Source organism: Canis lupus, chromosome 5 (assembly GCF_048164855.1).
Source record: "Canis lupus baileyi chromosome 5, mCanLup2.hap1, whole genome shotgun sequence".
NCBI classification, from domain to species: Eukaryota; Metazoa; Chordata; class Mammalia; order Carnivora; family Canidae; genus Canis; species Canis lupus.
This window is the reverse complement of record NC_132842.1, coordinates 71,546,556-71,617,098: the sequence shown is the minus strand read 5'-3', so window position 1 is coordinate 71,617,098 and position 70,543 is coordinate 71,546,556. Positions and strand designations below refer to the sequence as shown.

Below are 70,543 nucleotides of genomic sequence, written 5' to 3'. Positions count from 1 at the left end.
TCTGTCTTGTGTTGTGAGCCTGGCCCTGGGGAGTGTTTGTGTGTGTGTGTGTGTGTGTATGTGTGTGGTGGGGGGAGTCTCAGCACAGTGCTGGGCTCCCAGGGGTGCTGGGCAACGGGGGCTCCTCCCCTCTGTCAGCCCACCCAGGTCACCTGCTCTCCTCTGTCCCCAGGGCTGGCCTCCCCACCTGTCACATGTGCTCCAGTGGGGGGCGGGCTTCTGTGCAGGGACCCGGGGGACACGGACACGTCAGTCCTCTTGGAGAAGACCACCAGGCTCTACTTGCCGTGAAACAGACCCTAGAAGCGTGGAGCTGGGAGGCCCACAGCCCCCCGCCCCGCCCCCCGTAGGAACCCAGCACAGAGAGGTTAAGGGAGTGGCCCACAGTCACCCAGTCCCCAGTGTGGGTCCCCCAATGCTCTGCTCTCTGGCCAGCCTGGGGGCGAGTTCTCTGTCTACAAACACCGGAGTGGAGAGGCTCAAGGAATCCTCTTCTCCCTTTGGCCTCCCTCTGCCCTCACGCCCACCCACTCACCTCCAGGCTGAGAAGAGCCCGCAAACCCGACCCCAGGGCTCCTGAGAGTCCAGGCCGGAGATCTGCGGCCCCATTGGCCTGAGGCCTGGGCCTGTGCTGGGAAGGGGAGGGTTAAGGCCGGAGCAGCCCTTCCTGGTTGGTGTTTAACTTGCAGTTTCTAAAGGCCATCAGGAGCCCCATGGAGAAAACGTTTTCTCTCTTAATGACACTGCAGCAGATTAAAGAGGGGCCCGTCTCCCAGAGAGCATTAAGGAGACGCCATCCATTACCCAGAATGGCCTGGCCTGGCAGCTGGAGCAACTTTCCCATATCCGGGTGGTGGAGGGGTCCCCTCTTCCCTGCTGGCATCAAATCTTGCCTGGTTCCCTGGGTCCAGGACCTGGGGATGGGCTTCATGTCATGTATCAGGTTGGGAGGACACCAAGACAGGCTGAAAAGGAAACTTCCTGTCCTAGTGGGCCACTAGGTAACCACCAATCACCTCATTGGGCTGTATCATGTTAAAGGTTACCTTGGGCAGGGAAGTTGTCTCCTTTCATCTTTAGCTGGGGAGCCTCTGGAAGCCCGCTGCGGATAACCCCATATACAGAGTTAGCCCAGTTTTCTCCTCTGGACTTAGGATTAGGAGAGCAGCATCCATGTCTCGCCTTTGGAACTTTGGAAAAGTGGCTTTCCTCACAATGACCAGAACTCCCATTGCTTAGCAACTACTCAACTATGTGCCCATCTATTCCAGAAGCTTCCATCCAACCACTCAATCTTTACAGCAGGCAGGTGTTTCTGTGTCCATTCTATATACAAGAAACAGGCTCAGAGATAAAGAGGAAGGCACAGGCCAAGCTCACCCAGCGGCAGAATGGAGTCAAGCCCAGGTGTGTCTGCCCCAAAGCTTATGCTTCTTTCCGTCGTATGACACATGACCTCTGGGCTTCAGCTTTTTTGCCTGTAAAATGGGAGCACTGTACATCCCTCGTACACCTCAGAGGGTTGAGTAGTGTGGATGAGAAATGCACCAAGTACACAGGAAGGGGTTAGGACACACACATATACACACTTGCTCACTTGAGAACGTTTCACAAGCTGCTAGGACCCTGTTTCTAGTTGATTACAAACTAGGAAGGAGGTCTTAAACTCAGGATTTTCTTTTTCTTTTCCTTTTTTTTTTTTTTTAAGTAAACTCAGGATTTTCCAAGTCACAGAGCCTTAACTATTTACCCAGTATCCTTGCGTAAATTTAGCACGTAAAATGTGAAACTGCTGTGATGCTGAATTTGGGAGTATGTAAGTCCCACAGTATGTATTGTAAGCCTTAAAATCGCTTTCATTTTTTACCCATTCTAACATCAGAAAGCACAATGAAAGCTTAAGATCCCGGTTTACAAATAAGCATGGTCACTGAGGTGTTGATGATGATGGCCAATAACTGGGGACAACCCAAATGTCCAACAGCTGAATGGATAGGTAAGCTCCTGGGGTTCCAGCGGATGGAATATTATGCAGCCAGCAACAATGGCGACTATGAAGCATATTTAGTGACATGAGAATGAGGCCTCTGCACCACATGCTCCCCATGGAGGTATCTCTGTAGGTAAAACGACAGGTGATTTCCACTTCTTCTGTTTATTTTTCTGCACTGAAGGTGCAGCAGGTTATAAAAAGTGTTCAATAAAATGCGCCTCTAAGCTCCCCAGCCCCAGCTATAGAACATGGACTGTGGAGCGTGTTTTAAGTTTGCTCCATGTCCTGGAGCCGTCCTCCCACTCCTATGTGTTCTAACTCCAGGACATTCCTAGAGACCCTTTGTCCCAAATATGGTTGCTGCTTGAAACATCTCCTTCCTCCTCCTGCCCCTTGACCCCCTAAGACTTCCATTTTATGTCTGTTAGATCTCTTGATATTGTCCCAGGGATCACTGAGGCCCTGTCACTCTTTTGCATTCATTTGTTTCTCTCTTGCTCCCATTTGGATAGTTTTTATTGTAGATCATTAAATGCACTCATCTTTTTTCTATAACGACTAATCGTATTTAGTAAAATTTTCAGATCAAATATTGTGTTTTTCAACTGTAGACCTTCTTGGATTTCTTTCATCAGTTTTTATAAGTTTTCTGCATAAAGATCTTGTGCATATTTTGTTGAATTTATACCTAAGTATTTCTGATTTGGGTGTTACCGTAATGGTATTGTTTTTCTAATTTTGTTTTATTTTATTTATTTATCTTTAAAGATTTTATTTATTTATTCATCAGAGACACACAGAGAGAGAGGCAGAGACACAGGCAGAGGGAGAAGCAGGCTCCATGCAGGGAGTCCGACGTGGGACTTGATTCAGGGTCTCCAAGATCACACCTTGGGCCAAAAGGCAGGTGCTAAACCATTGAGCCACCCGGGCTGCCCTGTTTTTCTTATTTTAAATTTCAACTACTCATTCCTGCTGTATAGGAAAGCAATTGATTTTAGTATGGTGGTCTTATGTCCTGAAACTCTGTTATACTCACTTCCTAGTTTGAAGAGTTTCTTTTTTTTTTTTTTTTTTTAAGAGTTTCTTTTTTTAATTTGAGATTCTGCGGGATATTCTATGTAGACAATCATGTCATTTGCAAATAAACACAGTTTTATTTCTTCTTTTCTAAGCTGTATACCTATTATTATTATTATTATTATTATTATTATTATTATTTTGTGTTACTGCACTCTCTAGGACTTCTAGTAGTCCTAAAAAAAGTAACGAGAGAGGACATCTGCCTTGTTTCCAGCCTCAGGGGGAAAATGTCTAGTCTCTCACCATTAAGGGTGATATTAGCTGTTGGTTTTGTTTGTTTGTTTGTTTATTTAGTTTTGGCTGATTTTCTTTTTACCTAGTTGAAAACATTCTCTTCTCATCCTAGATTTCTAAATTTTTTAAAATCATGAATGGGTGTTGGATTTTGTCCAGTGATTTTTCTGCTTCATATGATTTTTCATTTCTGATTTTGATTCTTCTTATTTAACTTCTTAATATGGTAGATCAATCTGATTAGTTTTTGAATGTTGAACCAGTCTTGCATGCCTGGAATGATTCCCGCTTGGTCCTGGTGTAGAATTCATTTTATACATCATTGGATTTGATTTCTAATACATTTTTTTGAGGATTTTTGTGGCATGTTCATGTGAGATATTCGCTCATTGTTTTCCTCTTTACCATATTTGATATTAGAGGAACATTGGCCTCATCGTGATAGTTTTATTTGATTCTTAATATCATACTAAGTAAAGAAATAATTAAAATTTTAAAGTACTAGCATAAATTTTACTATTTACCTTCATATTGTGTCATGCCAGATTGGATGCAAATATAAGAGCATTTAACTCCTATACAGGGTCTTCAAAATTGTAGTCTGTATTATGTAGCTCATCAGAAACATGTGTATCGGGATCCCTGGGTGGCTCAGTGGTTTAGCACCTGCCTTTAGCCCAGGGCGTGATCCTGGAGTCCTGGGATCTAGTCCCATGTTGGGCTCCCTGCATGGAGCCTGCTTCTCCCTCTGCCTGTCTCTGCCTCTCTCCCTCTCTGTCTCTCATGAATAAATAAAATCTTAAAAAAAAAAAGAGAGAGAGAAACATGTGTATCATTTGATGATGGAAATTGTACACACAACTGAGCTCAGCTGAGCTGATTTCACTTCTTAAGCTGCACACATTGTACCTTCACTTTCTGCATTCAGCTGAGAAGAGAGGTCTGAAAGGCAAAGGAATTGCAGGTCGTGGATCTTTCCTTTTCTTCCATGCCATCATTTTCAACATAAGCAGTTGGCTAATAATAATACAAGTGAGGAAGTATATGTTAGGGTTCTTGGTATTTCATGTTTCTCAAAAGGCCATGGATCTCTTTCTACAGTTGAATCAAGTTCTAGTCCTACTGTGTGATGACTTTCATGTATCAGTTTGACTTAACTAAAGGATGCCCGGAAGGCTGGTAAAATATTAGTCTGGGTGTGTTCATGAGGGTGTTTCTGGAAGGGATTAGTGTTTGAATCAGTAGGCTAAGTAAAGAAGATGCACCCTCACCAGTGTGGCTGGGCATCATCCAGCCCTTTGAGAGTCAAAATAGAACAAAAAGGTGGAAGAAGGGTGAATTGTTTCTTTCTCTTCTTGAGCTGGGATGTTTCTGCCTTTGGACATCAGAGCTCCTGGTTCTTGGGGCTGGGACTCCAGATCATACACCAGCAACCTCCTGGTTCTAAGGCCCTTGGACCTGGAGTGAACTCCACCGCTGCCATTCCAGCTTGCAGATGACACATCCCAGCCTCCATAATGGTGTAAGCCAACTCCCATAATAAGTCTCCTCTTATATGTCTCCATGTATCTTATTTTTAATTTTTTTTTTAATTTTGAGAGAGAGGGGATCCCTGGGTGGCGCAGCGGTTTGGCGCCTGCCTTTGGCCCAGGGCACGATCCTGGCAGACCCAGGATCGAATCCCACGTCGGGCTCCCGGTGCATGGAGCCTGCCTGTGTCTCTGACTCTCTCTCTCTCTCTCTCTCTTTCTCTCTGAGTGACTATCATAAATAAATTTAAAAAAAAAATTTTTGAGAGAGAGAGGGCACATATGAGAGGTGAGGGGTAGGGGAAAAGGGAAGAGGAGAATGAAAATATTAAGCAGACTCCACATCCAGCACAGAACTCAATGCAGGGCTTGGTCTCACAACCTGAGTTGAGCTCAAGGAGTCAGATGCTTTAACCTGCTGAGCCACCCAGGTGCCCCTCCATATAGCTTATTGATTCTGCTTTTCTGGAGAATTCTGACTAATACACAATGGAGAGCATGGCTTCTCAGGCCTGTGACTACTCCTATTTCATCATAGATGTAACACATGTACTTACTTTAAAAATCATGATAAATATATATAGCATAAAATTTACAATTTTAACCATTTTAAGTCGGTGATGTGAAACACATTCACATTGCACTGCCATCTCCACCGCCTACTTCTGGAAGGTTTTTATCTTCTCCAGCTGAAACTTCATACATGTTAAACATGAACTCCCCATTCTGAGTGCCCCTTAGCCCCTAGAAACCGCCTTCCCACTTTCTGCCTTTATGAATTGGACCATTCTAAGCATAAGGCATCATTTCTTCAAGATTCACCCACATTGTAGCATGGATCAGAATTTCCTTCCTTTTTAAGCCTGAATAATATTCCATTGTGTGGATCTATCATATTCTGTTTCTCCATTCACCTGCAGATGGACACTTGGGTTGCTTCCACCTTTTGGCCACTGTGAATAATCTTGGTGTGAAGCTGGGCATAGAGATATGTGGTGTTCCTACTTTTAATTCTTTTGGGTACATGCTCAGAACCAGAAATCCTGGATTATATGGTAATTCTCTCTTTAATTGTTTTTCTAAGAATTGCCATATTATTTTCCACAGTGGCTGCACCGTTTTACATTTCTACCAGGAATGCACAAGGGTTCCGGTTTCTCCACATCCTCACCAACATCTGTTGTGTTTATTTTCTGTTTTTTAAAAAACATATGTATATAATAACCATCCTAATGGGTGTGAAGTGGTACCTTGAGCTCACTGAGTGTTGCTGAGTGCCCACACATCATGGGTGCACTGAAATCCTGTGCCCAGGTGGCACAGATGGGGTGGGAAGGGTCAGCCACACAGATACATGCACGGATCGGCTCAGGTTACATGCATCCTCCACCGTCACTGCAGGCTTCACTTGCAAAACATAAGTTCAAAGATAAAATGATTAAGTATTTCAAAACAGTGACAACAGAGCAGTAAATCAAGTATGAGGCCTTGTGCCTCACATCAAGCCTTGTGCCACTACAAGGTCAGATGTCAGAGAAAGACGGAGGCGGGGGCTGGGCCACAGGGGGCCAATGGAGAAAGTGAAAGGACAAGTCTCAGACGGGGAGAAGATTTACAGCATGGAGTCAATACATGGCTATTTTCCTACATGGATAAGAGACTGCTAAAAATCCCTAGGACAGCAACCAAAAATCAATAGAAAAATTAGAAAAATACACGAATAAGCATTGCACAGAAGAAACCCAAGGGCCAATCATCATTTGAAAATATAGTTTTATTAGCAATCAGGGAAATGGAAATTAGGGACACAGAGAGTCACCATTTTATACTGAATTCTGGCAAAATTTAGGAACTTGGTAAGTTTGGGTGTGGCATATACCTCCGAGAACCTCCTGTGCTGATGTACCAGGAGACATGTGCAAGAATGTTAAGAGCAGGGGCGCCTGGATGGCTCAGTCAGTTAAGCATCTGCCTTTGACTTAGGTCATGATCTCGGGCTCCCAGCTCAGCAGGGAGCCTGCTTCTCCCTCTCCCCCTCTGCTCATGCTCTCTCTCTGTGTCTCATTATCTCTCTTTCTCAAATAAATAAAATCTTAAAAAAAAAAAAAAAGAATGTTGACAGCAGCTCTGTTTGTAGTAACCAACAAGCAAACACCCAAACCAAACCTAAAAACAACTCATATCCCCGGAGAGGAGGATGGACACACAAATTGAGATGTATCATACAATGACATGCCTTGTATCAGCGAGATGATGAACCACAGACATGGACATCTCCACAAGCATATCTAGAAATAATGCTGAGCGAGAAAATCAAGGTACAGAAAAGCCTCACAGTGATGTCATTTTTATAAAGATTATACACAAGCATGACCAGCTGCTCCTTGTTTGGTGGCACAGACAAAGGGAGTCAGACTACAAAGAGGAACAGGGTAAATGTGAAACACAGGGCAGGGGTCACCTCCATCCTGGTGGAGGATGCGACCAGGGTTGGGGGAGGTAACCGCGGGGCACCAGCTGTCCTGGAAACCTTCTGCTTCCTGAGCTCTGAGTCGTGGCAGTTATTTTATTATTATGCACAGATAATGCCAGCTGGGAAGGCCCACATGCTCTCTGGAGTCAGGCGTGGCTCTAAGTAGTTTACATGCACCGTCTCTTCATAGAAGCGCTACGATATTTACCTGTTTTACAGGTGAGGATGCAGACATCCTGAGAGGGCAAGTGACTTGCCTTAAGTCACACAAACAAGGTGGCCGGTGTGATTCTATGTCGCTCCTGTAAGCCACTGATTGCCTGCCACTCCCCCAGCAGGTGCTCTGTAAATGGCAAGGGCCCTCGATGCCCTGCTCACCCAGCAGCACTCCCCAACTCCCTGCCCCACCCCAGGCTCTGGGCATCACCCTCACTGTGGCCCAGGGCAGAGCCCAGGACCCCTTGGTGGGCAGGTGAAGAGAAGCCTCTGCAGCTGTGACCTTGACCCTGGACATTAGAGAGAAGGTGGAGGGGGAAGGAGGGAAGGGGAGATGGGTGAGGAGGGGACAAGGGAATCAGGAGGCTGAGAGGAGGAGGCAGGGAGGAGGAGGGACAGTACAGGGACAATGACAAGGAGAGAGACAGGGAAGGGGACAGAGCGAGGGAGGGACAGGCAGACACCAGCAAACCACCCAGAGGACAGACAGAGGCCCAGGACAGGGCACAGCAGCCAGGCGGCCTGGAGGCAGGCTCCAGGGCTGCCCGAGGGCTCCGTCCCCACCCGGCCCCTCGGTTCCCTGTGTGGGGAGCTCCGAGCACCAACCACCCAGACCCACAGGAGCCAGAAGCCAGCGGGACCCGAGCTCTGCCGGCTGCCAGCTGGCCTCGGGGGACAGTCAGCACACGGAATGTGACGCGGACGCTCGGAAATGTCCTGCACTTAGGTTCAAACAGGGGCTGCCTGGGCAGAGAGAGCGGGCCAGCCGCCTCGAGGCGGGTCCTGTAAAGGCCCCTGGAGGCTCCCCCGAGCCCCCGGGGTTCGCTCGCTGGAGAAGCCAGTGGACCCTGGGCGACGTCCATGCAAGTAGAGGGCCCAGGAGGAGGGGCTGGGAGGCCACCGTCCCCTGGGCTGCTCTGGGGCCACCTGAGCCTGCTCTGCAGGGAGGGAGAAGAGGCACAGGTGCAGGGAATGTTCTGGAAGGCTTGAGGAGTCAGAGAACCACCAGGAGACCAGGGAGCCAGACGGGCCCCGGGGGGTCACCGAGCTCTGGTATTTGCTGTGACCTCTGACGAGTCCCTTAACTTCTCTGGGCTTCGGTTTCCTCATCAGTAACACGGGGGGATCACAGGGCTGCTTCTCAGGGTGGCTGTGAGGATTCTGTGCAAAGAACCAAATACCAGCCCAGCGCTTACTGGGGTGGCTAGCAGCCTCCTTCTCTCCGTGCCCCCACTTTGCCAATCCTGTCTCCTGCCCCACCTCCCCTCCCCTACTAGAGGCAATTCCCAGGCCCCCAGCTCAGGAGAAGGACAGAGACTTGCTATCTGATGGGGTCCTTCACATCCCTGCCCCTCGTGGGGCCTGGGTTCAAACCAGGCCCTATCACTTATCAGGTGAGTGATGTGGTCAAGTCCATGAATGACAGTTTCCTCATCTGTGAAAAAGAACCTAAGCCTGTTTCCAGATCCAAGAAGGACATGTTCTCTGAGGAATCCCGAGTGCCAGAACAGTGCCAGGCACACAGTAAGTGCTCAATAATTGCTGTTCTAATAGATGGGGTGTGTAAAGCTCCTGGCACATAGTCACCACTCAACAAATGATGTATTAATGTTGGCATCAGGAAGGTGCACAGAAAGGGGGGGAGGAACCAAGCCCAGTGCCCTGGGCAGGCCACCCCTTTCCCCGCTGCCTCCCCTGTGGCCACACTCTCAGGCTGTCTCCTGCAGGGGCTTGGCCTCAAGCTAGGTTCAGGAAGGGCGCCCTGGAAAGCTTGTTCTCCCCTCCCTCTGGATCCTGCTTATCTGCTCCGCAGCCCTGAGATCCAGCGGCTAACTAGCTGCTGTGTCCAGCCCGGCAGCCGCTGAGCAGGGCCCAGTGGGGCAGAGGATGGAGCGGCATCTGTCTCTGCTCCCTGGGTGACCTTGGGCAGGTCTGTGCTTCCCTCTGCCTTTGCAGTCTCTGCCTTCCCACTGCAGGTGCATCCATGGGCTGGACGGCCAGGCTGGAACTGACCCTGGGACACCAGCAGGACCCCTGCTCCCTTGACGCGCCCACCCACCAGGAAGCTGCCCTACTGGTCTCCAGCCCCTCCACCTCTGCCCACCTGACCTCTATGGCCACCTCCAGGGTGGGCCAGGGCACTGGCCCCGCTTACCTCTTGCAGAGGATCAATAGTGATGGTCCCAGAAGGAGGATGAGGATGGAAAGCCCTTCCCCTGCCAACCAGAGGCCTCGGATCAGCCTGGTCTCCTCTGGGTCTACAGTTTCCAGGGTCTGCAGCAGCCCTTGCAGGCAGGTGGAGAGTAGGAAGTGGGGGAGGAGTCGGAGGCTATGGAAACCACCTGCTTCACCTGTTAGGGCCTGAGTCCCCACCTCCTGAGCTCTATGGAACAGGCTGCTGTCCTTGTGCACACAGACCTGTCCCTGGTCCCCAGCATGTGCCCTGTCTTCCAGTCAGGCCTATCTCCTCACCATGCCCTGTGATGTCATGCCAATTCTCACCTCTGAGCCTTCGTTTATGCTGTTCCCCTGCTGGAAATGTCTTCTCTCTCCTCCCTGCTTTTTCAAATCCTCCCCATTTCCCCAGGGTGGGGGATGGAGAGGACACCTGGTCCTCCTGGGAGGATGAATGATGCCCTGGTGTGGCATCTCAAGGAAGGGGGACTGAGTGCATCCAGCACATTCTTGGCCTGGGACCAGGGATAGTTGTCCCTGACCCTGCCCTGCCTCACTTTCCCGTCTGAACTCTCACTTTCCCGTCTCAACTCTTCTCTCTCACTATGTGAAAGGGGGAGCAAGAGACAGAGACCCAGAGCCAGCATCTGGCTGCCATCACCCCATGGCTCGAGCACAATGGACCCTTCACCGGCCTGCTCCAGCTCCGCCAAGGGCCCTTCCGTATCCTCCATCAGGGAGGCCCTGGTGGGCCCTGCTGCCCAGCTAGGGAAGGAGCCTTTGACCAGGTGGGGCATCTGGAACCAGCAGGGAAACCCTTCCTGGCCCCAGGCCACCTTCGTCTGTTCCCACAGCTCTGGGTCCTCAGAGTCTGCCTCCTTAGAACTGGCATGTCATGGTCCTGCCCTGACGGACTAAGGGATGCAAGGTGGGAAGCCTCAGGGGCTAAACTTTCCTGGTGAAAGTTCTATGGGGTCTCCTGAAGGCAGAGGGGGGTCTCCCTCCCTAACCCTCGCAGGGCTGAGTCCACAGGCAGGGATCCAGGCAAGGGCTCTCTCCTGGGTCCTCCCAAACTTGTTCCCTCCTCCCAGTTAATGAGCTGGAAGCTTCCAAAATGAGGCTGCTTCATCATTTAATGTACCGGAAGAGCCTCAGAGGGAGAGGGGGTGGGATAGGAGAGGAGGGAGGAAGTGCTGTCACCCTACAGCCTGGAAGCCCTGGGGTCTGTTTACAGAATTGCTGCCAGCGTGGATGGCTCAGTAAGAGGAAGGAAAGGGCTCTCCTACATCTCCGAGGTGCTCACTGTGAAAGCCCCCGTGCTCGTGGGACGTGACGGGGTGAGCCTCCCCAGTAATGGCAAGCTTACCCCCTCCATCCAGTCCTGGCACTCCCCGAAATGAGCCCCGTGTCCCTGCCTGGCTCCTGTGGCAATGGTCCCTGCTGCTCTTTCTGAGGCCCTGGGGCCTGCCGTGCCCTCCTCACCACTGGGCCTTTGCACATGCTGTTCCCTCCTCTGTGTCCACCTTCCCTCTGGGGCTCCCACTGCCTCCTGAGCCTCTCCAGTCTGCCTCTGCTTTGTGCTCTAAGCGCCCGTTCTCTCCTCCATCCGCCCTCCCTGGGCCCCCCATGGGACTGGAAGCCCCTCGGGGCTCTGCATCTGTATGGGTCACCACTGATTCCTCAGAATGCAGAGTGCTGCCTGCTACCTTAGCCAGCATTTATTGAGCACTGACTGTGTGCCTGGGGCTCCACTCAGCCTTTTGCAGCCATATGTCAGTTATGGCTGACAAGGTCATCTTCAAGGACATGTCGGAGCCAGGACAGCTCCAGGGCTGGAAGCACAGACTTGAAGGCCAAGCTTGTTGAATTTGAATCCAGCTCTGCATTTGTTGGCTGGGTTCATCTTTAATAAGTTACGTCAGCAATCTGCCTTGGTTTCCTCGTGTAGGATGGAGCCAGTAGTGAGAACACCTGCCTCATGGAGGTGTTTCTAAAGATTAAAGAAGTGAACACAGCCCCTTACCTATGCCAAGGGCTATAATGTCAGCTCTTAGCATTATCCTCCCGTAGCCTACTTCTCCCTCCTGCCCTCCCCTCCCCTGTTCCAGCAGGCCTAAGTGGACTCAGAGAGCTCACATCCATGCTTGTTTCCTAAAGGCTGTATGCCAGCTGAGGGCTGTGCAAGACTGCTCTCTATACATCAGTTGTGTTTCCTCTGTACCGGCGACCAAAAAATTGGCAGTAAAATAATAATGCTATTTCCTGTCATAACAAAACCCCAAAACACGTAGAAAGGGATTCAACCAAAACAGAGTACCCGACTTTCAGATTAAGAGTGTAATAAAAATGGTCAAAATACTCCAAGGGGCACGTCATAAGAAATTTAGGATGGCCAATAAGCCCGTGAAAAGATGGACTATATTACCCATTAGAGAAATGCAAAATGAACCTCTACAGGTACCCGGCTCCCACTAAAATGGGCTAAAATTAGGAAGAGCAACTACACTAAGTGTGGGCGAGGCTGGGGAGGCTCTCGCGCTGCGGTTGGGAAGGTAGGGAGCCAGTCGGCTTTGGGAGACAATTTGGAAGCCTCTCATAAAGTTAAATGTACCCCTAATCTACGCCTTAGTGGCCTCACCTCAGCTGTTTCCCTGGAGGAATGAAAACATATGTCCACAAAAAGCCTATTACGGAAGTGTCTGCACCAGCTTTGTTTGGGTGAACCCGAAATTGGAAACAAACGCCCATATTTTTTTTCAGGCTCCTCCTGAGCTGTGCCCTCGTTACGTCACTGGCACAGCACCCCGGCTGCCACCCCCATCCCCAACCCATCCATCCCTGAACCGAGCCCTGGAGCCGGGATGCAGGTCTGGGGCCGCACACCCTGGCATGGTGGGGGACTGATTTCATCATGAGGGGGGAGGGGGTGGTCATGAGTAGTGGTTCCCAAGGACAACGAGGCCAGGTGGGCAGAGCTACCGTCCGTCCCTAGCAGGTGGGTTAGGGAAGGATGCAGATGGCCTGCACCAGCTCAGCGCACCCATCTACCTGCGATGGGTGTTGGCTGCCAGTGGGTGGCTGGCAGGAGCCCTCACCCACAGGCCCACCCTGTGCCCGCCCCCTCTGCCCATGGTCTTCCCTGCGTGGAGATTGGTCCTGCCTGGCCAGGCCCTTAGGAGGGCAAGTGGCCATCCTCTCCGGGTCCCTCTCACTCCCAAACCCCCGCCAGGCGCTCATCTCTATTCTCCCCACATCCGCTCTGCGTCCATCGGAGACTCAGCTTCCAAATATCTCTCAGCTCTTGGTTTGATTAACAGGAGGCTATAAACAAGCCCGAGAAAGGAGGGAAACCAGCGTCTCCCAGGGCAGCCGCAGTCTATTGGCAAATGTCACGTTACTATGCAGATATATATTTCCTTTATTTTTGTGTAGATAAATAGAGTGAAGCTAATTAATATATTTTTCCTTCCCTCTTTAGGTCTTTGGATGACAATGGAATCTTTTTGCCCCGTGGTGAACCGGCCACCAGGTTCACAGTGTAGGAGTGCAATTACAGTTCATTAATAGATTTACAAGAGGGGGCGGTAGGATGGTGAAGCCTGTCTAAGAGGATTGCTTTGCATTCCTCTTGTTTAATTACACAGTTATCACCCGGACCAAAGGGCTTTGAAAACCAGGAGTGGGGGAAGACTGGCCACCCCACCGCTTCCAGATACGAATACAATTAATATAGGAAGAGAGGGAAGCTCCTTGGGGGCTTTCCTTCCTCTTGGGAGCTGCCTGTGGCCAGAGCTTCTGCATGGTTGGCAGCAGGTGTGTTGGCCTGGGGAGGGGCTGCTCTGTTAGGGCCGCACTATTGAGGGATTTGGGTCTGGGCAGCCTTGGTCCTCTATGGAGCTACCCTCCTTGGGCACCTGCCATATGCTAGGGGCTTTACGTGGATTTTCTACCTTAAGCTTCGCAGAGATCCACTTGACAGAGCCATCTTACAGACAGAAGAGGTAAGGCGGACAGATGTGCGCAGGGCGCTGGGCAAGGTGAGGAGTGGGCTGGTGACAAACACGCCATAGGTCATAAGGAGGCTCAGAGACACAGTGGGATTGGCCCACTTGCCTCGAGTTGGAGCTGGGATTGGACGTCAGGCCTATTGTCTCAAAAGTTTTTGCTATTCCGTCTCCCTTTTTGCTGTCATCTGGTAGCTCTTTCTGGGTCTTGGTTTCTCTATTTGATAAATGGGCCTCAGAGATAGGACAAGATGAGCATGAAGGTCACCTTAAGGCTTCGGGTGGTGTGTTATGAAGAATGGAAGGTGTGGGGGTGGGAATGGGCTGTCTGTGGTCCAAAAACAAGAGTCTTCTAGTCCCTGGAGGGGAGTAGGGCTCAGGCCTCTCAGAGAGCTGGCTCTGTCACTTGATCCCTTTAACCCCTCTTCCCAAAGCCTCCCAAGGAGGGCAGTGACCTCCTTCCAGTGAAGGAAGACTACTTTCAGAGAAGATTATACTCCTCCCCCAGCCAGGGCCCCCTCCAGGGTCCCTCCCCCCAATGTGTTTGTGGAGGGTTCCCGAGTGGGCTCCCTTCCCATCTCCCGGCCACGAGACATCTTGGCCTGTATAGCAAGCATCCCCTACTTGGCCATCTTGGCTTTGCCAGGCCAGGGGTGGCAGCCCAGGTCTGACATCTGTGGGAGGCGGCATGGGGGACAATTCATGGTGACCAAGGGATCCCTAGTCAGTTACCAATTCAACTGCCAGGGGTCATCAAACTTCCCATAAAGGCCAAGATATTAAATATCTTAGGACCGGTGGTCCAAGAGACAAACGGAGGATCCGATGTAGGTATTTGTGTAAACAGAAGACAAATCCCAGTTTTTTAAACAACACAATTCAAAACTTACTTATGACACTGAGATTTGAATTTCATTTAATTTCATGTCAGAAGATATTCTTCTCTTGTTTATTTTGCAACCATTTAAAAAAGTCACAACCGTTCTTGACTCATGAGCCCACACCCAGACAGGTGACAGGCCAGATGTGAACTGCGGGGGTAGTTTGCAGATCCCTGATTATATAGCCTCTTGGCCCCCAAGCTCGCCCTTGATCCCTGGTCCTTGGTGAAGCTCTGGGCGCCTCTCCTGGGCGAGACCACCGTGTCCAGCTTTGCTGGTTGAGGGCGCTGCCTGGACGCTGCCGGGAAGGGGCCTCTCCCTCCTCAACCTGAGTTCATTCTGCTTTTTCTGGCTTCTGCTGCACCTTCAGGTGGTGCAGGTGGGGGTGGGGCATCCAGCAGAGCTTTGTCCCAGCCCTACAGCCCGAGTGCATGGCCCCTTGGCCAGCTCACAACCACCCTGGATCTGGGGACCATGTCCCTGTGTCTCCCCAGGGGACCATGTGCACCAGGCCTGACCCACACAGCACACCAGCAGCCTCTGAGCCCACGAGCTGTGGCTGCCCCAGGCCGGGGTGCAGACCGAGCTTCTTGCCCATTGACACCTGCCCTGGCGCAGACCAGGGACCTCTGTTGCCCAGGGGGCTGCAAGGACACTGTCTCCAGGGACGGTTGAACCCTGGGCTGTCCTTCCTCAGCCTCAGGATTCCCTTCAGATGTGTCTGTACATCCTTGGAGTCAGCCCCGGTCATTGATGCTCACTCTTTATAGTAAGCATTCCCTGCTTGGGTCATGGCCTGGTTTCGATCTCCTGACGAAAGTGTGACTCGTAGGGTCCCTGAGAAGGCCCCCTCAGGCTCCCTGGGGAGGACAGCCAATCCATAGTCCAAAGAGCCAGGAGTCTTGGACTGTCCCTGATGTGCTGTGGGACTTGGGGCTCGTGATGGTGTTTCTGGGTCTCAGAGGAGAGCTCAGGGTGAGGTGCCTGTCAGTGCTCCAGATGGAAACTGCATCTTTGCTGCAAAGTGTTGTGAGGGTTACATAAGGTAAAGTATGTGACGTGCGCAGCCGGGGTCTGGTGAGGAGCGGGGTGGGGGGCTCTGAACACAACCTGCCGTCCCCACCCCCACCCCCGCTTTCCCAGGCCAGCCCCTCCCCTAGGTCCTGGGCCCTGTCTCTCCCCTCAGGCCCACCTGGAGCCACCTGTGCCCCCCCCCCCCATGTGCGCGGTTACCATAGCAGCCGCCCGAGCTCCTGGGCACAGAGTGGCAAGCAGGCCGGAGCCCTAACGCAGCTGCGTGGTTCCAGGCCGGCCCCCGACGGCTCTGGCTTCACAAGCATCTTCCCACGTCCTGGGGGCCCGGTGTCTGGGCCCTGAGCCGAAGACTGGTCCTGCCTTAGCCTGGGTGGGTGCAGGTGTCGCCTCATCCACATCTGGCCAGAGGAGGCCAGGCAGCGGCGGCCAGAGACGCTCCCCGGACCCCGGGTCGCAGGAAGCAGGTTGGGGGTGCCCTGGCTGCCTGGCTGCCAGCGAACGGCCCTCCTCCCGTGTGTGGGACTCTGTCCCCCGGGCTGAGGGAGGCTTAGCCCCCAGCACCCCGTTCCTCTCCTCCCCTGCCGAGTCTGCCGGGCTCTGGGCTCCGGGCTCCCTGTGCCGCAGGTGTGCGGGGACCCCAGCCTTCCCTGCTGAGGTCTGGTGGGTGGGGGGTGCGGCCCCTGGGTGGTCCTGGAGGACCGAGTGCGAATCCAGCTCCCTCCAGAATCCCAGCCCCACCGGCCTGGTCTCTACTTCTCCCCTCGTGGGATCCCGTTTCTTTCCAGAGAAACCCAGCCGAACCCGCAGGACAGCCGTGACTCAGAGCCCCACCCCCGAGAGCGCCCCAGATCAGCCGGGAACATGGGGAGACCTCTGTGGTGGAGCAGGGCAGTGCGGCAGGGACCACGGACAGGGCTGAAATGCAAGGGGGCTCCTGGGTCCCACTTCAGCTGCTGCTTTATTTCTGAGTGAGCTGCACCAGAAAATCCCACTAGCATCCGAGGCTGTGCCCACCATCCTCTCCCTAACTGATATCCCAGGGAAAATGTGTGGGGCTGGGAGCCTGTCTGCCTAAGTGCTGGCCTCATGGGCTCTGTCAGCGGGGACTTTGGGGCCCATTCAGCCCCCTCAGCCTGTGAAGGCAGGCTCAGGAGAGCCCAGGGTCGATCAGCCTTGGTAGTTGCAGCAGAGAATGCTGCCAAGGAGCTCCCAGCTGGTGTGTCCACGCTGGGTGCCCTGGCGCAGGGGGTGGAGGGGCTGGAGGAGAGAAGCCAGGAGGGGGCCCAGCCCTGATTTGGGGGTGCTTCCAGGGAGTCATAGGTAGAGGAATCCAAAGCTGTTTGACAGGCTGGTGTCAAGTACCAAGGCCTTCCTGGAGGTGTCTGTTTCAGCTGGCAGGTTAACCAGGCTCCAGTAGGTGGGAGGATGGGGAAGGGGGACTCTTCTGGGGTGCTTGGTTCACCCCTGGGACCCTGAGATCCTTAATGAAGGAGACTGGAGTGAGATGGGTGACAGCAGGGGGAATGGGGTATATGGGCTCAGGGGCCCCCTGGGGACCCACTGTGAGCACTGAGATGAGCTTGCAGCTCAGGGACCAGAACCCTCCCTCTGCAGATGCTGACACAGGCAGGTGGAGGGTCACGGAATCTTCCTCAATCTTCAGATATGCCATCCTTTCATGGCACCTGTGACGCGCAGGATCTGGGAATTAGAGCGTCTTTCATAGACTCAAAGCTACCTTAATGGAGTCTTTGAATTGCAGAATCTGAGAGTCTTATCCTTTTCACAAAATCCTAGAATTATAGGATCACAGATGCATTCATAGAATCACAGACCCAAAGAATCTGAGAATTAAGGAATTGCTCAGAAAGACTTGTAACCACATTCACAGCATGCCTGGACCATAGAAACACAGAATGATTCCGAGAAATGTGAGGCTGAATTAGACACTCTGGAACCAGAATCTTAGCACAGGAAGCGACCTGAGTCCAGCCCCCTCCAGTAATCAGGATGTGCTCTCTTCCTTATCCTCCCGGTAATAACTGGGACTCGTGTGGGGTTGAGGAGCTCACCCCCTGACAGGTGCACCTGTCCCATTATTGAGTGGATCCTTCCCTCCCTCCCTGCATCCCTCCTTAACACTTCCCTCTCCCCAGGCCTAGAGCATCCAGCTGTCCTGGTGGTGGGGAGCGAGTCTCCCTAATTCTTCCTCAAGGCTCACCCTCTGGTCTCTCAGCTTGGCGACCCTCTTTTCCTCTGAATTCTTGCTTTGCCTGGTGGGGTATCTGTTAATCCGTGGGCTGGCCTCCCAGCCTCTCCCATGCTGAAGTTCCTTAAAAAAGAAATCCACACCCTGGAATCCTTCCTGTTTTCTAGAGAGCAGAGGAATATTAATTACCGCCAGTGCCTTCCTGGTCTCTTTTGAAAACCCCCTTCTCAGAGCGCTTCACTAAAGGAAATAAATCCTAATGAATAAAAGACAGCACCATTCTGAATTTGTGTTTTCCTGTTCAGAGAGCTTAGAACCAGCAAGCGAGGATGAGGGAGAGGTTGAGGGGAGGAGGGAAGAGAGAGGGGCACAGGGAGGGAGAGAGAGAGAGAGAGAGAGAAGAGGGAAACAGAGAAAACAGCCATCCTGGGGGAGGAAGACATGGGGCTCTGAAAATACGACCAGGCCTTGGGTGATCCCTGTAGGGAACAGAAGTTGATTATGAGTCAGAACAATAAAACTCGCAGAACTGGATGCTTTGCAGAGGTCTCCAGACCTCCGCTCTCTGGGCTCAGTTTACTCTTTCTGCTGTGTGGAAAGCTAATTTGTTCATAAAGAGCAAAGAATACAAAATGTACTGCCGTGCTCTCTGAGTGCCAGGTAGGAATCTGGGCAGGTGCGCACGGCCATGCTTCCGTGTGCCAGCAGGTCCCAGGCCCAGCCTCTTGCTGCCGACTGCCGATGCGATGAGCTCCCGGGCGTAGATGAGATGGTGACAGCCAAGCAAGGCTTTCTTCCTGGCTGTAGACTTCGACGCAGTGTCGGGCAGCCTAGCAGGGGCAGGCACTGGCGTCTGGATGGCAGGGCACAGGCATGGGGGGTCTGGGGTGAAGAGCACTCCTGGCTCTGTGGCCACGGCCTCTGAATGTCCCCATCTCTCTGGGCTGTGGATGGAAATGCAGCACCTGACAGCAGGCCTGGCCTGGCCAGCTCTGCTCGAAGCAGTTTGCATGGAGTAACTGATTTTTTTTTTAAAGATTTTATTTATTTATTCATGAGAGACACAGAGAGAGGCAGAGACACAGGCAGAGGGAGGAAGCAGGCTCCATGCAGGGAACCTGATGAGGGACTCGATCCTGGGACTCCGGGACCATGACCTGAGCCAAAGGCAGACGCTCAACCACTGAACCACCCACATGCCCCTGTACTAACTCAATCCTCAAAAATCCCTGTGAGGTCTATTGCATTAGCCTTCCTATTTGACATATGAGGAAACTGAGGCACAGGGAGACAAGTGATTGGCCTGAAGCCAAGAAAGCAGTGTCTGAGCCGGGGTTCGAGCCTGGGCACTCTGGTTTTGGAGTCTAGGCCCTCAAGGGCCGGGCCAGGACAGCAGGGGTGATATGAGAATTCACATTTCTAACGAGCATCCAGGTGATGGTGATGTTGCTGGTCTGGAAACCCCACTTTGACAACCACCGGTCCACAGGAGTAGCGTTTATTGAGTTACTTACTGCCTGATGGCCCTGCTGTTGTTACGAGGACCATGCCGGGTACCTCGCTCTCTGCCTCAGTTTCCATCTCTGGAAAATAGGTTTGTTGTGAGGCTGCAGTAAGTCAGTACGCCGTGTGAGGTGCTCGGGCTGCAGCTGCAGGTGGAGAGTACCCAGGGGAGCATGTTAGCCAGGCACGGGGGTCTCAGCCCGGTTATCCCATAGCCCTAAGTCAGGTCAGACAAGACACTGGACGGACAGGGGGCTGAACAAGGTGGGTCTCAGCTGCTCAGGGGTCTTGCTGGGGGAGCACCAGGCGAGGTGAGCATCTCCCACTTTGAGAGAAGTCGGGGTCTGGGACTTCCCTTCACCCCCCTTCTCTCCTTGCTGGGGCTTCTTGGGGTCACTTCCCAACAAACCACTCACACCCACATCCTCCTTGGAGGATTCAGCATGGTGCAGCGCTGATGTGCTAACTGTGGCTGTGGCCCCTCCACTTCCTCCTCGGTCATGGTTGTGCACCCCGGTGTCCATTCACGTCCACTCCCAGATCCATCCGTAGCACAAGCCCTTTCCTGATGCCAGTCTCCAGGGGTGGGCACCTGGAGGGGTCCAGGCCTGACAGCAGGGCCGGGGTACAGTGACCGAAGACCCTCTTGCAGGGATGTTAGATCCAGTGGGCACCACCCACTTCTTGTTTGGATGTGAGTCTCAGAGAGGCGTGTGTGGACGATGCCCTTAGTCAAGTGGGGTCTGGAAGTAACTCTTCCCCTGTCTGGTTTTTTGCTCATCTCTTGACATGGTCACTTTTTGCCTTGTGGAGTGACAGAAATAGCCTTTCCTAGGGATTAATGCCCAAGAAGTGTCCTAGGAGGGGTTGTGACTACAACCTCGGGAGGGAGAGAGGCAGGAATCTGCTCTCCAGCTGACCAGCTGTGTGGCCCTGGGGGGGTTGCAGCTGCCTCTGAGCCTTCCTGTCAGGGAAAGTCAGCCCACGAGAGAGTCTTAAAGGTAATGCCGCCCAACTCACTCATCCAGACAGGAAGGATGAGGCCCGGGGAGGCCCGGGGAGGGGAGGATGGCAGGAATGGGCCATACCTCTCGAGCGTGCCCCGTGACAGGAGGCCTTGGCAACACAGAGCTGGATCCGAATCCTGGTCTGGGTGACCAGGGGCCAATTACCTGACTTCTCTGTGCCTCAGTTTCTTCATCCCCAGCAGCCTCTTTGCAGAAAAGCAATGCAGCAAATGAGCAAGTTCCCTTCTCTTCCCACACCGGCCGTCTGCGTGTTCTAGACTCATTCCCCCTGTTCTAGACTCGTAGCCCCGCCTGTGTCTGCGCCTCCCTGGTGAGGCAGTGGCCTGGAGTCCAGGACCAGACCAGGGCTCGTGTGTCCGCCTGTCACTGGGCATCTCACGTTTCATTGAGCAAATAGATTTTTGGTAAATTGGTCATTTGATGAATTGACTATTTACTAAATGGATTTTTTAGTAAATTAACCCAGAATCTCTTCTTCTTAGGGCTTTCCACAAGAACTGGTAAATAAGATAATGCATGAAAATCATTTATTATAGGGCTGGCGCGTGGTCGGTACTCACCGAATGTTCCCATTATTACTATTATTGTTGTCACGGTTGGGGATGCTGTTGCTGTAGTGACAAAGTACTATGGATGTTGGCCGGTGAGGATGGCAATACCCCACTCTTGGTGGAGGGGCAGTGGGGCTGTGATTTGGCAGAGGGAGGGGCTGCAGGAGCAGAAGCAGACCTGGTCCCAGGCAGGAGCCCCATTATGGACTGAGCCGGGACCAGGTGCAGAGGTGGTCACGCTCAGAGTTTCGGAGCAGGGACGGAGGCCTGGGATTGGTCCCTCTAGCCAGACATTGGTCCCTGAGCCCAGGGAGAGGCACAGCCTAAGGGTGGCCTCTGTCCCCAGAGTCCCCATTTGGCTCTGCCCCTCCAAGCTGCAGGATCACCCCTACCCCGGGGGGCTGAGCTCACCTCAAGCACAGCGAAGGCTCCTGAATGGCCTCCTTGTGGTGCCGGGAATCCTTGCTAGCACATCCTGCCCTTTGGGGTCAGCACTGCCCTCTCCAGAGCCCCTGGGGGGACCACCAGATGGGAACCTGGTGTTGGCTGTGAGGTCTGCTGGGCATCCTGCCTCCCCACCTGAGACACACACCTGCCCTGGGAAATGTTCCTATTTTAGCTCAGCAGCCACTGAGCTGAAATGACCCCCCCCCCCCCCACCCAGTATAAAGGGTGTCAGGCTTCTAGTCCCACAGTGAGCAGCATGGGGAAGCTCATGGGTGACTGCTCTGTGCTGGGCCACATGCTTCCTGCCTCAAGGTCACATTGTCTGCCACCACCCTTTGAAGTCATTGGCCACATTTTATAGATGAGGATACTGAGGCTTCTGCAGGTGGAGGGACCTGCCTAGGGCTCCAAACAGGACCCTGGCCAAGACACTGTCTTGCACCCAGCTCCCTTCCCTCTTAGCTTGGTGCTCAGACCCTTGGGTGTCAGCGGACAGGGACCAAGGGGCCTCGTCCAGGCATCTCCACAGGCCAGTCTGGAGAGTCGAGGCTCCAAGCTGGTGGACAGGAGACAGGTTCATGGTGTGGGAGTAGAAATCCGAGCATCAGAACAGGCCAGATTCAGACACATAGGGTTTTTTAAAATGATAGTTTAAAAGTTTCTCAAGTTGCTCATCTGCTAGAAATCTTGACATGAATACCCACTAAATTCAAGAGTTGTTCTCTTTCTGCATCCAGAGGACAGCAATCCTTCTCCCTACTCCGTGCTTCAGCACTTCTGAGGGTAGGCTCACCTCCCCTTGCTCTCTCCTCTTTCTCTCCGGCCCCGCTGCCAGTGCAACCGGTAAGGTTCCAGTGCCTCTGGAATTGGGGTGCGCAGGAAAGAAGTCCTGTATCCTGCTGTCCCCAGCATGGATGGAAAGTGAGTTAGGGCTCTCTGGTCAGGAGAGCCTACTGGGCTGGCTGAGTCAAAGCTGGGAACTGATTCCAGAAACATGTGCTAACGGGGAGAAGTCTCACAAGAGGAGGAGGTGACAACCCTTGGTTTTATATTTTACTGAAATAGATGTGGTAAGTATCATCATGAATAATAAAAATGAGCCTTCCTCACTCACTTATCTGTAAAATGGGAATGATAATAATCCTGCTTCACAGGGCAGCTGTGAGCATTAATGAGAAATGAGTAGGGAGGAGGGGTCCTCAATTTTGGCACTGTCGCCACTTGGGCCAAATACTCCCCTGTCGGGGGCTGTCCTATGCATTGTAGGGCACGTACAACATCGTTGGTCTCTACCCACTAGATGCCAGTAGCGGTTCCCACCTCTCCCCATGCGTGACAACCAAAAGTGTTTCTGGACACCATCAAACGTCCTCTGGGGACACCCCCTGGAGTAGAGAGAGCTCTGAGCACAGAGCCGGCACATAGAGAAGACGAAGGATTGCTATTTATCATTGCCATCATGATGATGGGTGTCCAGGGGCCTCACCTGGCCTGTCACTGCTGTGTCTCTGGGGCTGGCACTGGCCCAGCACATAGCAGGTACTCAGAGGTCACTGCCCATGGCGGGGTCTCCCCAGCACAGGGGGATGTAGCCCACCCCGCCACCCAACGCCCCTTCTGCCACAGGGACAGCAGCAGAGCCATGTGACTCTTGGAGAAGGCACACCTTCTGGAATTCTCCATCTCTTTTTCTCTTTCTTCTCACTCTCACCCCCTTCCGTGTTCGTGCCAGCTGGTCCCTCACAGAGCGGGTGGCAAAATGACAGGAAGCTGAGGTCTCGGTGGCCTTTGCTCCGCCTTTTATCCACCCGATTTCACGCAGCCAGATTCTTGGCTGCCACTCAGCTGGAGAAATGTCAAAACTGTATTAAATCATAGGGCATGAGCGAGGCGTAAGAGGACACTTATCACCCACCCGCCCCCCGGCGGGGGGGACCACCTCGGCCTGGCTCCGTGTCCTCTGAGAGCCCTGCTCTTTCCCCTGCCCTTCTCTGTACCGCACCAGGGGAATCGGAAGCGCTTTTCCCAACATGAGAGCTGGAGGAGGCTGGGGCTGCCCATCTGCCAGCGGTGGCCAGCGGTGGCCAGCGGTGACCAGTGGTGGCCAGCACGCCTGGCTCCCGGAATCCCCGCCAGGGTGGCGCAGGGGGACAGAGCACAGCAGATCCGGCTCACGGGAACGGCCTTGTGGCTGGCCTTCTCTTCCCCCTTTCCAATCTGACTAGGACATTTTAACAGCCGTGTTGAGGGATTACAGCATAAAATAAATTTCCCTTTTAAAAACATGCCATGTGGTGGGTTTGTTCACGCGCCATCCCCAGGGTCAAGATGAAACCATCTCCGCAGTCAAGAGAGGGAACAATTTCCTCGTGCCCCCCTGGTCACCCCACTGTCCGCCCCTCTCCACGCCCCTCTGCTCTAACTACAGATTAAATTTCATTTTCTACAATTTCACATCCGTGGAATGATAGCGCGTGTGTACTCCGCGTAGTTATATTGAGATTCATCTATGCTGCGGCTTTCAGGAGTTCATTTTAATGCTGAGTAGTATTCCGTCCTCTGGAGAAACAACGATGTATTTATTCCTTCACCTGTTAATGGATATTTGAGTTTGTCTCGGGCTTTGGCTGTTACCACATAAAATTGCTCTGAGCGTTCACACGCAAGCCTTCGTATAGACAACATGCTTTCTTTTCTTTTGGACAAATAGCAAAGAGCGGAATGGCCGGATAATATGGCAGGTGTATGTTCCAATTTTTAAGAAATGAACACATCATTTCTAACCTATAGAAGTTGGCATCTGTGCGTGAATTTCATCTCTTACACACGTCCTCACCAACCCTGGGTGTAGTCAGTCTTTTGAATTTCAACCATGCTAATTAGGTGAATTTTTACACATTTTAAATACAAGTCCTTTATTAAAGGTATGATTTGCAACTATGTTCTCCTAGTTTCTGATCCATCTTTTCATTTCTTTTTTCTTTTTTTTTTTTTTTTTTAAGAATCGAAGTTTCAAATTTTCATGGAATCCAGTTCGCTAATTTCTTCTTTAAGGATGTGCTTTCGGTGCACCTAAGAGATTTTTGCCAAACTCAAGGTCATGTATATTTTCTTCTATGTTTTTGCTAGTAGTATTTATTTATTGATAGAATTTAGGTCTATCCTGAAGTGAGTTAGTTTTTGTAGATGGTGCAAGGGATGAATCAAGGAGCTTGTTGTTGTTTTGTTTATGGTCATCCTAGTGTTTCAGCATCATTGTTGAAAAGATCATACTTTTTCCATTGAGTTGCCTTTGTTCTGGTGTCAAAAATCAATCGTCCACATGCCTATGGGCTGATGTCTAGACGTCTGTGTCACTGAAAAATTTGTCTATCCACCAACACCACATTATCTTACTTTCTGAAACCTTACAATAAATCTTCAAGTCAGGTAGTGTTGGGCCTCTATTTTTTTTTCTTCTTTTTGGCTCTTCTAGATCCTCAGCATGTCTATTTGATTTTTTGGAATCAATTTGCTAATTTCTATAAAAAAGCCTATTGGGATTTTGCCAATGATTGCTTTGAATCTATTGATCAGTTTAGGGAGAATTTACATCTTCCAAACAACACCGAGCTCTTCCCCATTTATCTAGATCCTCCTCAATTTCTTTCAGCAGCGTTTGGAAATTTTCAGAGTTTGGGTTCATCACAACTCTTGTCAGATTTAACCCAAAGTATTTCAGGGTTTCAGTGCTATTGTAAATGGTGTTTTAAAGCTCTTATTTCTGGTTTTCATTGCTAGCATATAGAAATACAATTGATGTTCATGTATTATTTTACAGCCTTGCTAAATTCACTTATTTGTTCTAGCAGCTTTTATTGTAGATTCTGTTATATTTTCTACAAAGTAATCATGACAGCTATGAATAAAGACAGCTTTACTTCTTCCTTTCCAGTCCTTTGCCTTTATTTCTTCTCTGGACTTATTATACCAGCTAGAACCTCCCATAAAAATTTGTTAGAGGAGATGAGCACAGGGATTTCAGTCTTGTTTCTGATCTTAATAGTATTTCACTATTAAGAATGATATTAACTATAGGTATATCATAAATGCTCTTGGTCAGGTTGACAAAGTTCCCTTATGTTCCTAGTTTGCTGATCACTCATGTAATTAATGTCAGATTTTGTCAAATTTATTTTTGGCATCTATTGTGACGATTATATGATTTTTCTTCTTTGTTTTTTAATATGGTGGCTTACATTGACTGATTTTCCAATGTTAAACTAACCTTGCATTCCTGGGATAAATCCCACTTGATCATGATGCATTATTATTATTATTATTTTGTATTGTTGGATCTGATTTGTCAAAATTTTGCTATAAAATTTTGCATCGATGCTCATGAGGGACTTTCCTTTCCTGTAATGTCTTTGTCAGGTTTTGTTATCAGGGTGATGTCAGCTTTATAGAATGAGCTGGGAAGGGTTTTCTCCTCTTCTATTTTCTGGAAGAGTCTGTATAAACTGGTGTCATTTCTTCCTCAAACAGTAAAATTCTCAAGTGAAACCATTTGGCACTGCAGGTTGTGTGTGTGTGTGTGTGTGTGTGTGTGTGTTTGGGTGTGTAGGGGGAAAGGTTTAATGAGAAATTCCATTTTTATAGTATCTAGAATGTCTATTTCTTCTTGATTGGGTTTTGGTAGCTGATATCTTTCAGGGAGTTTGCTCACTTCCTCTATCCTGTCGAAGTTATTGGCATAAAAGTGTTCATTATCCTTTTCTGGTGTCTGTTCCTTTCCATCTGTTCCTGAATCCACTTGTTCCAAATCTGTATGATGTCATGTTCTCCACCTGATATCAGTACTTTTATGTCTTCTCTTTTTCTGGACCATTTGTTTCGAGGTTAATCAATTTTATTAATTTTCTTGAAGAAGAAGCTTTTGGTTTTGATTTCCTGTCTTGGGTTTCTGATTTCTATTTTGTAGATTTCTGCTGTTTCTTATTGCTGAGTTTGGGTTTAATTGCTTTTTTAAAGTTTCTTAATATGGAAACTGAAGTCATTAATTTGAAATATCTTTTCTTTCAAGGAAAGACGTGTGGTGCTAAAGTTTCCCTCTTACTAGCATCCCATGAATTTTTAATATGTTGTGCTTTCATTTTCATTCACTTTAACATGCTTTTAAATTTCCCTTCCAATTCCTTCTTTGACCCATGGGTTATTTAGAAGTATGTGATCTAATTTTCAAATGTTTAGAGACTTTGTATGAAGCTGTCAAACAATTTTCCAGAATGGTATTTTGCATTTTCACCAGCAGCAATGAACAAAAGTTTGGGTTGATCTGCTTCCTCGCTAGCGTTGGTCTTTTATCTTAGCCATTCTAATGGGCATGTGGTGGTGTCTCACTGTAGTTTTAATTTGCATACTTCTAATGGTTGATCGTGTTGAACATCTTTCCATGCACCTATTTGCCATCTGTCTCTGCCCTTTGATAAAATCCCTCTTCAAGTCTTTTGCCCATTTTATTTTTTATTTTTATTTTTTTTGTCTTTTGCCCATTTTAAATTACATTGTTTGTTTTACTGTTGAGTTTAGAGTTCTTTATATATTTTAGACACTGTCCTTCTTTGGATAAGTGGTTTGCAAATATTGTCTTCTGTTTTGTAGCTGGTCTTGTCACCCTCTTAAGGAAGTATTTTGAAGAGCAAAAGGTTTTAATTTTGACGAAGTCCAGTTTATCAGTTTTGACTTTAATTGTACTTTTGGTGTCATTTGTAAGAACTCTTTGTCTAAACACAGGTTATGAATATTTTAACCAAAAGAAATGTTAGTTTTACATTCTGTTTTCTATATTTATCTCCTATCTATATCCATTTTGAGTTAATCTTGTGTAAAGTGTGAGGTTTAGTTCAAGGTTTTTTGTTTGTTTGTTTTTGTTTTGTTATAGTATGTTATGTTATTTACTTATTTGGGGGGGGCAGGATATGGATGACCAGTTGTTACAGTACCATTTGCTGAGAATAGACCTTCCTCCATTGAATTACTTTTGCACTTCTGTCAAATATGAAATGATCATGTTTGTGTAAGCTTATTTCTGGGCTATTTTGTTCCACTGATTTATATATCTGTCATGTGCCATGACACATTGTCTGGGTTACTGTAGCTTTATAGTCTTAAAACCAAGGTATGTGTTTCCTCCACCTTTGTTTTTCATTTTCAAAGTTGTTTGTTCCAGTTCATTTGCCTTTTCATATGCCTTTTAGAGTCAACTTCTCTACATACACAAGGAAATTCTGTTTGAATTTTGATTGGTATTTCATTAAGTTAATAGATCATGTTGGGGTATATTGACCTCTTTATTGTGTTTTCCAATCCATGAACATGGTATATCTTTCCGTTTATTTAGGTCTTTAAAAAATTTCTTTCAACAGCATTTTGTAGTTTTGCCATACAGATACTGCACATTTTATTAGATCTGCACTTAACTATTGGAGGTTTTGGGGGGCTATTGTAAATGGTATTGTGTTTTCAAAGACTTTTACACTGAATATAGAATGATAGATTTACCATTTGTGTGTGTGTGTGTGTGTGTTTCAATCGCCTTTTAAAGAAAATTAAATAGTAAAGGAATCTTACATTTTTTCATGCTCTTTATTTCTTTGTGTAATCCATATTTCTACCTGATAATCATCTTTCTTCTATCTCTAATGTTTCTTGCACTGAAGATCTTTATATGTCTGAAGAAGTTCTTATTTCACCTCTATTTTGAAAGACATTTCCCCTGGTTAGAGAATTATAGGTTCACAGATTGTTTTTTCCTTTCGATACTTAAAGAATGTTCCTCACTGTCTTGCTCTCCTCATTCTGAAAGAAACCCAGAGTCATTGTTATCTTTGTTTCTTTGTACTTAAAGTTTCTTTTTTTCCTGTTGGCTTTTAAGACCTTCTCTTTATCACTGACTTTAAGAAATTTGATTCTGGTGGGTCTTGGTCTGTTTTTCTTCTTGTGTCTTAAATTTGACAGCTATTGAGATTCTTGTATCTTGGGGTTTAAAGATTTTATCAAGTTTAGAAAAATTATTTCTTCAAGTGTTTTTCTGACCTCACTCCCTTTCTTTCTTCTCCTCGGGGGACTCAGATTACATCTCTATCAGTTTCCTTGAAGTTGTCTCACGGCTCATGGATGTTCTTTTTATTTTTGTAAAAATGTATTTTTCTTTGCGTTCCCTTTTGGATAGGTTCCATTGCTATGCCTTCAAGTTCACCAATCTTTTCTTTGGCAATTTTTAATCTACTAATCCCATCTGATAAACTTTTCATCTCAGACATTGTAGTTTCCGTCTCTAGAATTTTGATGTACCTCTCATAAAATATATTCCATGTCTTTAACATGACTTTTGGAACGTATAAAATACAGTGGTAATAACTGCTTCAATGCCCTTGTCTGAAAATTCTAATGTTTCTGTCAGCTCAGGGTTGGTTTTAATTATTCAATTTTCTTCTCATGGTGGATCATGTACTCCTGCTTTGTATGCCTGGTAATCTTTAATTGGATACCAGGCATTCTTAATTTCCTTTGTAAGACGGTGGATATTTTTATATCCTTATAAATATTCTTGAGCTTTGTCCTGGGACCTACTTAAGTTGCTTAGAAACAGTTTGATTCTTTTGGGTCTTGATTTTAAGCATTGCTTGGCAGGACTAGAGCAGAGATCAGGGCTGATTGCTCCCACTACTGAGGCAGGACTCATCTGAGTTCTCTAGCCAGTGCTCTGCAAGTCAGGCTCTTTTCCAGTCTAGATGGCGGCAGCAGCACCCTTCCCAGCCCAGTGTGAACTCCGGGCATGATTCCCTCCAATCCTCTTGGATGATTCTTTCCCAAGACTTCAATGCTCTCTGCACACATGTATGCTGATTAAACTATGCTGAATACTCAAAGAGGACCCCCTGCTGATTCCAATACTCCCTTGGTAGCTCCCCTGTCTACAGGAGTCTGTCCTATGAGCTCCAGTCGCTGTGTTCTCCTAGGACTCACAATCCGTGGTGGCCACCGCTCTGCCCAAGTTCACCCACCCTGTCCTGGAAACTCTGTCACATAGGCTGGAGCAAACACAGACTCATTTCATTCATTTCCTGTCTCTCAGGGACCACTGTTCCTCATTGTCTGAAGTTCGGTGTCTTGAAAACTCTCGTTTCATATTTTTGTTTGTCTGGTTGGTGTTGATTACTTCAGACAGGAAGGTTGGGTCCAGACCCTGTTCCTTGCCTCCTGGCTAGACACGGAAGTCTGGTGTGTGGGTTTTTCTGCTGCCATAGATGGGCAAGGCAGACAGCCCCTTCCTGTTGGAGGGCCGAATAGAGTACACACCTCAAAGCTCTGTTAGATTCTGGCCCAGACCTGGGTGTGTCTAGGGAGGGTAAGTGCAACACGGACAGCCTGTTCCTGCCAGTCTGCCCACTTGTGGGCCCTTCCCAGGAATGCAGTTCTTCCTTAATATCATATCCCCCCAAGTCTCAGGACTGTGGATTCAGAAGTCCACCATCAATTTTTTTTAAAGATTTTATTTATTTATTCATGAGAGACACAGAGAGAGAGAGGGGCAGAGACACAGGCAGAGGGAGAAGCAGGCTTCCTGCAGGGAGCCCGATGTAGGACTTGATCCCAGGACTCCAGGATCACACTCTGGGCCAAAGGGAGGCACTCAACCTCTGAGCCACCCAGGGATCCCCCATAATCAATTTAATAAGAATTTTTTTATTATTATAAACAAAGAGACATGAATATTTTAATTTTGCTTTTCTATTGTGAGACATATTACACTTTTTAAAAATATAGTAATAATAATAATACTAATAACTTGAGTGAAGCACATAATTAACAGCTACTGTGTTTGGAGTGAGTCTAATACATGCCAGGCCCTGGCTCAGGGCTTTGAAGGCATGACCTCATTTAAGATTCCCATGAGGACTGTGCTGTGGGCATTGTTATGGCGCTTATTTTACAGATGAGTAAACTGAGACTCAGAGTGGTTCGGTTTCATGCCCACACTCACTCAGCTGCTAAGTGACACAGCTAGGACTGGAACTTGGGTCTGTCGGGTTCTTCCAAAGCCCGAGCACCCAGACACTGGCCTGTGTGGCTGCTCAGTCAGCACATGCTCAGGTGCAGAGCTGAGACCCTAGAGCATAAGTAGGTTCCCCTGGAGTGCGGGCGAGCTCTTCCCTCTTCCCCTAGCCGTCTCCTGGCAGCATACTCTGGACTTGACCTGCAGAGCCGCCATCTCACCCTCTCGGGCCATCCTGTGTGGAAGCTCATGTCTCTGCAGCAAATTGCTGTAAGAACTGGAGAATGCAAAGAAAACATGATTTAATTTCTGAAAAATGACGTTTTAGTGTTGTCTTTTTTTTCCTTTAGATGAAACTGTGGTTCTCTGAAATGTAGTGTTGTTGTTTTTCTTAATTTAAATGCTGTGTTGTTTTTTAAATAAGTATTAGGAGACCTCACCCTGAGGTGGGTTAGAGGAGTCCAGGGTCATTCATCTCCCCGCCCCCCTGCCCCTTCCCCTGGGCCACCAGTCTGGCGGACAGGGCTCTGCTGAGGCACTGAGCGAGCCAGCAGCAGGTGGCATCCTCCACTTGCTGGTCGTGCACCCCAGGGAGACAAAAGGAGCTCTGGCCTTGGGTGGGAGTGGGGGCTGAGAACCTGGCAGGTTGCTTCCAGCACTTCTGGGAGCCTTCCTCCTTTCTTGCCTGGGGTCACAAAGCCACTATGAGCAGGCAAGAGATGGAGCCTAGGCTGGGCATGGCCATGGCTCCTGCAGCGAAGGTGAAATCAGGCTTCAGCTACTGCCAGGCTGCAATCAGGTCTTGGTGTCCTCACCTGTACAGTGGAGGGAATGACACCTTCCTGGGGGGTGGCCAGATGGGAGACATCAGCAGAGGGCCCCTGGCTTGGGGTTCCTGTGTGGTAAGCCCCCACCGAGCCCCTGCTGGGCCTCTTAGGAGAAGCCTGTGTGGCTTGAGTCGGCACCAAGAGAGGCCGGGCTGGGTGAGCCACATCCATGCAGAGGCAGGGCAGGGGCAGGGTAAGGCAGGGAAGGGGCAGGGGCAGGGCAGAGGTGCCCACATACCCTCCCTCCCCTGAGACATGGATCAAACCTAACTCTGCAATGGGGCACAGAGCCTGAGCTCAACAAATGACACTTTGTACGTGCTCGGTAAGTACTTGCCGAATGCCTGTCTGTACACGTTGCTGTAACAAAGGACCATAGGCTGGTAGTTTATAAATGGCAGAAATTTCTCTCTTAGTTCTGGAGGCTGAACGTCTGACATCAGGGTGCCAGCTTGGTCACATTCCGGTGAGGACTCTCTTCTGGGTTGTGTGTGGCTGGACTTCCTGCTGTCTCTACACTGGTGGAAGGAGAGTGAGAGAGCTCTCTGGGGACTTTTATAAGGGCACTAATCCCATTTAGGGGGCTCCACCCTCATGACCCAATCACCTCCCAAAGGCTCCACCTCCTTTTTTTTTTTTTTTAATTTATTTATGATAGTCACAGAGAAAGAGAGAGAGAGAGGCAGAGACACAGGCAGAGGGAGAAGCAGGCTCCATGCACCCGGAGCCTGATGTGGGATTCGATCCCGGGTCTCCAGGATCGCGCCCTGGGCCAAAGGCAGGCGCCAAACCGCTGCGCCACCCAGGGATCCCCTCAAAGGCTCCACCTCCTAACGCCACCACATCAGGGGGTCGAGTCTTGACCTATGAATTCCAGGAGGGCACAGACTTTCAGTGCACAGCCCTGAATCAGTACATGAATGGACATCAGTGTGTTTTTATCAAAGCCTGACCCAGGGCTGGGTCTGGCTCACGGCCATCTGCAGAGCCTGCCAGGGAGCCCGTCCTGCTCTGGGCAGCTCAGGAAGCCACAGTGCTGGTGCCAGGGTGGAAGGAGTGCTTCTGAGCTGCCTCCCCTGTGCACTATCACTGAGGTGCTGGCCCCTCACCCTGTCCCCCCGCCCCTAGCTGGACAGTAGCCTGATGGTCTGTCTGGAGTCCTTTGCACCTGCACGGGGCTTGAGTGTGGGCAGAACCAGAGGCCAGGAAGCAGGAGGGCCTCCATCCACCAAGATCCTCTCTCCTTGCTGCCTGGGGTTCTTAGTGCTCATTTTTTGGGAAAATAGAAGATTCTATCCCCGGGGGACCAGGCACCCACTCCTCCCCCTCCTCAGCCAATTGTTCTGCAGTGAGAGGGGGTTTCAGGGCCTTTCCTGGGTGCAGTTTTGATGGGGGAGGGACAGAGAGTACAGGGGCTGCAGTGCTGGGGAGACAGAAGGTGCCAGAAGGGAAGTGGGAAGCACCAGAGGCCCTCCACTCCCTCCCACACTGTCCCCAGCGTGGCCACACTGATTCATCAGTGCTCTCGGACAAAGATTCACCAAAGAGCTCGGCTGAGGGGCTCATGACCCCGTGGATGTCTTCAGACATTTCTCTCTTCCTGTCCTGCCCCTTGTGTGATCACTCCCCATATTCTGTAAGGGCATCTGGTCCAGGCATTTCATTTTTCCCCTTGGAAATGAGGCTCAGAGATGGGCAATGACCTGGCCAAAGTCACTTGGCACATTGGAACAGGCTCAAGATGACAGCCTGGGCCTCCTGACTCTGACCTAGAACTTTTCCTGATGGCAGTGATCAGGACTGCTGGGCTGGCGGGCCGCTGGCACCAGGCCATGCGGCCACAGGGACCTGGTGTCCGTGCTGAGAGGTCCTTGCTGCCAAGTGGCTGCTTTTGTCTCAAGTCTGGCTTTTATTTCCCTCTCTGAGTGGTTCCAATTTCAGGAATTTTTTTATCTGTGTTTTTATTCTCTCATCTTTCATTGTGCTTTCTCTCTGGGTAATCCGAAGCTTGCAGGCAGCTAAGTACAACATGTACATTCAAATGAAATGCAATAAAAAATAATCGAACGTGTTTCTTTCATGTCTGAGCAGCAGATTAATTCTCTGGCACATCCTATTTCCTTTTCACTCCCTCTGCTTTTGTGGGAGATTTTTCTTCCCCTTCTTAGAATCTCCAGGATTTGAATGACCCCATGGTCCCTGTTCACTGCAGAGACACAGATGGTCCTAACTTTGCAGCCCAAGTCCCCTCGATCAATAGATTATGCTCCTGGGGCAGAGGAGAGGGACCCGCAGGTGCTGCGTGGGCCTGGGAGGGTGCCAGCCTCGGGCAGGGAGAGGACGGGTCTCCACCGATGATGAGCATGGACAGTGTCCACGGGCAGGGCTGTGGGGTCTCCTGTGGATGACACACCTGTCAGATAGACAGGGACCCTCCTGGGCAGACACACCTGTCCCTGCTCACGCACTGGAAAAAGGCAGGTCCTTCTTTACAATGGAGGCCTAGAACTGAGCCTGGATGTTGGAGATCTTGACTTTCAGCCAAAGCAGCTGTCGTGGGTCCCCAGTGAGAGGTGAGTTCAGCAGGGACGCTCTGGATGTGGCCACGAAGTGTAGGCTCATCCCAGGAGGAGAGCGAGAGGCACCCACTGGAGGCAGCAGGTCGGGTTCTCCTGCCTCAGTTTACTTGCTGCCTGACCTTGGGCAAGTGTCCCACCCTCCTGAGCCTCAGGTCTGTGTCTGGAATCTGGAGACACAGCAGGGCACAGGGCAAGGTGACGGGAGGATGAGATGCAGCAACACCGGGGCTGTCAGCACGGTGCCTGGTGGGTCCTGAACGGTGGGGGGCTGGTCCTGGTCGTCCCCCTCCCCCTCCTTCCTCCCCCTTCCCCCTTTCCCTCTCCATCCATCCAGCTCACCATGCGAGCTGCTCTGTGCCAGGCTGCGTGCCAGGCATCGGGGAGAGAAGAAAACCTCTAGTCACCTCCAGTGGCTCAGGGTCCGACGGTGATGCTAGAAGAAGCTCTGTCAGGAGACAGAAGCTGGGCTTTCCGGGGACAGAGGAGGGACTAGCAGAGCGGGCGCCAAAGGGAAGCAGAGAGGGCCTCCTGGAGGAGGTGACCCTTGAGCTGAGCCTTGAAGGGAGCTTGGGTTTCAGGGGCAGGGGCGGGGGAGGGGGTGCATCCCAGGAGAGGGGACAGCAGGGCGAAGGCAGCGGGGCGTCAAGAGTGTGGCGGGTTGGGGACTGGGCGCTGTCCTGGGGCCACAGCTGTGACCCCACAGACGACACTCCCTGGCCTGGAGCTCACAGCCCGTGGGGGGCACAGACGGTCACCGAACAACCGGCAAGCCGCCCTCTGACCAGTGTGCTGAGGACGAGCTTCCCAGGTCTCGACCTTGTCAGGACGGTGAAGGAGGGCTTCCCTGAGGAGGGGACATCTGCCCTGAGATCTGAGGGGTGAGGAGGGAAACTCTGGGGAGATGAGGAGGAGGTGTGCGCCAGGCCGTGGGGACGGCGGGTGCAAAGGTCCTGTGGTGAATTCGGGGCCTGAATGGTGGTCCCTGAGGCCGGTGGAGGCTTGAGGGGAATGGAAGAAGCTGGAGGGGGTGAGAGGGGTTGAGGGTGACCCCAGGGCTCCTGGTACAGGTGAAGCCTCCAGTGCAGTCACGACCCGGGAGCCAGGTTTGTGGGGGAAGGTCATGGTCACCGAGGTCACACCTCTGTGGTCTTTCCCTCTGACCTTCCAGGTGTAAGAGGTTTCTTCCTGCCTGTTCATCCAGGGTCTTCTCCATCCCTCCCCTGCCCCTAAGGATGCACCCCCAAGGGGTAAGGAAGACAGAGGCCCAGAGAGGGGGTGCAGTCTCCCGAGGCCCCACAGCGAGCTTGGGCAGAGCTGGAGGCAGCTCCCGGAGCAGGGTCTGCCCCCGCATTGCCGCCCACTGCCCCCTGGACATCACGGCGGGTGGGGGCCCTGCTCTCCAGACTCCGCCCGCAGGCCCGGGGCTCGGGGCTCCCTCACCCCCTGAATGAATAGCTGAAGAGCCACCGTGTTCGGGGTCAGCTTCCAAATGGTTCAAAAAGAACTTGATAAATGGTCCTGTCCTTTCCCAGGAGATTTCAGATCCCCTTTTTCTGTATTACTTTTATTCATCTTTTATGGCTGTTTCTCGAACACACGGATCCCCTGTCTCCTGTGGCGATTGGAGGTCCCGGGAGAGCCTCTCCCGCGGGGCTGAGGGCACCTGGGCACCTGTCCGGGGTGGCCGGGCCTCCTCGCCTCACCCTCCCCGGTCGGTCCTGGGATTCCTCATGCAGTACAGGGGGTGGTGAGCTCCCCGTCAGCAGAGGTCCCCAGAGCCTGGGCAACGCGTTGCGGGAACCCAGGAGGCATGGAGTGTGGGACCAGGGAGGTGACCAGGCCCGCACCTCCGCAGCCTCCCTGGAGGAGGAGGACATTCCACCTGGAGGAGGAGGACAAAGTGGAGACAGAAGAGGGAGTGGTGGGGAGAGGTCGGGGAGGAGGGGAAGGAGAGTGCAGTCTGCGGTGATCCCAGGGCAGGGCAGGCTGGATTTGGCACCACAGGGTCTGATTCATCCCCTCCGGCTCCAATTCCTCCTCCCCACCCCACCCCCCTGCCAAAAGTGACGCTGTGTTTTCCCCATTTCACTGATGAGGAAACAGGCTCAGGGAGGTTAGATGAGTAAGCAATGAAGCTAGATTCGAACTCAGGTCCCTCCAACTCTTCCCCCCAGACCCCATTAGTTTCCAAGTAGAACATGGGCTGCTCCGAATTGAGCGCTTCCCTTGTGCCAGGCTCCAGGCGAGGTTCTCCGTCCGCCGTGTCTTATTAACCCACAGAAGGCCTATTGCCAGACACCGGAGGGGATGTGCAAGCCGGGGGGTGGTGAGCAGGCTGGTAGCAGGTGGGGCGGGCAGGGAGGAGTCGGGCGGGTTTGGGGCGACAGGCAGGCAGGTAGGTTGGGGAACTCATTCGTGTTTGGCTCTGTCTCTCCAGCCCCACCGTCTTCACCTGCTCGTGTTGCTGGGCCTTGGCGTGTGGGAGCTTTGGGGAGGCCCCTGTGTCTTTCTCCGGGTGGTGAGGGCCCTTCCTGCCCATCGCCAGAATTCGAGGGGTGGGGCTGAGCTCTGCTGACCCGCAGGAGTCCGGTCCTTGGGGCCCTTTCCCTGGGCAGCCCAGCCTGGGGCTCTATCCTGTCCTATTTCACTTAACGCCCATCTCCTCAGAGGAAACTTCCTATTTCCTGTTTTTCAGGTGAGGACCCTGAGATTCAGGGGGTGAGGTGACCCTGTGGACGTCCCACAGCTGGTGATGGGGAGGAGCCAGGAATAGAACCTCCTCTGGGAGATAAGGAGCCCCTTCACCTGGGCTAACCCCGGGGACCCCTCCCCGTGGGCCTGATCCCTGCCCCCATCCTGAGGGTCCCTTGCATCTCAAGCCCGGCTGAGTGCAGCGGTCTTCTATTTTCTTCTATTTATTTATTTATTTATTTATTTATTTATTTATTTATTTTTATTTATTTTATTTTTTATTTTATTTTATTTTTTTTCTATTTTCTTCTCTGGGTAGGTGTCTGACGGTAAGTCCTATGGCCTCGATCCTTAGATTTATGCAAATGGGACAGTCTAGAAGCTTCTGGAAACCATCCAGTAGACAAGCCCAGGCAGACCCAGAGCACTTCCCTGGGGTTCATGCTTGAGGATGCCCCCTTCCAGAAAGGTTTCCTTGGCACTTCTCCGACACCCCCAGCTGATGGCAGGGAGTGGGGCAGAGAGAGACCACGGGGAACCCCGCCCCCTGGGTCTCACCCATCAGGCACTGTTCCCTGAGCACCAACCATGTGCCCTGCACTTTGCACGCAGCCTCTCATTTGATCCTCACAACAACCCTATGAGGTTAATAATATCTTAAGCCTTATTTTACCGTTGGGGAACTAGGGTTCAGAGAGGTCAAGCAACTGGCCTGATGCCACAGTTAGTGAGCGGTAGAGGCAGGGTTCAAACCTCCCACAGACACAGTGATTTCCTCATCTGGCTCCATCAGGTCTGGCTGTGTTCCCCACCCCCGGACACGACCGTGATCCTGGCTCCAGCGGGCTGAGTGAACCTGTGCCCTGCCTGGGCGACCTCCCTGCCCTGCCCCTGCCCAGCTCTCCTCACTCAACTTCATCCTTTTCCCCAGAGCCCCTCCCTCTGTCTGTCCTCCGAGACTGCCAGGGCTGCTCCCTTCGCCTGGAGAGGCTGCCCCCCTCCTCTGTGCCTGGACAACTCCTATTCACAACTCCTTTCAGGACTCAGGTGGGATAGCACCTCCTCCAGGAAGCCACCAGGGTTTCCCCAGCGCAGTCATGTGTCCTGCTCTGGGCTCTCCACCCCCTGCTTCCCTGGAGCCTGGAGCACTGACCACGTGCAGTTAGGGTGTTTGCCTGTGTGCCTCCCCCCCCACCCCCCGCACTGAGATTCCTGACGGCTGGAGGCCTCACCGTGGCTTCTGCTTGCTGCCAGGTCTGCCCGGTGCACGTGGCACTAGATCAATACCTATGGAGCGAGCGGATGACCCTCTGCAATCCTGCGGGCCTCTATAGGGTCTCCCGGGGACGGAACTCGAGGAGACTGGCCCCAGGCTTCCCGCCCCTCAGCAGACCTGGCAGGGGACAGCCGGGGAGCTCCTAGGTGGTGCTGGCAGGAGTCACGTGGCATGTGATGCAAGTCCTGGTGGTGCCACTGGGACCGGAGCGGGACCGGAGCAGCTCATGCCCTTCTCTGTGCCTCAGTCTCCTCATGTATAAAATGGGTCAATAGCAGCCTGTCCCAGGGTGGACCTGAGGATTCAGGGAGGGAAAGAGGCCAAGCATCTGGGCCGGGGCCCGTACACAGTCATAGCTTCATGAATGCACATTCCTTCAGAGGCCATCTGCTCCCCCGAGCCCGTACCACATGACACTCAGGGTCAAGTCACTCTCCCTTCCCCTCTAATGTGAAGGCTCTTTCCGCAAGTGCCTGTTTGCCTGGCGGCCCCTGAGACAGACCCTCAGCTGCAGGGAAATGCGGTTCCAGCCAGAAGGTCCCCGGAGCAGGGGTCCTGTAGGCTGGGTCGGCTCCTCCAGGCGGGCCAGGCCTGCCGAGGCTGCTCAGGGCGCTGGAGGGGTTACCGGCGCGCTCAGCCTGCCTCCCGAGAGCAGGTGTGTGAGCATGCGGCCTCCTCCTGGGCTGGGCATCCCGTGGTGTCTTGGCTCCACTGATACAGAGACGGAAACGTGGCTTGTCCCCACTGTGGCTGTCCTCCCCCCGTGCTGTTCTGTGAGGTGCCCATGCTGATGATAAAAGGAAGGCTTCAGAGCCTCCGGAAGCCAGGCAGAGGGTGATGTTTCTAGGAAGACAGCAACAGGGTCTCAGGCCAAGGCCCAGGATCTCCAGGCCCAGGGTCCACCATTGGACCTGGGACCTGCTTCTTGACAGCGAGGACATCGGGGTGGTTGGAGGGAGGCTGTGGGCACAGACACAGGGTAGAACCAGGTGCTGTGGCAAAGCAAGGGCTTCGAGGCCAACCGGCAGGCCGGTGCTGGAACCCCAGCTTTGCCACTTATGTGCCTTCAGCCACTCTGAGCCTCGGGTCCCCCTCTGTCCAGGGGGAGGAGGATGAGAAGCAGAGATGCTGCCTGTGACGGGCATGGAGGAGCCCACCTCTCTGAGCTGGCCTCCTGCCTTGTGGGGGGCTCCCGTCTCCTCACTTGCAGGTGGCCACGAGGAGGGACTCCTCTGCTTCGGGAATGTCACTTCATCCATCCTCAGAATAGACCATGAGAATCTCTTGGACTTCCAAGGCCTCTCAGGTTTCCAGAAGCCCCTGAGAAATGCCACCATGCCTGGGGTCTGCCCCCAAAGCCTCTGTGAGCGGTACCCCACAGGGAGTGGGGGCAGGTGGCCAGGAGCAAAGTGTGGGTTCCAGAGGTGGGGAGGAGCCGGGGCGGGGAAGGCTGAGGCATGGGAGGTGGCCTGCACTGCAGCCTCCAGCAGGGGAGGGCTCTGCAGGGCTCAGGGAAGGGGCCAGCATTGGCCACACCCTGGACATCCCCATGGAATTCACTTATTACCATTGCTGGCTGCGGGCCTCGATCTGTCCCCCGTGGAGTGCCACAGAATAAAATCCCAATTGCCTTTTGAATACTTGCCATCCTAATGTGCTGATGGAATCAAAGGGTGGGTGGTCCCATTTGAGGGGCAGAGGGGGCAGGGCAGCAGAGAGGGCTGTCCCCTGGGTCAGGGCCAGTGAGGAGGCGGCGGGAGGCTGACAGGCCATTGTCCTGCATCAGACATGAGGCCAGAAGCCAGGAGGGGAGCGTGAGGCGGCTCAGGTGACAGCAGGCAGGGCGAGACCACATTAGGAGCACCTGCCCACCTGGCCGGTAGATCAGCTGCTTTGGTCGGACCAGCACCGCCTGCCCTGGGGTGACTCAGGGCCACTCTCGACGCCTGCTGGCCCTTCCTGCCCTGATCAGGGCTCTAATTTCTGCCTCCTGCCGTCTTCCTCAAGACTCAAGACCACCTCCAAGACCCTTCGTGGGACTCTGATTCGTGCTTCAACAAACATCCTGTCTGGGCCCATCACAAGACAGGCTCTGGGTGGGCAGATACTGCTAGTGGGGAAGACTCATTCATTCATTCAATGAGCTCTCACTGAACGCCTGCAGTGTGCCGGGCACTGTTCCAGGCACTGACCAGCAGTGATGAGCGAAGCAGACTGGGCCCACCTCCCGTGGTACTCACACCGAGGCCTCCTGCTCCTAGAAGGAGGGGTGCAGACCTCGGGTGTGTGTAGCAGACCTTCCTTATTGGGCAGGGTGAGGGCCCCAGGTCCTGGCCATCCCTAGCCTGGTGCCCCCTGACCTCCTCCCTGGTAGCCCCCTGCAGCCCCCCACCCCTGCTTCTGGACCCTCCTAGACAGAACGGCAGGCTTGACACGTTCCAGGGGTAGCTGGTGTCCAGTGCATGCCATAGTAAGAACCCCATGTGGACTGTCTCTTATTCCTCATGACCCCTCCAGGCCTCAAAGCAAGGAGGGTGACAGAGGAACAGCTAGTGGGTGAGGACTGGAGGATTGTGGGGAGCATATGTGAGTGGCACACAGGCACAGGGAAGTTGAGCCCACGATCATGGAGCCAGTCACCAGAAACATTGGGACCCAGCCCAGGTCCGGCCAACTCTGGGGTCCCAGGGGTTAAGCTTTGACTCTACTGTCTGCAGAGGAAAGCAGCCGGGCTCCACACTCAGGCGGGTCCAGCTCTGGGCTCCATCCTTCACCATCATTGTAACCCTAGGAGAACTGCTGGACCTCTCGGAGCCCCAGTGTCCTCATCTGTAAAATGAGGATGACACCACTTCCCTGTCAAGACCCTGGGAAATGAAAGATCAACCTTTTAAAAGCCTCTCGCAGGTCAAGAAACAAGCCAATATCCTTGCTTCTTCCCTCTGTCCCCCTCTCTGTTTCTTCCTCCCCTCTCCCTCCCTCCCTCCCTCCCTCCTTCCCTCCCTTCCACTCAAGAGGCAGGAAAGCGACAGGACTGGACCCTACACCTGTGCGTCCCGTGTGCTCACAGTCACACTCACAAGGGCCTCACGCTTGTAGGCAGGTGCACATCCGCCATGTGCCGTGCCCTCCCCCTGGGCCCGTGTCCACCCAGCGCCAGCCTCGCAGAGCCCAGAGCAGCCTGGCTTCTTCCTCGATTTGAGGCTCCCAGGAAATTAAAAAAATGAAAAAACGGTGAAACAGAGTCATAAATGGGGTTAGAACTTCAATATTTACATTGTACAAATTTACACTTTCATCAACAAATATGTGGGGCGCTATAGTTGTGTGATTGAGCAGATGATCACAGGATCTGTGAAGAAGCACATTCCTTCCACATGTGAGGCTGAGTAGATGGGAACCTGGACACATGTTGGAGGCTGTGAGTGAAGCTCTGTGTTCGTCCGTCTGTCCCCGTGGCCCCGTGGTGGTGAGGGGCTTCCTTTGGAGCAGCATCAGTAGGTCCTGCGCTGGGGACCTTGCAGACTGCAAGGGCTCGGTCCTTCCCCGTGGGGCCCGCACACTCATTTACATGCACAACCGCACGTGCACATGCGCGCCCTCGGTGGGGAGGCAGGGACCCGACATTTGCAAACACGCTGGTTTTAGAGAAGGAGCCGCTGTGTGTCATCTTGTCACTTCCGAAGACACAGAGAAATGACAGAGTGCTTGGCTTTGGGGACAGCAGCTGACACTGAGGAATACCCCAGGGGCGTTTCTGCAAACTGTGGCTCGGGAATGGGCCCAGACCCCCACCCAGGGGTCCTCGGGGTGAGGCAGGTAGGGAGGAAACAGAAGCTTCTGGGGATCCTACCTCGTGCCAGGCTGTGCCTGGCCGGCTCGTCGTGTGGCTCCCGGCACCTGCAGGCCCCCCGGGTGAACGTCATCAGGTCACTGTTGTCACAGATAGGAAGTGGAGGGAATCGGCCAACGCTGAATCCTCGACTTGTCCACTCTGATAACCTCTTTAAGGTATGTTCAGAGGAGGCCGGAGGCCTTTCCCCTTCAGCTCCCAGTGCTCTCTGGACCTGCGAAGGGGGCATGAGCGCCACGGCCGCGCCAGGCAGGGCTCCGGCCCCTACGCCTGCCACTCCTCCCCCTCAGGACCTCTCCCCCCAGAAATACCGGGCCTCCGTAGGAAGAAGAGCAACAACACGAGATTCATCAGTTTTGGTGAATGCCCTTCCCCGGATAACCCACAATTCTGTCAAGTGGTTAATGGAGCTCTCACGATAGGATGAGTCTTATTTCACACCCTGGTCTTACCTACTGGAAAAACGAATTTCGTCAAGTCTCCTAAAGCACGTGGAGGGAGTCAGATCTCCTACTCTGATGGCAAAATTCATTCCATTTGACTCTTTAATCCCGTCTCTCTGCAAAACGTGGAGCTGCAGTTGCCGCGCCCGCTCGCCCTGCACTCGCTCCTCGTCCTCCCGCGGCCTCCTCTCCCGGCGCCCCCACCTCCGTCTCCCCGAAACAGCGCGGCCGAGAAGCGCAGCTGGGCTGATGGGGACCATTTGGTTGCTCGGGACAATTTTTTGGGGAAAATGACAGAGCTCGAAGCCTGCCTCTCAGCGTTCCAGTGGGGAGAGAGGCGCTCGCTGCTGGAGGCGATTCGCAGACCTGGCGTCCGTGGTCTGTGCAGCAGGAGGGAGGGACAGGGGGTGGGGGTGGGGCGCCTGGAGGACGGCGGTGCCTCACCCCTGCTGGAGCCTGGATGCTGCTCCTGCTCTCATCCCCGCTCTCCTCCCTGCCCCTCTTCCGCTCCTCAGCTCCTCCCACCTTTTCAGATCCGAATCCTGCATTTGGACCCAGCACTTTACAGTTTGCAAAGAACTTCGTTTGTTCATTGATTCATCCATCCATTCATTCATGTTGCTTGCACTGTGGTCATTGGGGCTCGCTGTGCATCATGATCCTTATCAAGTTCTGGGGTTACAGAGACCTACAAGACACAACCTCTCCCTCTGGGACCCCAGGGTTTGGCAGCAGAGATGGGGTATAATCGAATGGCCATGACTCTTATGAGAGATGTGTGCCGGGCACACGGTAGGTGCTTCTCTCAGTTAGACCGTGTTGAGAAATTTGTAACAGAAAGTCCACAACAACAGCTCAAGCAACCGAGACATGAAACAATCATGAGCAAAAAGATGTCGGGAGGGAGGTAGTTCCGGGGTCGATCAGATGCTCAGTGATGCCAAGAAACCTGGGTCTTTTCTCTTTCCTGTTTATCATCCTCTACTACGTTGGCCTTTTTCCTTATCTTGGTGCCTCAGGGTAGCAAGTCGGCTGCCACAGCTCCCAACATCGTCTCACGGGCCAGCATTCAGGTCTAGAGGAGGGAGTAGAGTGAGGCAGAAGTATTTCCCAGGAGGTCTCCCCACCAGCAGGTTTCCCCTCACACCTCCATGACCAGATCTGGGTCCCACGCCCACTCCTAAAACTGCGTCTGGAGGAGGGGGAGGCGGGCCAGGCTTGGCTTCACCCCTGGGCCGGGGAGGCCCGCCAGGTCCAAGCCTGTTGCTGCCGAGCGAACCCAGGGCTCTGCCGGGGAAGGAAGGAGGGGCGGGCCGCTGGGTGGGCGGCAGCCCGTGTCCACCGCCTTCTGGTCGGGGCCGTGACCAAGGGTCCCGGGCGGGGTGGGGTCTGGGGTGGTGGCCAAGCCCGGGCCCTGCACGGAGCCTGTGTCCTCCGTGGGCCGTGTGACCTGGTCCATGCACAGCCCCCTCCCCGTGCGGTGGGGCCAGGACGGCACCTGCCGAGGGGGCAGTTGCACAGGTGCGCAGGTCGTGGGCGCAGGCCCCGGTGTGAGGGGTGCTACCAGCTGTTGGCCGTGGCCGCCATCAGCCCCGTCTGTGAAATGGGCGCTGGGGCTCCTCAGGGACTGTCCCGGGGTGACAAGGGCAGGAGGATGACTTCACGCGGGGGAACGCTTCCTGTGTGTGCGGGCGCCCCTCACGCGTGCTCGTTCGCTTACTCCTCGCGGCCACCCTGGACGAGGCAGCTGTCTGTACCCCCATTTCACAGCTGAGAAAACGGAGGCTCAGGGGGTGACCCGGGGGTGAGGGCGAGCAGATTCCAGCCACCGTGCTCGGACCCACTGCAGGGCCCGGGTGGAGGCGGCACAGGCAGGTGCGCAGGGGTCCCTCCTGGCCCTGCTGAGCGTCCCCGGGGCCCCTGGTCCGGCTGGTGGCCGGCTCCTGATCGATCCCTGTCCCTCCGGAGCTCAGGGCCATGGAACCTGCCTGAGGCATGGGAGGACTTGCCCCTGTCCTGCTGCCCCTTCACTCCATGATAATAAACGGACAATTCCGTGTCATCGGTGATGGGGGCACATGTGATCATCAGACACGGCTGTGAGTTGGCAACGCGCATTCTGGGGGAAACAATATGCACTTATGCAGAACATAAGCATATGCTAATGATGGATAATTATGGTCCGTATTTATAGATTTACCAAAACATGTAAAACCACTTCTGACAATCATACACCTACAGGCACATCACGACTTAGTAACAGAAGCTGGGGCGGCCAGTGTGGGACAAAAGGGACAGCCCAGCCCTGCTGGGGGACCTTGTTGTCACCACTGCTGGGCCCCCAACTCAAGCCTGCACCCATGGCCACTCTGCCAGCCCTCCTGGTCCTCCTGGCTTCCCAGAAAGACAGAGCCTGTGGGGAATGGGCCTGGGAGAGACCCTGAGGGAGAGTGAGTTTCCCCTTTTCAGATGGGGAAATTGAGGCCCATTCACTCAGTCACTCTCCCACCCAACTGTGTGCTGAGTGCCTAACATGCCCCAGGCTCTGTTCTAGGTGCCAGGGACTTGGCTGCTATTTGGATGAGGACACAGAGGATGATGGTCGGTGGTGATGAGCACCTGGGGGGACACAGAGGATGATGCAGGGTGGTGATGAGCACCTGAGGGGATACAGGATGATGCTGGGTGGTGATGAGCACCTGGGGGGACACAGAGGATGATGGTCGGTGGTGATGAGCACCTGAGGGGATACAGGATGATGCTGGGTGGTGATGAGCACCTGGGGGGACACAGAAGACGATGTTGGGTGGTGATGAGCACCTGGGGGGACACGGAGGACAATGCCAGGTCGGGTAGGTTCCCCAGCTGTATCTCTAACACACCTGCCCAAGGGGCTGCGGCTTGCTCAGGTCTGGAAGCAGACTCAGGTCTCCAGGCCCAACCACTCAGAGATGCCCAAGGGCTCCTGCAGGCTGCTGAGGGAGCCCCTAGTCCGTTAGGCTATGCAGCTGCTTGGGGCCTAGACTGGCCTCCACCCCTGGCTCCACCCACCCCACCATCTCCGCCATGCCCTGTGGGCACCCCTTCCTGGGCACAATGGAGCAGGGACCAGGGGAGATAAACAGAGCCACTCTGTTCCAGGCACGTGCTGGAACTGTCCTCCGTGAGGTTGGCGGCACCCTGGCCCCACCCCTGTCACAGCCGGTGAACTGGGGCCACCGGGGTCCCAGAGCGAGGATTTCAGGGGCCCTGTCTCTGCACCTGTTCACGCATTCCACAGTGTTTACAGCCAAGCCCAGTTTGGTGTTGAGGGAGCGGCAGGGACAGATCTGGCCTTCCTGGCTGGCATGGGGCCTGCCGGGGGGATTGCTCCAAAGCCCTCGGGTGATTCCCACAGGCAGACAGAGGCCTGGAGATTTTAGAGGATTCTTTCTGGCCCTGACATTTTGTCTGTCTGTCTAGCTAGCTATCCGCCCCCCCCCACCCCCGACCATCCATCTACATCTGCATCTGCGACTCTCAGTTACAGCAGCACGTGCTCTGCACGGCTCACTCACCACAGTCAGGGCTCACCTGGTCCACGAGGGAAGCCTCCAGTCTCCTGACTTTTAGACGAGGCATGGGGTGGTCCCAGAGCTGAGTAGAGTAAGACTAGGTCCAGGCCCCTTCCCTGGGCCCCGTCACTCACCTCCTCCACCTGCCAGGGCCCGAGATGCTGCTCTGCTGCCCCCCAGGGCCCGGGGGCCAGGAGTGTCCCATCCTTACGCCTGGCTGCCTTGTTCTGTAACCCTTACTTGATGATTGGGACAACGGTCTTTTAAACTCTGCACTAATGACCTCCAATGATTTTAACATCTCATTATCTAATTTTGCTTCAGATGCTCTGATTCTAATCTTCTGTGAGTGTTGCTTTCAGCCAATCTAGGAAAAGACACTGTCTCCAGCCTACACAGCCAGTCCCCGAACCCGGGCCCTCCCGCTTCCCTTTGATTCACAACCAAACCGTCCTCAGCTGCTCCCTTCTCCGGGGCCCACTTCAGACGTTCTGAGTTTATGGCTGTCACAAAATGTTATTAGCCGTGATAATGGCAATTAGAACAATTAGGCCGGGCCATAAACCAACTCAGGATTTAGGACTGACAGTGAGTTTCTTGAGCCCAAGCGGCTGCCATCCACCTGCCGCTCTGGAGCCGCGCTGCCCTGTGTCATGGGGGCGCCTGCAGGGAGCCCCCCACCCCATCCAGGGCCAGGGTTCCTTGCCTGTTTGGGTTCCAGCCTCCACCTCCCTTCCTTCCTCTGAGCCTCCTGCTCTCTCCCCTCCCTGCGCTCAGGACAGCATCTCAGTAATTATCCCCGGGGCCTCTTGCATTCGGATTCCAAACCCCAACAGCGGAGACTCAGTCTCTGTTGATGGTCCTGAGGCCCGTCGTGGTGGAGGGAGGCAGCGTGGCCACCTGCTAACCAGCTCTGGATGACTGTGGTTTCCCGTCTAGGTCCTGCCACGGCCTCGTTGTGAGATGAAGGGCAAGTTACTTAGGCTTCCTGAGCCTCCCTCCTTTCACCCTGTAAAATGGGCACAGTTACACCGGCTACATCCGGTTGTTGTAAGGATTTAGCAAAGTAGCGGGAGGCCGACGCCTCGGCTCATGTGACCCCTGCAGGCAGCCCCCGGGGGACGCTCTGGGCAAACCCAGGGGCTCTGTGTCCCAGACCCTCATCCGTAACACGGGGACCGTGACAGTCCGGTGTGCAGGCCGCGCGGGCACCCCGTGACTCCCGTGGGTTAGATGTCTGGGGCCGGGGAGCCCTCGATGCACACTCACGGGCCTTGTACCGCGATCAGCGCGTTACTCAGCGGGCAGGGCCGCGCCCGCGCTCTTTGGGCACCAAGCCCCGCACAGGCCCGGCCGCGAAGGCTGGCGCTCAGCAGAGCAAGAGCTGGGACTTGGGAGCCGACTGCCGGGCTCGGGCTCAGCTCCACCGCTTCTGAGCTGGGCGGCCTTGGATGAGTTTCTAAGCCTCTCTGAGCTTCTGCATCTTCATCTGTAAAATGGGGGGAGCGATGGGGCCTCCTTTGTAGGATTGTCGAAGTGACAAAGTAGGTGAGTGCCCTCGAGTGCTCACACAGTGCCCGGCACTGGGCATCAGCTCTTAGGGCTCCAGGCCCCGAGGGAGCGCGGGCGCCGCGGCCCCTACAGACGCCCCTTTCGGCCACCGCTGCGCTGACCGCTGGGGAACCCAGGCCACCGGCCCCGATGACACGTTCGGGAACAGACCGTAAGCGGCCGTGCTGCATCGTGTGGGGCTGTGGGGCGGACAATTAGAGGACGGGAGGACCTATAATAAAGGGCTCATGGCGGGGAGGGGACAGAGCGTGGCGCAGGAGCCCAGGTGGGGAGAGGTGCCCGCAGCCCGGGGCAGGACTGGCCTCCGCCCTGTTCTCCTTAATGGCAATGAGTTTTCTTTTAATATAAGTGATGCATATTTATCATAAAACCCTTGGAATGTGAAAAACATATATAAAGCACTGGCGTCTCACCAGCAAAGATACTAGCTAGTGCCTTTCTTTATTTTCAATTTAGATTAGCGCATATTTTTCTACTTGATTTCCCGTTGGTGTGACCGTGTTCTGATCACCTACCATTCGCTTCACTGGTGAGGGAGGCGGTGTCCGTCCTGGACAGAATGGAAGGGCTAACCCCATAACACCTGTCACCGGACAGATGCGACTGACCCGGGTTTCCTGCTCATATACACTTGCAGCCTGGGGGAGGAGGATGCTGCTTGCCGTGCAGGGCCACACCACGCTCGCACGGGGAGCGGAGGGGACCAGCTCGGGCTGGGGAGGCTTTGCAGGAATAAGAGGGTGCTATGCCCCCCTGGTTCCCGTAGGAGAATGTAATTGGTCTGTGTGACTGGTTCCTCACTGGCCGGTCCCTGGAACCCCTTAGGCGAGGGCCTGGTGGACACGGGAAGTAGCGGGGTGGGAGGCATATCTGATCTCTGTCAGGCCTTTGAGGTCCTGTGAGGTTCAGAGCTGTCAAGGCAACATAGGAAATTTTAGGGCTTACAATACAGATGGTCAGGGTGAGCTGGTGTGTGATGTGATGACCTCCTCCCACTCCTGAAGGAATAAGTAATTTCTCTTTTTAAAAAATATTTATTTATTTGTTTGTTTGTTTGGTAGGGGAAGGGGCAGAAGGAGAGACAGCCCTCAAACAGACTTCCCGCTGAGTGTGGAGCCTGATGCAGGGCTCGATCTCATGACCCCGAGATCATGACCTGAGCCCAAATCAGGAGCCAGCTGTTCGACTGACTGAGCCACTCAGGTGCCCCAACAAAAGGATTTCTCACTCCTGTTACAGGTCCATGGGGTCAGCGGGGAGGGCTCTGCTCACCCAGATACCCGGGCCCCAGGCTGATGGGGCGCCACTGTCCTGGGGGGTCAGCATGTCCCCACGGGCTTCTCAGTCACACTGACAGGGAAGAAGAGACCGGAGAACCCTGCTCTGACCCTTAGGTGCTCCCCCGGAGGCTCACTGCCCCCCTCCATTCAAGCCGAGACCATGCAGGTGATGGGGAGGTGAGGCTCTCCTGCGGGGGCGCCCAGAAGGACCCCTGGGTCTCAGTGAACCCCAGCCTCCCTTCTGCATGCTGTGCTCTTCTCCTGACACTCGGTCCGACCAGTTTTCCATCTCATCATCTATTCTTTTTTAAAAATTAATGAATTTAATATTTCATCACGATAAGTGCCCTCCTGAAGCCCCACCACCTATTTAACCCACCTCCCCCCACCCCCCGCTCTGGTAACCATCGGTTCTCTATGGTTAAGAGCCTGTTTCTTGGTTTGTCTTCTCTCTTTCTCTTTTTTTTTTTCTTCCCCTTGCTGATTTGTTTTATTTCTTAACTCCTGCATATGAGTAAAATCATGTAGTATGTGTCTTTCTCTGACTGACTTATTTTACTCAGCATTATCCTTTCTAGCTCCATCCACATCTTTGCAAATGGCAACTGGGGACTGCAGCACCCAGTGCTTCTCCGTTACATCCGGGCCAGGCCCCGTCCCTGCTCCCCTGCACCTCGCGGGGACTCCTTGCTCTTCCACTCTCATCCCATCAGCCACCCATTCTCCACACGTCGCAAGAAGAAGAGCTAAGAGCATAACTCAGTGCTGCGTCCTGTGGCGTCCTGTGGCGTCCTGTGGCATCCTGTGGCATCCTGGGTCCTTAAAGCCACCTGCAGTCTGGCTCCACCTACCTCTGTATCCGCACCACCTGTCACCTTCCCTCCATTCAAGGTGTTCCAGTCACACAGGCCTTTCTCCTGCCACCTGAGCCTCTGGGCCTTTGCACATGTTGCTCCCTCTGCCTGGAGCATCCTCTAGGACATCTCACCTGGCTGACTCCTCCTTGGCTGTCATGTCTCTGCACAGAAGTGTCGCTTCCTCCCTCACCACGTTGTAGCTGATTATTACACCCTGGGATCTAGCTCTGTACCTGGTACCTGACAGGTGTGTCACCATACGGACCCAGCCTGTCCAGGGCCCTGAGAGGGGGGAGGAGCCTGTGGGCCGGAGAAGGGAATGATGAGGACAGGGGATGTGGGTCCGCGTGTGCCCAGGGATGCCAACAGGTCTCCCTGCCCTGCTCCCTGCTCGCAGCTGCCTGGACAATCAGGATGGAGCCAGAAGCCCCAGCCCTCCGTGAACAAGGCCTGGCACACACAATTGTGAATAATGAGGTCATAAGCCCTCCTAACCTAGCAGGGCCACTGGACCACCAAGAACGTCCCTCACAGGTACTCTGTTGACTGTGGTGGGGGTCACTCTGACCTCAGGCAGAAAGTTGATACTCATAACACATAACGTCCATTGAGAACATAGTATGTTCCAGATGCTGAGCCGAGTATTTTAAATTCTCAGTGCCTCATTTATTCACCCTGAATATCGTTCATGTATTCTCCTTCTTTCTTCCACTTGTTGGACATTTACCAAACCCTATGGTAGCCAAGATGCTATAGCGGAAAGCAAACCAGTATTTACTGAGTCACCGTCATCTCAACTTATCCCTACAATGATCCTTTCTTACAGTCAGGGAAATGGGGCTCATGGTTCAGGCTGAGGTCACACAGCATCTGTTCCAGGTCTTGTGGTCACCCAGTGAGGGACTATCAGACGGTGACATCTCTCATCCATCTCTGTCCCCCACATGCAGGGCTCCCACTCTGCTCAGGGAACAGTAGTATTGCCCACTGTGTGACGGGTACTGCACATCTGCCCCCGTGATGACCTTTAGCACATAGTAAGCGCGCAAGGCAAGACCTGGTCCTGGAGACAGATTCAGATCCTCGAGGCTCGGGATTTGCCCGTTGCACCAGCAAGCCTGTGGCTGAACCAGGACTCAAACCCGGGCCTGGCCCATCACCTTTGCTAGCCCTAGACACAGGGATGTGTGATTTCAAGAAAGGCAGGAGGGCTGTATCTACAAGGTGAGTAGGGAAGCTGAGACATCTGGCTGCAGAAGGAGACATGAGACAGAAGGCAGAGAAGCGAAGATGAACCCCGAAACAGAGAGGGACAGACACGGCTGCCAGGCCCCTGCTCCAGGCCCGGGTCAGACCCGAGTTCCCTACGGTCCCAAGGAGCCCCTGGAGCTCGTCCCCTCCCCTATTATTCTTTGCTTAAACTGGATGAGAGTTTTCTTGTTATTTACAGGGAACCCTGACTCAATGCCAAAGAAACCTGTTTACTTTTAAAATCTGCATTTAGGGAAAAAAAGCTCATTTCTAACAATGCGCGTGTCTCAGAGAGCCCTCATAAATAACAGAAAAATAAGTTTTTGCGAACCTTTATAGAAATAAAACCTGCAATCTGGGCACATACTTGTTTAACAAGTGATAATTAACCGCTGACAATGTAATTTCAGCATGTTGTTCATTAAAAGGTAATCAAAGACGGCCGTTCCTGCTGAGTCCAGTCTCCCTCGTGCAGCTCAGCCCCTCTGCCCACAGCTGCCGGGCGGGCCTGGAGGGCCCCTGCTCCCTGCCAGGTGGGACCTGGACCTCAGACCACGACATTGCTATTCCATTCTCTGGGCTTGCTGGGCCCCACAGACTCCCGGGAAAGCCCCAGGAGACGGCTCAGCCAGCTCCTCTCTCACTAAGGGATCATCTTCTTCTCCAGGTGTCCCAGCCCCAGATGTGCCTGGAACCCCAGCAGGGACGCCGCTCGGACCGCAGCTTCAGGGAGGGAGGGGGCACTCCTGTGTCCGCAGCCCCTGCCAGGCCTCGGTCCCGGGGGCACCCAGCCCATGCTCCATTTGACAGGGAGAAAACTGAGGCTCAGAAAGGCAGAGTCAGGGATGTCTGGGTGGCTTGGCAGTTGGATGTCTGCCTTTGGCTCAGGACGTGATCCCGTGGTCCCGGGGTTGAGTCCCACATCGGGCTCCCTACAGGGAGCCTGCTTCATCCTCTGCCTATGTCTCTGCCTCTCTCTGTGTGTCTCTCATAAATAAATAAATAAATAAATAAATAAATAAATAAATAAATAAATAAATTACTTTTAAAAAAAAAGGCGGAGTCACTTGCTGAAGGCCACACGGCTTGTGAGCGACCAGAATATGTGAACTCTGACCTGCCTGACTCCCGGGTCCCTGCCGCCCCCACCCCACCCCCAAGTCCCTTTCTCTGGTGAACCCTGACCCTTCTGTGTTTTTGTCTCCTCATCTGTAAATTGAGGGTAATCCTAGTCCTTAACTTATGAGGCCGTGTGAGGAGGAAATAAACTGATATAAATATATCACACACATACATATATTTACACACATGGCTCTTAGAATACTGCCTGGCTCTTAACATATGTTAACTGTAATGAATATTAATTATTACTGTTAATAATCATATAAAAATCATATCAACAAAATATTGATGCTATTATCAGTCCCTTATTATATAAATAATTAATACTAAGCATAGCATCAGCTTCATAGGGATATACTATGTTAACTTCTTTCCTCCAACCACAGGCCATTGGCTCTGCCCCTTTCATCATTTCTGTATCCATGTGGGACTCTGTCCAGAGCTCTAGCATTCATTTATGAGGGAAACTGAAAGAAACCATGATGCTGAGTGTAGGGGAGGAATTGTTTCCCTGGTCTTGAAGGTCCGAGTCCTCTGAGGACAGACATGCTCGTTTTCTGCCAGCTGTCATCATTAAGGCCCACTTCTCTGACCCATGCTTGGCCATGCCAACCATGACCTGTTGGGACATTTCTATCCCCTAGGTCTTCCTCACTATCCCTCAGAGTTTATACTGCTTCCGTGCTCCCTCATCACACCAGCTACACAGAACCACTCCGTTCTGCTCACAGAACATTCCATGCCCTTTCACATCTCTGACTTTTGCAAATACTGGCTCCCTTGCTTGGAGAACTTTTCCCTACATTTCCTGCCTGAGGAAAGGTGACGCACTGAGGTCCACCTTGAGCCCTGGTCTGTCTGCCCTGGCTGAACACAGGGCAGAGGCTCTGGATCCAACTCCTAAGGCAGCACCATGTGCCCCACTCGGCATGAGGCCTGTGTAATCTGTGTTCAGAGAACACTCAAGGTGGACTTTATTGTTTCTATTTTCCAGCTAAGGCTCAGGGAAGAGAATTGACTTGCTCAAAGTTACATATCTAGAAAGCGCCAGAGCCCAGGTAGAGACCCATGTCTGGCCAACCCTAAATCCTGGGTTATTGATACAGCCCCAGGCTACCTCCTTTCTACTTTTGGACCATATGTATCCAGAATGTTCTTCCCCTAAAAGCAGCAGAGTATGGTGCCTGTGAGTTGGCACTCACATTTGTCATTGATCTGGGACCCAGGTGTAAATGTTCACAGCTTGGCCACGGGCCTACTCAAAAACATGCTTGTGGACACTTAAACACTCCCAAAGACGTTAGTGAGCATATCCACTGAACTCCAAATCTGTGTCCTCATCCTCATCCTGGCCCCATGTACCAAGACTGGGGCCATATATCCATAGATCCATAGATCCATATATCCAGCTGCCCCATGGGATCCTCAGACTTGGTGAGCCCAGATGGGCCTGGGGTGGGTGGGGCAGGAGACAGACACAACTTAGAGACTGGGTTCTGACTCCTGCTTCTGAAAACCTTTTCCCTACAAACTCTAGAAATATTTGCTCAAATATAGAGAAAAGGACAAGGATATCCCCAGGCAGTGGAGAAGAAATGATAATCTGGGTGGCAAGTACCACGCTGGGGGTGGGAGTGAGACTGCGAATTTCGGTGACCCTAGGGCTTTATCCTCACAGGGATAAATAAGGTCCTGTGCCCATGGGCACCTACAAGTTGCATATTTGGTCCTTATACAGAGCTGGGGGTTTTGAAGTCTTACATCTTCAGTGAAAGAGTGTATTAGAAACATATATTCTATTGGGAGAAAGTAGGAGATTGCAGGGAATCCTGTCTGTCTCTGGACTCTGAGTGGAACTAGACCAAAAAAGAGTTATCTTTGGAATTTGTAAACACAGGCCAGGACCTTCCATGGGCTTACAGTTTTAACTTACCTCATAAGTTTGATTTCTGAACAGAGGTATGAAGGCACTAATCCATAATTAGACCCAAGTGGATGGTTCTTCTGGAGCATCTGAAGAATCCAATCCAGATTAGCTCAGTAGGGCCACCTCCTCTGCTCAGGCTATACCAGATTCCCACAGAGAAGGCCTTAATGAAGAGGACCTTGAAAACCAAAATTACAAAAGAAATGAAGAATGGATATCTTAAGCAAGAGGTAACAGACAAACAAGAAGAGAGGGTAATTTAAAAAATGCCAATTAATAGAATGATTCTAGGGGAAATCTAATACAAGTATGCTTAAAATAAAGACATGAAAGGAAAAATCTAAATCATAAGAATGGTGGGGGGAGGGATGAGCAGATGGAGCACAGAGGGTTTTTAGGGCAATGAAAATACTGATATGCTGTTAGAGTAGTAGATACATGTTGTTATACATTTGTCCAAACCCACAGAATGTAAAACACCAAGACTGAATCCTAATGTAGACTATGGACTTTGGGCGATTGTTATTTGTCAACATAGATTAATCAATTATAACAAATGTACCTCTATGGTAAGTGATGTTGTTAATAGGAGAAGCTATGCATGTGTGTGTGTGTGTGTGTGTGGGGGGTGTTATATAGGAAATATCTGCAACTTCCTCTTAATTTTGCTGTGAACCTAAATTACTTTAGAAAAGGAAATCCTTTTAAAAATCATCACAATAGGACCAGATATTGTAAAAAAAAAAAAAAAAAAAAGCAGGTATGTTGGAAAATAAAATATTTTAAATTGAAGTACATAATTTTTTGAAGATTTTATTTATTTATTTGAGAGAGAGAGAGAGAGAACAGAGTGAGAATGAGCATGAGTGGGAGTGGGAGGGTCAGAGAGAGAGAGAGAAGCAGGCTCTCCGCTGAGCAGGGAGCCCAACATGGGGCTTGATCCTAGGACCCTGGGGTCATGACTTGAGCTAAAGGCATACTTAACTAACTGAGACACCCAGGCACCTACAAGTGTATAATTTTTGAAATAAAAATATAATAAATGAATAAAATAGCAGATTAGGCAAAGATAGGAAGAGAATAAGTGAATAGGAACGTAGACAAAAGGAAACCTTCCATAATACAGATCAAAAAAGCAAACTGGTATAAAATATGAAAATGATATCAAGACACATTAGATTAGATTTGAATAAGATAGTCCATCAAACATGAAATAGGGGTTCTAGAATATAAGAAAAGAAGGCATGAAAGGGGAAATGATCAAATTGATAAGGAACCAGAATTTTTGAGAATTTTGAAAGATGATTTTCAGATTCAGGAAGTCCTATGAATCCTAAGAAGCCTTTTAAAAATCTATATTTATGGAGAGACCTAGCTTTACTTCTAGATTTTCCTATGCCTGTATCTGTATCAATGGAAATCGATGAACTACAACTCCAAACATAATATTGAGAAGGAAAAAATAGACACAAATGAGAGCATATTGCATAATTCTATTTATAAAAAGTTCTAAAACAGGCAAAACTAATCCATAGTGTTAGCACTGGTTAAAATTGGTGGAGTGGTAGTGTATGAAAGGGAGTAGGAAGGACTTTTGAATATACATTAGAAATAGTTCACTTTAGAAAAAATAAAAGGCAACCAAGGAAAGGATGGATCAGCTAAAGAAAGACAGATTGACAGCAGACCATTCCACAGCAACAGTTGAGACCAGGAAACAGTGGAACAATATTTTTTGGTTCCAAGAGGAATAATTGCTAAAGTAGAATTCTAGTTCTAGCTAGGCCATCACTCAAAATTGAGGGAGAGAACAAAGATATCTTTAGATAAAAACTGAGTTTCCTACTCACCAGATCTCACTGAAAGAATGAATAATGGATCATGTCAGAGAGAAGGATGTTGAACCTAAGGGTTACAAAGGCTTAGCATGAAGGCAGGAAAAGCAAGTCTAGCGCTCACTGACTAAGTGAAATGAGAGGAGAACCAACAATAACACTGAGAACTCGGTTAGGGCAAGTAGAAAAAGACAATGGAATTGACACTAGAGGAAACCAGCCTCCAGGCTAGTGGAGGCATTTGAAGGGGCAGGGTCGTTCAGGGGGAGAGAGAGCTGCTGAGTAGTTTTAGGCTGTGTTAAGTCTAGATGAGAACACCTCTTTCATTTTAAGTCAGCTAACAAACAGAGAGGAGAGGGGTGCTTCCAAAACAATAGAAGCAGAAAGGTAATGGAGGATATTTGATCACTGTTATGGGCAGGAGAAAATGAGTCAAGAAGAGAGCAAAGAGAGAAGCAAAGGAGAAAACCAGGATGGACAGAAAACACAAGGTGAAAGAATCCCAGCTCTGCTATTTGTCATCTTGTGACTTTAGCAAATGACTCCCCCTTGGTCTTAGTTTCCTCATCTATAAACTGGGGCCAATGGCACAGTTTGTTAAAGGGTTCTAGAAGCACATTCCATGGAGGGGCTTTGGGAGGACTAGTCCAGTGAGCACCATAGGAGAGGGAGCCACTGTCAGTATTGCCACAGTTCGCTGTGCCAGGCATCATCTAGGCTCCCAGAACAGTCCCTGAGGCAGGTACCACTGCCATCATCACTTTACAGTTGAGGAAACAGGCATGGCAGGGAGAACCATCCCGAGATCACAATGCTGGGGAATGGCCAAGGACACAAACTCAGGTCCTCTGCCCCTGAAATCCCTGGTTGGCTGTGACTTTGCATAGCTGACCTCACCTTTCTGTGCCTTCATTTCCTGATCTGTGTATGGTGGGTGCACAGGGAGGTCATGAGACTGGCAGAGATGGAGCACATGAGCTCTCAGCATCTTTCCCAGCACACGGTGACCACTCTATGGATTCTGAGTCATATAGACAAGGAGCCCAAGAGCTGACATGACCTCATCGATCTGTGCCAACTTGTAGGCATCAGGCTCTGGGCTAGAATGGAGCTCTGGGCAGGAGCATTTGTCTGCCTGTTTCACTGATCAGGCCTGGGGAATGAATGAATGAATGAATGAATGAATGAATGAATGAATGAAGTATTCTCAGGTCCTACTCTGTGCATCCATTATTCCCATGAGAATGCTCCTCATGCCTAGGAGCTTCCCCAGCAGAAAGCAGATCCGAGAAGCTATGTGGCAGCAGACACAGGCAAGCCTTCTGTCAGGACAAAGAAGGCCACCTGACACCAGCCCTATTCTTCCCCTTCCCACTTATCACTGCCTGACATATTTTATAACTTCATCCTGTATGATCTATATTCCCCCGTACACCTCCAGCTCCATGGGAGCAGGGACTTTGTTCATTGCTGGGTCTCATGATTGGTGCTCAGTGACATCTGTTGTGCTGTTAAGCTCTGCTCTGGGCTCAGAGCACTGCTATGATATCACTGCTCTGAGCCTCAGTTTCCCCATATGCACAGCAAGGAGATGACATCCCCTTGCATCACTGCAGGGATGCAATGGGACTGCTCGTCTGGTCCTTGGTGCAGGGTGACAGGTGGAGGAGCAAGGGACCGCCCTCGCCTCTTTGCAGCCAGGGACCTTGTGTAAGGAATGGATTTTATGAGCATTGCAGGGCGAGCGTCTTCTTTTTTCTTTTCTTCTGTGGTGATAAAGCTTTCTGCAGTGGAGCTTTATTTTGTCAGAAGAATAAGAGATTATCAAAGTGGCTCAAGCAGCCTATTGAGGAAATTTCCACAGGGACAGAGGCTAGAAGCGTCTCTCCTAAGACAATCTCTGCTTTATCTTTGCTCTTCACTTGGTCGATCGCAGCAGCAACATGTTTGGAATGTTTGCCCCGCGTTTTCCCCATGTTCTTTCGCCCACACCTGTGAGAGCCGCCTCCCGCTCCAGAAATGAGGACTCAGAGGTGTGGGGGGGAAGTGCGATCTGCCCGCGGACGTGGCTGAGCTTGGACTCAAACCCCAGTCTATCTGACACTGACGTCCCTGGTTCTTTGCTCCTTCAACACCCAGAACCCCCCAGTTGTGTCGTCATCCACACCTACCTGGCAGGAGTCAGTGTGTCTTGTAATAGGGACATTTAAATACTCATGTTTAATTGTGTAGAAAGAAGCTGGATCTCATTTCATAGGAGCCACTACTGCCTCCTTTGATTTTTAGAACTTCCTCTGTCTCTAAGAGCACTTCTTGATGAGCAAGGACAATTTGAAGAGTGTAGCAAGTATAAGAGGATCCCTGGCTGCCTATCCAGCCACCTGTGTCCTTCGGGGTGTGCTTGACTGCCTTGGTACAGTGAGCAGGGTCCCCTTGATCCAGTTCCTGGCGAACCTGCTAGGGCTGCCCTGAGAGCCTGGACTTACTTGGGGAGAGCAGAGGGCACAGGGGAATCTGAGCAGGGATGGTCCTGCTGGGTGGAGCTGAGTCCGGGGACTGTCTGGGATGGTCACTGGGTCTCTGTACCCAACACCATTGACTGAGATAGGAAGTAGATAGGTCTTGGGACTGGTGGCAGGTCCTATAGGTGATGGACCCCAAGCTAAGTCATGGTCACGTGATTCCCTGGGCGCACCAGGGATCACTTCCAGGTTCCTGACCCCAAGCACAAGAGTGTTCAGCTTGGCTACACAGAACTGTGTACTCACTCCTCTGCTCCTTGAGGCTTCTGGGATGGAGTCCACACTGCATGGGGCTCAGGCTCTTTGGGATCCCTTCCCACTGCCCTCTTTGGCAACCCTTCACTCCCCTCCCACCCCTATCACTGCTAATTAGGGGAGGGGGTTGGCTGTCACTCAAATGGTCAGACACAGACAAGTGCATCACACTGGGGAGCCAGGGGTGGGACCAACTCTGACCCTGACCTGGGTCTCCAGTGAGACCAGATGAAGGATTTCATCTCCGAGGCCCCAGGGAGGGTGGGAATTTGGAGAAGCATTCTTCTCCTCATGGGGGAGGTGACCAAGGCCCAGAGGAGAGAATGACTTGTTTGACATCCTGGACCCGGTTTCTCCTAAACCTGAGCTCTGTCACAGCATCACCTGGCCTCGGGGTCTCACAGGACCATCACAGCGACAGTACCAGCTTCTTTCCTCATCCTCAGGCCACTCAGCAAACTTTCCTATCCTGACATTAATTATACTTCTCGGAGGTTAATTTGCAAGGAGACAGTAAAAATGTGTTATTCAAATGGCAATTATTAAAGTCATGCTGGGGGTTTGCTCCATAATAGGTAATTATCTGTGACCTAATTGTGAAGGCAATGTAGTGGTTCCCACTTAGCTCCTTCCACCGAAGCCAGAGTTAATCCCAGGGAGTGGCCCACCCCGTGGCGTCACTGACACTTGCTCAGTAATAATTTTATTAAATCCAAAGTGAAGTCACCTTAGGAACCTTCTCTGAGGAGAACATGCTGGAGGTGCAAGCCCCTGGCCGCAGATGTCTGAGTGGACACACTTTCCTCAGTGTGGGGAGCTTTCTGCTCAATGAATCACTTCCTCTCACAGGCAGCCGGCACGCATCGAAGCATGCATCCCCTTACGCATGTATGCAATCATTCATCTGCTTGCTGTTTCTTGTATGTTCACATCCATCATTCCTTCCCTCATGCTTCAGGGGTATTTTTCAGACATGCATTGTTTCTTTTTTTGAAGTCTTCAAATATTCAGTCACGTGCTATTTAATTCCTTGCTTCACCCTGCGGTTCCCTCATCTCAACTTCTGCCATGTCCTCTCGTTCACTGCTTCTTTCTTCCCCTGCTCACCCAAGTGCTCAGCTCCTCGTGGTCATGGGGTCTTCCTTTCTCACCCTCCCCGTGTCGGCCCCTTCTGGCCCTCACTCATCCCTGAGTGCTCAGCTATGCTCACGTTCCTCACATTTCCTTCCTTCACCTGCTTAGTAGTTCATGTCTTTCCTAATTCATTCATTCATCTAGGTACATCATTTGACAACACAAGCTTCTCTGTGAGTGTGCTCATATGTTGGCTGGTCTGTCTGGTGTGCTTCCTGCCACCCCCACCCCACCAGCCTATCCTGGGCACCGCAGTAAAAAGGGCCCTGTTTCTCCCTTTCTTTTTTTTCTTTAAGATTTTATTTATTTATTCATGAGAGACACAGACAGAGAGGCAGAGACATAGGCTGAGGGAGAAGCAGGCTCCCAGCAGGGAGCCTGATGTGGGACTTGATCTCAGGACCCTGGGATCATGCCCTGAGCCAAAGGCAGATGCTCAACCACTGAGCCACCCAGATGCCCAGGGCCCTGTTTCTCTATGAGCACACTTCTCATCATGGTGTAATAATGTCAAACACACATGGAGGGAAGTACACACATGGTGAGTGGAGCTTAGAGAGTTCTCAGTAGCTGAACATGCCATGGCACCCACACCCCCCCAATGCCCCTGTGCCCATCCCAATGGCTCAAGCATTGTCTGAGTGTGGGTCCCCTGGTGGCAGTACCTAGGACAAGGGTTCTTTACCTGTGGTCCAGGCAAGAAGTTAACACTTGAGGGCAGCACGACTGTGTTATCAGTTCTGTGACCAAGGGTGGGGGCTCAAGACCAGATCCGATGAGGAACCAGAAGGCGGCATTAGGCACACAGGGCACAGAGCTACCTACCAGAACAACCAGAGATGGGTATTTTATAGGAGCTGTCTCATCATTGCTTGAGGGATCTTCTCAAAGCAGGAGCATCAACACCCAGACAGTTATGTCCTGCCATATAAGGCATTGGAGCAGGATTTGGTGGCCGGAGAAAACCACTCGGCCAAGCGCAAGGGCAGGTGGTTGGGGCCTGGTCTCAGGCTGAAGTGGTCAGGGCAGGTCTTTAAACTGGCACGTTGGGCAGCCCGGGTGGCTCAGCGGTTTAGCGCCGCCTTTAGCTCAGGGCCTGATCCTGGAGATCTGGGATCGAGTCCCATGTCGGGCTTCCTGCATGGAGCCTGCTTCTCCCTCTGCCTGTGTCTCTGCCTCTCTCTCTCTGCGTATGTGTCTCTCATGAATAAATAAATAAAATCTTGAAAAAAAAAATAAACTGGCACGTTCCTCAGGCTCATCCTTCCCACCCTCCTCCACTTCCGGGTCATTTACTATCCTCCATCCGGGCCTCGCCTGGACTCACTGTCCTGCTCCGCCCAGATGGATGGATCAACCAGCCCAAAGGCTGCATTTTATATATTGGGGAGACTGAGGCCAGAGAGGGGAAGTGACAGATTTGCAGATCACCGGCTGGCTGTGCGACAGTCTAACCCCCACTTGGGGTCCACCTCCTCCCTGAATTCTCTGCCAGAAACATTCAGGGAGAACAAAGCAGAGAAACAGGGAGCCGCTGCCTTTGAAAAGTGGAGACTGATCTGCCCTGGGGGCTCTCTGCTTTTTAGAACCCCTGCCCTGCAAACAACACACACACACACACACACACACACACACACACACACACCCCAGCCACATTTGCTGAACCGCAGGGGCTGCCAGTCTCACTTCAAAAGAAAAGCATGTGATCGCTCACCCGTGTGAATCTAGCATGCTATTGATGTAATTATATCCAGTTAAAATCCCATCTGGAGAATAGATTACAGGAGAAAGGGTTTGACCCCGGGAGAATGCAATCACCACGCAGGTACTTTGATGCCTAAACTTACTTCATTTAAATCGAGAAAGAGGACACAGCCTTTAAAGGTTACCCTCCCTCTTCACAATGGGCTGGGTACGGGTCACGCGAGCACTTGCTGACCGTGTGAAAGGTCAGGGTTTGCCACTTGTCTAATCTGGCCCTCTCGTCTCTCTCCATTGCTACCAAGATCTTCCACAAAGGACTTACCTCCTGCACAAGGGGTGCCCCCTGCACAAAGGACTCCTTCCCTTGCACGACTTATCCGCAAATTTTCCTTGCAGCCTGGGAGTCTTTTTCCTCTCCGTGGAGAGACTGGACACGGTTACTGGGCCAAGAGACACAAGGCTGGGCAGCCGAGAGATTCCATTTCAGATAATCTGCTCCATCCTTGTGCCACTAGTAATAGCTACCAGCTCCCGAGCTCCTGTTCTGGGCGCTGAGCCTGGTGCTTCCCACAAACATTCGCTGCAGCCCCGCAAGGGGGAGGCTCCTTTATGTGTCCACCGTTGACTGTCTCCTCTCTGGATCATGGTCAAGCTGACCCAGTGGTCTCTCTGGTTCCATGGCTCTGCCTGCCTGTAAATCCCACCCTACCCCTGCCTCTGGACTCATGAAACCTGGCTAGTCTTGCTCTCAGAGTGAAGATGGCCACTGAGCAAGCAGGATTGGTGCAGAGGATGCTGAGGTGCCCCCCCCCCAACCCCCTATTCTCTTATTTAGGAGTGGGGGCAGATAGTGAATTGTCATGAAGGAGGAAAGTGGTTCCTGACTGGCATCTCACGGCTGGCTGTGGCTCCGAGTCATGGGGAGAGGGATGTGGGAATGTCCACTGGCCAAGCCATCAAAGGAAATTGGCCTTTGGGTTGTCTTTGGCCCGAGGACCGGGAGTCATGAATGATGGCTCACCCATCAGATGTATCTGGCACATCAAGCACCTTCTCTCTCTAGAGATCATGTGATCACTTGAATAAATAGGAGCCATCTGTTGATCATCTACTGCACTCATTTGACAAATATCTACCGAGTGCCTACTAAGTGCTGGGCACAGTGAGCCCCATGAAGCTGGCAGTGAGAGACAAGCCAGATGGACCCCCAGCTCTGTCCGCTGTGGTTGGCATCTTGGTCACCACGTGAGAGCTCCCCTTTCAGGCGCTGGCCACTCCTGCTGCACCATCAGCCCCCCACAGCCATTTTCTACTGGTCTTCCATCTTTTCTTGTCCTTGGGGTTGGGGATGGGGTGGGTGAGGGAAACCAATGGCCCATGGAGGACAAATCACAGAACCAAGTGGGGGATCTTCCCCCTAGGAAATGAGCAGTTCTATGCAAATTAATTTAAGCTCAGCCCGTAACTAAAGAAGAAAAAAGAGCTGGTTAGATTCATTTTCTTAGTCAGCTTGTTCAAGTCTAGGATTAATCTACTCATCAGCTTAGCTCATCAGGAGCAAACATGCTTCTTCAGGAGTTTTCTAACTGAAAATAATGCCTCATTAAGTTAAACATATTAACCTGAGAACAGAGTTGATGTCAGACAGACTAATGAACGTCATTACAGGGAATGCGCTGTAGTCGGCAGAGGGACGGACCAGCCACTGGCAACTGTGTGCAGATGTGCTCAGCTGTTGTCTGTTGGGTGGTGGATGGTGGATGTGGAATCCCGGAGGGAGGGACACAGGAGAGGAGATAGCCAGGAGCTGCGGGGAGGCGTGCCCCAGAAGCAGTGCCCCCCATGAAATCCAGCATCTTTGTAGGTGGTGAAGGGTGCATGGCCAAGGGAGGCATCATGTGTGACATGACTCATTGCTGGGTCTGAGGGGAGGGACACTGGGTTTAGCCTCTCATACAGGCCAGAGAGGGGCACCTGGGTGTCTCACTGGTTGAGCATCTGTCTTCTGCTCAGGGTGTGATCCTGGATACCCGGGATTGAGTCCTGCACTGGGCCCCCCGCAGGGAGCCTGCTTCTCCCTCTGCCTATGTCTCTGCCTCTCTCTGTGTCTCTCATGAATAAATAAATAAAATCCTTAAATTTTTTTTAAATGAATAAATAAAACAGGCCAGAGGGCAGGAGGGTTGGAGTTCGGGCATCAGAACACCAGGGTCTAGTGCCTGGCGTCCTCCACATCCCAGTGGAGAGGTTCTGTTCCAGCCCATTTTACGAAGCAGAGTGTGGTGCTAGGCACTTCCACATGTGTTATATTCAGGCAACCCTCGCAGAGACTCCCAGGGAGATGGGTATTTTGGGCCTGGGATTACAGATGGGGACATTGAGGCTCAGAACAGCGAAGGAGCTTGCCCAAGGTGACCAGTGTGTGGGCGGGAGAGCTGAGGCTGTGACCTAAGCTGCCTGATCCTGGTGGAGGTTTCCTCTCCCAGCCCCATGGCCTCGCCCTCCTGGTGGGCTCTCTTTAAAGCCCTCCTGACTCCATCCTTGGAGACTCTGTGATTTCTTAATTACATCTGTGGAGAGAAGCGCTGTTTCCGCAATCACACCAGGACCGGGGGCTGTGAGGCAAATCACAGGGCTTAGGAGCCAGGTAGATCTAGATTTACATATGTCCCAGGAATATACCAGCCATGAGCTCTGGGTCAAATGAGCACTCTGAATGGAAGTTTCCAACACACAGTGGGCACTCAGAACACGGGCCCTCTGTTGTGAGTCGGCTCCAGGCACACCCGATTGGATTTGGTCATTGGTGAGTCTGGGCAGGTGGAAAGCAGAGGCACAGAGTTGCCCTTCCTGCAGAGATGGTCCAGTCCTGAAGGTGGGGATGGAGAAGAGTGGGAAGGGTCTGGAGACAGAGGTGGAAGCACTGGGACTGGCCCAGAGAAAATCTGGGAGACAGCATGGAAGTGGTGCCTGGGCCAGAAGAAAGAGTTCTGTATGAAGGGCCAGTTCCGTTGGAGGCTCCATCCAAGGTCAGGTAAGAGGGGAAAACATAGAAATCCGTATTTACCACATCACCATCTCCTAGCTGACCCTCTGGCGTCTTCTTCTCCATTGATGTATAAGGGGATGGACAGATGCTAGGCCTATGCTTGAGCCATTGTGTTGAAGATCTCATTTGATTCAAAAAAACAAAACCCTCCCCGAGAGGTGGTTAGTATCAGTACCAGGTGTCAGGTGAAGACACAGGCCCAGAGACGTTGACTCGCCAGGGTGACGCAGCACAGAAGAGACGGCTTTTCTACCCAGGGCTTCTTTACCCCAAGGACCATGATTGCCCCACCCGCCGTGGGGCTGCCCACATTCCTGCTACATGCAGACGTCTGGAAAATGCCTGCTACTGAGTCCTCTCCCTTCCTGACTTGGCTCCGAGGCAGGAGGGGTCTCACGTGAACACTTCCCAACCTCACCTCCGGGGAGGCAGGCCCCACCACTGCATGGCAGCGCAAGCCCGAGGGACCCGACTCAGAGCTGCTGTTCCTGCCTTGCGGAGGGGGCCCCGCTGCTCACCGGGGGCTGAGAGCTCCCCTCACTGTGAGCACCTGCTCCTTCAGAAGGTGGGCTCCGAGCATTCTGGCTAAGCCTCATGGCTGCAAACTTCAGGTGTCGAATGGTGCGATGTCGGGTTTAATTTCACCGCAGTCATTTCTGCAGTTATGTTTAGCACCGTTCTCCTCCATAAGCTCTTTCTTGGAGAAGTGCATTCAGCTCCGTCAGAAAATATAAAAGGATGGGGATCCCTGGGTGGCTCAGCGGTTTAGCGCCTGCCTTCGACCCAGGGCGTGATCCTGGAGTCCCGGGATCGAGTCCTGCGTCTGGCTCCCTGCTTGGAACCTGCTTCTCCCTCTTTCTGTGTCTCTGACTCTCTCTCTCTCTCTCTCTCTCTGTGTCTCTCATGAATGAATAAATAAAATCTTTAAAAGAAAAAAAAGAAAATGTGAAAGGAGATGAAAAAGTCAAGCTTGATCAGGGGAGCTGATCATCATGAAGGATGCGTGATAAGTGACTCCGAACAGTAATGGGGCTGTGGAACCGGGACACGGACATCCCCGTGTAGACAAGAGCTGTCTTCCAACACAGGAAGCCCTGCCTCGCACAAGGGGGAGTAGATGTCCTCTTGTGGCCTGACGGACTGTCCTCTGGTCAAAGCTGTCTTGTGACGGAGATGAAATGGGCTACCTTGTGGGTGGTGAGCTTGCCGTCCTTGGGGGGGTATGCAAGCAGGAGTTGGATGACTACTTGTTGGGAAGCATAATAGGAGGACAGTCTAGGTTGGAGACACATCACAGCTTTTGTGGGGTGGCATTTTGGGTCTCTTCACTTACCACTGCCCCTGCTCATGTGAGGATACCAGCTGTTCAAACTTCAGGGGCTGTGGGAACAGGATCCTGTTCTCCGACATTCGTGGGGTTTGAGGAACAGAGACACTTCGGCGGGGGGATGACCCATGAGGGGCCCCTCTGTCCCCCCACGGGGCTGATTTGCTCTGAGTCTTCCTTAATCAACTTCTTCTGACTCAGGAAGGAAGCTTAATTTCAGCCTCTGGAAAAAACTGAAGTGTTAAGAAACACGAACCCCCCATGTGAGTCCCCCCCAGGGCTCCGGGCAGGGCACCAGCCAGCATTCACATCTCCTCCCTCAGCCCAGGCCCCTCCCTGAGCCGTTGGCTACTGCTCACTTGTTAATAGAATAATTACCACGGGCTCTAGGTGTTTTCTTGGAATTGATCTGCCTGTGAAAAGTATGCTTTGGAGACATGAAATATCCACCAGGAGCCTTAAACGAATTACACTTTATCAAGAGGGGAAAACAGTGTGCTTGAAACCCGCACTACAGGGAAACGGGGGCCAGGGGGGCTTCCCGGCCGGGAGGTGAGGAAGGGCCTGTGTGTGGCTGTTCCCAGGGGGGCCTGACGTCCTGGGTCACTTTCTGTGTCCTGTGAGGCCGCATTTCCTGCTCCTGTGCCCACGGGCTCTGCCCCCACAGGGAGAGGGGTGTCGGAGTCACTCCCCTCCCCTCTGGGGGTGCCGGCTTCGCCTGGAGAAGGGAGAAGGGAGGTGGGGTCCTGGCCTCTCCTAAGTCCCCTCAATTCCCATCTGCTGGGGAATGAACCCTGGAGACCCTGGGCAAAGGGGTGCAGGGACCCCGATCCTCAGGAATGTGGTCCTCTGGAGACATCTCACCTGAGATGGGAGACTTGAGATCAGCACCCCGGCCCTGCCCCCACAAAGGCCCCAGTGGGGCTCTGTGCACTTAGATGCTCAGGCAGCAGGTGTCGCTGAGGGCCAGCCTGGGCCGGCTCGGTGCCGGGGCTGGAGGTTCGGGCAGGACGAGCCCCGGCACCCACCCTCGCTCTGCACGCAGTGGGGGCACGTCAGCCTCTGTCTCCTGTCACCTCTGTCCCCTCACCCTGCTCAGGTCCCCTTAGCCTGTGTCACCACCTGACTCTAGATACAGCCGTGTCTGTTACTGTCCGTCACCCCATTAAATGTCAGCTCCCCCCCCCCCAGAGCTGCGTCCCCGTACCTGGAACGGCCCCTGGCAGGTGGTAGGTGCCCCGTTCGGTGAACGTCCTTGGACGTGCGCGAAAGGAGGGGACGGGAGGCACGGGAAGCCACCGGTGTCCCTGTGGGTGAAGGGGAGCACTCCGGCAGACACGGGCAGGGCCCCCAGGGCCTGGGCAACAGTCGCTGAGAGCGTCCAGGGTATGGGGCCTCCAGAGCTCAGGACCAGCAAACTCCACCCTCCCTGACCAACGTCACCGCGGCCCCTGCCAGGGACAAACGTGCCCTTGCACGGCGGCCAGGTCACTTGGGTCTGCACGGCCACCGCCAGCCTCAGCCCCAGCCCACCCCGCGGGTGGAGAGAGGTCTCAGCTGGGGCTTCTGGGCGACACCTTGGTCACTGGCCCTCTGCTCTCTGCCCAGCGTGGGCCTTGGCCTTTGGGGCTGGCTGGCCCGGTTGGTAGGCTCGGGAGGTCTGTGCCCTTTGACAAGGCAGCCGGGTAGGATGCCAACGCTCGGCCTGGCTGTCCCTGCCTCTCCTGGGGAGTTCAGAGGAGCCGAGGGCTTTGAGGCAGCCTGAGACACCTGCTAAGGAGATTAACTGCCGTGGCCAGAATCACAGTGCGGGATCCCAGCGGGCACCTAATGGAACACAGATGAGTTCCAAGCTCGGGTCGGCTGCAATCTCAGGAGGCTGTCACCAACTATAGGGACAGAGTTCGCTCAGCTGCAGAAGCCTTGGGTTGGGATCAATGAGAAAAAGCAGAGCTGGGAAGTGACAGTGAGCCACTCCACAGTCCAGGCTAGGACCCTCGAGAGCAGGCCAGGTCCTGCCAGGGCTCCCTAGATCCAGGAGGCAGCAGGCTGGGGCCAGGGCCCAGGTTTCGTCACCAGCTCGGCCTCTACAGCCACCAAGACCTGGTTTGATCCCCACTCCTACCTGCAGGACCCTGGGCACATGACTTGAGGTCTCTGAGACCTAGTCTTCTCGTTTGCACCCTGGCTCCTGGGTGCCAAGTTCGTTTTCCCTGTGGGAGGACAGGAAGTGAGGAAGCTCATGCTCTCCCAACACGGGCTCATCCCCGTCACCTTCCAGGAGAGTTGCCTGTGGGAAGCCCTCATGCCTGACTTTTCCTGGGTGTGGAGGACCCCTCAGCCCTGGACTGGGAGTTGGGAGGCCCTGTGTTGGCGTGTGGCTTTGGGATGGCATGCCCTCTCCGCCTGTTCTTCCCAAGGCATCTGTGAAGGGAAAGGAGCCTTACTGGAGGCATGAGGAGACTCTCTATCTAGACCTAGGTGGGTGGGGGGACTTGGAGGTGATACAGCACCCCCCCCCACCGGTTTTAAAGCATTGGAAACACGCAACACACTCCCCATGTCCTGGTGGTCCCAGGCCTCAGGGGTGACTAAGGGGTGGAGTGTATCTGTCCTGTGTGGGTCCCGGTCCCCACTGGAACCCAGTGAGGGGAGGACAGAGGAGCAAGAAGGCAGGTGGGAGGGTTTCACACATTTATTGTCATCCCATGACTTGCTGGGTGCCAGGAAAAGAGCTGCAAAAGATCTGTGTCTATGTCCTTGCCAAGCGTACAGATAATTGAACTGATTTCTCTAGCTTTTCGAGGGAAGAGCTAAGTGCCAGAGAGGGTTGAGTCTCATTGCCATTTCATGACGGAGTGGGGTCCGGGGAGGCTGGGCACCTGGAGTCTCACCTCTAGTGAGGGGCAGCTCGAGATGCAGAGCAAAGCAGACCCCTGAGTCTGCACACAACCTGCTACCAGGTATGTGGGGGCCCAGAGCCCTGGGCACAAGGGACAGAAGTGGAGGGTGTTTAGTGCAGGGGCTGCAGGGGGGCCTCCATTTGCATTCCAGGCAGGCATCATACCTTCAACGATCAGAGGCAAGCCTTTTGTGTTCATCTCCTGGATTCTCTCCTTGAAGGTAATAATTAAAGCAGACATTCGAGTAGTAGCTCTGGCCTCTCAGGAGAGGAGGCAGGGAGTGTGGTGTAGACCTGGGAGGGCCTGGCTGTCAGGACTGGTCATGCTCAAGAATGGAGGCTCCCCTATTGCCAGGCCACCTCTCTTAGGGAGAAGGGACCTCAGACTCCTCTCTGCACTTTCCCGGAGGAGGGCTGGGGGTGGGGGGAGCAGAGGAGGGAGCCATAGAGGAGGAGTCAGGAAGGGATCCCCCACTTCCCTGCTGTGTGACTTTGGGCGAGTTGCTTCCCCACTCTGGACCTCAGTTCCCTCATCTGTAGATGGGAGGCATTGATTCCCTCAGCCTTTCCCTGGTGGGGTGGGATGGGCATGAGCCCTGAAAGCCACACAAATGGACGCCCAGGCCTGGAGCAGCCGTGAGGGCAGTGGTCAGGGCTGGGGGCTGGAATCGGCCACAGATCCTGAGTGGAGATCCATCCTGTGAGCTCTAGCAAGTTCTTTAACGCCAAACAGTCTAGCCAGTGCGATCTTCATCCGAAGCCTTTAGCTTTCACAAATCATTTTTAATAACATGCCACCCTGTAATTACTGCAAAGCCTCAAGAGGAATAAGACGTACTGTGGACATAATGAACTAATTATTGTCAGGTAAGTAAGTCACAATCAGAAAGCAAGGCTGGAGCACGCACGGTCTTTGTTTGTTGCTGGGCGCCAGCCTTGGGCCCTGGGAACCCGTCTCTGGCGTGTACTCAGGGGGAGATCGGGGCTGGTTCTAGGCAAATGGGCAGGGAGGGCATAGGAAGGGGGCGGCTGTGTGGGGTGGTGCCTGGAGGTTACTGAAAACCTCATCCCCGCAGACAGGGCAGTGGGAGGGTAGGGACTGTGTGGGTCCCGTTCAGGGGTCCCTGGGGTCAGCCGGGTGCCCTTGGGGTGGTGACTTAACCTCTTAGATCCCGAACTTCCCCACCTGGAGGGCAGAGCTGGTGAGCCCGGCTCCCAGGGGCGGCGAGGGGCACAGGGGAGGGGAGGCTGTCGGCGGGGCCGGCGCACAGCAGGTGCCCAGGGAAGGAAGCTGCTGCTGCCTGGAGCTGGGTGTGCAGACGACAGGCTGAGCTGGGCAGGGGTGAGGTGGGGTCCTGGGTCCTGGCCCTCACTGTCCCATCCCTGATCACCTGAGGAGTTTCCAGGCACTACTCCACAGCAGGAGGATGGTTAGACATTGAGACTGACTAGATTTGGAAGAACAAGGTTCCAGATGACATGTAGATTTTTTTGCAGGGAAGTTCCAGGCACAGGGAGTGTGAAACTGAGCCCAACACTTATAGAATCTGGTGACAAGTTCTCACCTGACTGCATGGGCCAGGCCAGGCGTCCAGCAACAGGTGGGACGCAGATGTGTCTTACAGATAGGAGCAGCTCCATCCATCATGGGGGCCTGGGAACTCCAGGGAGCGAAGCCCACCGGGATTGGCCTCAGTCCGTGAAGGCTGGGGTTAGAGGTATTGCTCCCTCTTCCTCACTCCCACCTGGGCGGCTCTGAGGCATGCTCTGCATCACCTCCCCGGTGGTCCCCCTGGGACTGAGGCCCTGCTACCTGTAGCAATCACCTGTTCAGTAATGCACTTTTTATGGGAGTCCTTCTCTTCTCCGTCCTCCTGATGCTGATCTGGGCCACTTCCCAAGGAAGCCTCTCATCCTCAGGTTCTTGTCATGGGATCTGCTTCTGGGGAAGCCAAGGTGGAGGGGTGAGGGGAGGAGTTGGTCCTGTGGGAGAAAGGCTGTGACCCATGTCATGGGACCCCATACCAGGGTCCTGACGATGGCGCTGAATGTGGGAATAGAGCCAAGTCATCTCATGTGTCTCCTCAAAGGTCAGGCACTGTTCCTTCCTCATGACCTCATTTCACATCACAACAGCCCCATGGAGTGGGTTCCTTCACTGTCCCATTTTACAGGGGAGGAA

The 70,543-nt window shown here is 52.5% G+C and overlaps 2 long non-coding RNA genes across 5 annotated transcripts in view; both read right to left on the bottom strand.

Moving 5' to 3' along the window:
- Positions 1-1,228, bottom strand: part of LOC140634051 (uncharacterized) — a 6,010-nt gene extending 4,782 nt beyond the window's left edge. The window contains exons 1-3 of one of the 4 annotated variants that reach the window (XR_012031609.1): positions 1,047-1,228; positions 805-914; positions 536-692 (exon numbers count right to left, since the gene is read on the bottom strand). This is a non-coding gene — a long non-coding RNA (uncharacterized lncRNA). Of the gene's footprint in view, positions 1-187; positions 279-535; positions 693-804; positions 966-1,046 lie in introns of all 4 variants that reach the window. The other 3 variants (XR_012031610.1, XR_012031608.1, XR_012031607.1) reach the window with 3 other exon arrangements.
- Positions 1,229-41,036: 39,808 nt separating this feature from the next.
- Positions 41,037-61,790, bottom strand: LOC140633046 (uncharacterized). Its single transcript, XR_012030690.1, has 3 exons — positions 61,406-61,790; positions 53,640-53,811; positions 41,037-43,145 (listed from the first exon to the last, which is right to left on the bottom strand). It is a non-coding gene; the product is annotated as an uncharacterized lncRNA (long non-coding RNA).
- Between the last annotated feature and the right edge of the window lie 8,753 nt (positions 61,791-70,543).